The 72,089-nt window shown below is 32.8% G+C and overlaps 3 protein-coding genes across 6 annotated transcripts; 2 read left to right on the top strand and 1 right to left on the bottom strand.

Moving 5' to 3' along the window:
- The first annotated feature begins 4,008 nt into the window (after positions 1 to 4,008).
- LOC134259220 (fibroleukin-like) lies at positions 4,009 to 9,845 on the top strand. Its single transcript, XM_062741819.1, has 5 exons — positions 4,009 to 4,054; positions 6,411 to 6,553; positions 6,690 to 6,786; positions 7,461 to 7,628; positions 9,589 to 9,845. The coding sequence occupies exons 1-5, from the start codon at positions 4,009 to 4,011 to the stop codon at positions 9,843 to 9,845; spliced, it is 711 nt and encodes a 236-aa protein (XP_062597803.1).
- Positions 9,846 to 21,590: 11,745 nt separating this feature from the next.
- On the bottom strand, positions 21,591 to 41,320 carry LOC134259225 (uncharacterized). 4 transcript variants are annotated; one of them, XM_062741825.1, is made up of 10 exons: positions 41,182 to 41,320; positions 33,675 to 33,781; positions 26,928 to 27,219; positions 25,502 to 25,778; positions 24,767 to 24,888; positions 24,354 to 24,483; positions 23,963 to 24,118; positions 23,625 to 23,741; positions 22,537 to 23,174; positions 21,591 to 22,212 (listed from the first exon to the last, which is right to left on the bottom strand). In XM_062741825.1, the coding sequence occupies exons 2-10, from the start codon at positions 33,772 to 33,774 to the stop codon at positions 22,209 to 22,211; spliced, it is 1,836 nt and encodes a 611-aa protein (XP_062597809.1). In that variant the 5' UTR covers positions 33,775 to 33,781; positions 41,182 to 41,320; the 3' UTR covers positions 21,591 to 22,208. The 4 variants fall into 4 exon arrangements, with proteins under 4 accessions (XP_062597809.1, XP_062597806.1, XP_062597808.1 ...); XM_062741822.1 differs by having other exon boundaries at positions 21,591 to 22,235; positions 22,548 to 23,174; XM_062741824.1 differs by lacking the exon at positions 41,182 to 41,320 and adding an exon at positions 33,887 to 34,528 and having other exon boundaries at positions 21,591 to 22,235; positions 22,548 to 23,174.
- An 11,067-nt stretch (positions 41,321 to 52,387) lies between these two features.
- Positions 52,388 to 60,561, top strand: LOC134259223 (uncharacterized). Its single transcript, XM_062741821.1, has 19 exons — positions 52,388 to 53,460; positions 54,057 to 54,130; positions 54,932 to 55,042; positions 55,305 to 55,562; positions 55,832 to 55,885; positions 56,104 to 56,196; positions 56,398 to 56,430; positions 56,680 to 56,739; positions 56,944 to 56,976; positions 57,272 to 57,342; positions 57,551 to 57,596; positions 57,829 to 57,870; positions 58,098 to 58,145; positions 58,276 to 58,335; positions 58,572 to 58,624; positions 58,859 to 58,973; positions 59,386 to 59,464; positions 60,132 to 60,202; positions 60,417 to 60,561. The coding sequence occupies exons 1-18, from the start codon at positions 53,349 to 53,351 to the stop codon at positions 60,188 to 60,190; spliced, it is 1,401 nt and encodes a 466-aa protein (XP_062597805.1). The 5' UTR covers positions 52,388 to 53,348; the 3' UTR covers positions 60,191 to 60,202; positions 60,417 to 60,561.
- Positions 60,562 to 72,089: the final 11,528 nt, after the last annotated feature.

Genomic DNA, 72,089 nt, shown 5'->3' with positions numbered 1-72,089 from the left:
CGTGACCATTTAATCAATGTCTTTAAAATGGAACCCAAAATGGAAGAAGGAGTGCCATCAAAAGGTATTTCTTCATCACGACCACCTATTCCCCGTTGGCAACATAGGAAATAAGATGTTGTTTTCTGAAATAAATTATTTACATTAATATGGCAATTTTGTGATTAATATGGAGTGCAATAAATAATATTATTATCGTCTTCCTTGGAAGACGGTATTATATACTAGTTGAAATTTTTTACAGTCTTCGGACAATGCACTTCCTCTCTTTTGTGATTGGTAGAAATTGCATGATGTGAAAATTTTAAATTATTTCATTGGTTGAAATGCTTTTCAAGGCAAGGAAGATAACTTTCTGATGATCTAATTTTCGTACGACTTAACAATTTTGCAAGATTTTCAATCTTAAAAAAATGACAAAACAAAAAACAAAATCAGCAGTAATTAAATCCTTAATAACATGATATTTTTAATAGCAATAGATTAAGGATCTCTTTAATTTCATTGTAAATAAATTTTATTTTTATTGCTTGCAGGTTTCAATTTGTTATCATTCTTTTTCCCTTTATTGTTTGAAAAAGGTAATGGAATCAGCCGAGGTTTGCCAAAAGCTCTAGGCCAGTCAAAGTTCACGGAGATGACCGAGCGACAACCGTGGTAGAGCTAATGCCAGTAAAAGGCTAATGTAGAAATACAAATTCAAAATACGGCCTGATAGGTGTAGATCAGTTTACTGCTTAAGGTTGTTGCTAAAGACGGTAAGCTTTTCTAAAAAGCTCTACTTGTCATATACTTAGTAGTAGATACACCGATTATGCACGGTGTGATACAGGTGACGTCACAATACCTCATATCACGAACCGATCTGAAAATCCAAATCACGTATCGGACCTGCGGGCTGAAAATCCATATCAAACCGGAAGTAGCGTTTGTATAAAGTTTAAAGTTAATTTTCTGGATTTTATTTCAATATTCATATAAAATATTTTTTTTAATGACAATTGTGGTCTTTTTTTCAGTGACGTAAAATTGTCTCCATTAGATTTTAAAGAAAAATGTCATAAACAAGCACAAAACATTCTACATGACCATATGTGAACTTGCATAATAAGTATTTTCAATATATGATGTATAGAAAACTACATACTGAAATCCATATGATATGTCACATCAGCCCTCAGGCTGAATTAGGGCCAATCGGGCTGATATGACATATAATATTGATTTTAGTATGTAATATTTTCAATAATTTTTTTCAATTGCAGTCTACAAGAAAGCGTGATGCATTTCTGTATTGAAATTTGTTTAAATTTTTTTACGCACAATGAAAAGTCAATGATATTCAACATACGTTTTAATTCATTATCTTCTCCACTCGCAACAGAGTTGGAATGGATAACGTAACGTGCTTGTTTTCGTGTGAAAGAGTGTGAATGTGTGTTAGTTAATTCTTGTGCAAAACAGAAGTGACATAATTCGCATCGGGATCGATGTCAAAGACAGCCTTGATTACCGCTTACACCTCTGTTGTCGTCTAAAAGTAGTGCGGATTGTCAAATAATTAAATTTCAACATGAATTGTATAAACATTGATTGTTTTGTATGTTTTGCCAATGATGTTACGTGTTTTGAGCTCTCTGACTCTCTAAATACTCTCCAACTTTGACTCCTTGATCTCAAAATGAAAATGTGTGAAAAAATTCCAAAAAAAAAAAAAAACCATTGTAGTGCCGTATATATTGAAGCTATTTTAATATATATCCAAATTTTGAAAGAACAAAAGAAGTGCTACAGATTGATATTTCTATTTTCATTTATAAACATTACCAACTTGGTTGGAATCTATAATTTATTTCTTTTTTACAAGATTCTTGTAATTTAGACGATAACAAAGGTGATAGAGCTGCGTGTAAAAACGCCCTCTGGTGAGAGATTGCCTTGATTATAGATATGCTTTTTGCGAGAGATGCACTGCTTTGCAATGTCCTTGTTAAATAAATGCATGTGTCTGTTCTTCATTTTAAAAGGTGATAAGATAACTAATACTTTACTTCTTAAACATTTTTATTAGTAATTCATGGAATCCGTCCAGGTAAAGAGACATACACACACGCTTTATTACTTATTCTTTTTCAACTGAAATAATTTGTTCATCTTTTATTCATGTTTGATAATGTAAATATTGATTCACAGCAACACATAAAGAACAAGTATCTTAAAAGTGTTTATACGTCTCACATAACACTGTTTAAAGTGAAAGCCAGGAGTCATGCAGAAATTCAAATTTGTTAATTCTTCATTTATCTTGTTTTATCTAATTTTATGTTGCAGCGGAAATCTCAAAGAAAGCTTTTCTTCATTTCAACATGGATACAGATTACTTAATAGGGTGATCAAGTATTACACAAAATATAGTATTTTAGACTGTGTCGGAGAATGTCGAAGGACTACAAGGTGCAGATCGGTGAATTATTTTAAAGGAGCACAATTTTGTGAAATTAACTTTCAAATTCACACTACTGAGCCAGAAATGTACAGGCAAAGTCCGGGCTGGATATACACAGCGATAGAGAGATGGAATAAGGTAATCTATATTCCTTAACGTTAAAATTTGACGATTTCAAATTTATTTTAAGATTATAATTCTTTTTTTCCTTCGTTGATATAATTCAGCTCAATTGTTATGAATTTCCAGGATCTCATACGTTCTTGCTCGTCATCGTCCTGCGCACTCAACGAAAAATGCATCCTTCAACCTTTTGGTGAATTCCGGTGCGTTTCCTCAGGTAAAATCTCGATTATGAATCTTACGTCTTTTGTCTTGATCACACTGGAGTGGCATGGTCAAGGTCATAATACATGTACATACTCTGCTCATAAACAAATCCGACACTAATTGGAGATTATAATTATTATGTAATTTTAAAAGTTCTCCAACCATTTCAGCAGTAAATGTAAAAAAAAAAATATTGAATGCAGAATTAACAAATTTTAAACTTTCACCTATATACCTGTATACCTATAGATATACCTATTTAAGAATATTGGATTGACCAAAGATGTCTATTTAAAGCTGCAATCTCTGATTTTCATTGGAAAAATGTCAAGAAATTGGCCCATTTTTTTGTTTTGATTGCAAAAAACATTAACTCTCATGAAGTAACAGTCGGTGAGTAAAAATTAAGAAGACAAATACATTGAAAATGTCTTCTATATAAATTTTCATACAACAAGAGGCCCACGGGCTTTATAGGTCTTCTGAGCATCATACAACAATTTTCAAACAATTGAATTTGGTTCGTACTTTACACCAGAGGCCATTTTGAAGAAAAGCACTATTGCTTATCATAACAATATACTTAGAATGCTTTCTTTAGTTACTGGTTTCACAATTTTGGTAGAGGACTTAATGCTGATTACAATTATGCCAACAGTTTGACTGCTTGATGCTCAGGAGTAAAGAAGAAGATTTTTATAGATTGCATTAATTTTACTAGTTTTGGCCCCACCCCTCATGCCCAAGGGACCATGAAATTCACAACTGTTGTTCCCCTTCACCCAAATTTGGTTAAAATTGTTAAGTGGTTGCATAATTCTAAGAAGCTGAAAATGTTCAAATGTTAACACACGACGCACGACAAGGGACGAAAACAGCACTTACTCGGGTGACCTAAAATATAATACTCAAGATAAATCAAGATAAAAATAACCTTTTATCGAATACAAACTTACAAGTTTTATTTCTTCTTTTTGTTCAAAACCTGCCTCATTAGAGGGTTACCATAGTTATGTATACGTAAATGTAAAACTGCCGAGCTATTGTGATTAATAACTCATTTCCAAATTCGTTCACAGAGAAACAAATCGAAGAATCCATGCTTAAAAGTGAGCATAAATCATTAATAAAAGACATCAGTTTTTAACAATTTGAAGTATTCTCTTCAAAGTGCTATATTCCTTTTAATCGTCGATTAGATGAATAATAATGAACCTTTCGAAATAGACAACATGAAAGGGTATTATCTAGCCGTAATCACATTCTCTGTGGAAAATCGTAAATTTTTTTAATCGTTAAGAGCATGGAGGTAAATACCTTGCACAAGATGGACATGGGCAATGACGCTCATTTAACTTAAACTCTGCTGTTCTTTACCAGATCTCCCCTAGTAATACCATTAAGGAATAATATTTAGCGGAAATTAATTTTTAAACACGTTCGCGTAAATTGGATTAAGCTCTATCTGAATGTGCTAGCAATAACATTTTACATACAAGACATTTTGCGGTAAACTTGCTTTAGCGGACTTTTCTTTCCACCAAAATCGCTAAATAGAATACATCCCTTAATGTAATACGTTTACAGTACCTACCACACCCTGGGGGTCAAAATTAGAATAACTTAGAAAATACTCTTTCACAGAATGATTCCACATACTTTTCAGTCCCCAAAAAGAATTATACAATATGTTGTTATCACACCTTCAGGTCTAATTTGTTATTTTGTTCTCTTGACAGACTGTGGGATCCTAAACGTGCAAAATACGTCGTGGAATGTCCAGGACTGGGATGGAATAGGAATCCATCAACAATTTCACATTAAATGCTCTGATTTCCATCTTCAGCGAGGATCCGGAAGGTTTTTGTGTCTTGAGAATGGGACGTGGAAATCGGACCTAATTTGTCTAGGTTTTAAGACTACATGTACTATATAACTATTAATAATATTTATCATCGGGTTCTCGATCAGGCTTGTGCTGCACTTAAGTAAAGTCTCTTATTTTTATCAAAATTTCCTTAATGAATTTGATCTATGTATGACATATACAATTGAAACATACATAATTTCTTTCTTTAAAGTATATAAACTATACATTCGTCTAGTTGGTGACTTTTTGATAATGACTGATATCGGAAGAGAATGTCCACTGATGGAAAACATAAAATTTAAAAGCATGAACACTTCTAATATAAATGGTTGTATCATTGAACTCCAGTCATATTCCTTTTTTTAACCGTAGGTGAAAATACTTTGCAAATAACTGTCACAAAATTAGTTATGTAATGTAACGAAATAAAATCTATCGACCCAGAAATGTAAAGCTGAATACGACTCGTAAATAGGCATACGCAATGTTCGATATTATCTACGATACATTAACACCAGGGTCTCTTCGTTACAACTGACTGCTTTATTGTCACGGGCTTCGGCGTGGAATGGTGACCCGTGTTCGTTGTGGTTAGCTTGCATTACCTTTGTTTACATTTTATTGCAGTTACATGTATCTGCGTTTGCATGTGTCATGCACTGACCTGTACAACTATAATTGTAATGGTTTCTTTGGAATCTTGCTTTCCTGCAATAGACGAAGTATTACGTTATCATTGTCGCTATAAAGTGCTGTATAACATACGTCCGTCTACACCAGTGTCAACTGATTACAGTGAACCTTGATCAAGTCCTGTCCGTTATCAATGGGTCTGCAGATATAGCGAGAATCCGAATAAAAAAGGCGGACACATTCCTTTTACGAATCGTGTTCAGCTTTAACAAAATATACTGAAGCGCAGAATTTTTTATCTAATGATTTTCAAAAAAGAATACAGTAAGGCTAAACACACAATTCAGAACATCAGAGATTTGATAAACAATTTAAATGACTGTTAAAACACCCCCTCCTAGCCATTCAATTACAACGTGCAAGACTGTCCTAAACAAACAATTGCAGCTTAATTTTAATGATACAATAGGTTAATCAATATCGAGATCTGAGCAAAGAAATAATTCTTTGCCATTTTTAAATGCCTGTTTTTTCAGATGATTAAGTCGAATTTTCTCTAACTTAGCGCATTGTAGTAACCCTGGACTTCCGGTCCAAGGACTATCATTTATGCATTTGTAGAGTATTTTTGCATCATCAACTCTCCATCACCTTTACTTTGAGATTTTGCAGCTAGAGCAATGGAAATGCATACTTAAGCCATTTTCAAGAGGCCTAAGCATTGTTACGGGAAACGAAAGGATATGTTATTAATTGAAATATAGCTGCATTACTTAAGGTGAACAGTTCAAACCCTTAAAACTCCATAATATTGCCAAATGTTTTTTAAACATGCAATTTTTGATATCTGTTAAACAGACTCAAACTTGACTTCCGGTTATGGTATGAAAATCGTTCAACCGTTAAATTATCGATACATATTTACCAAATTGAAAATATCCATAATTTTTTTAATATACAAAATTCTTTACTTTACATAATCATTTCCCCCTAAAGTAGGATGTTGCGTTTCAGTATAAAAAAAATACTCAAGGCCGATTCAAATGGTGTTTAGGATATCAGATCAGCATCAAAGCATTCACACCGTTTAAAACCAATTATTATAATCCAAATTACTTTGTTCTGTTTTAGATCTACCTAGAGATTGTGAGAATCTCCGTGAAAATGGTGATAATAATTTGCGATCGGGCGTGTACGAGATTTACCCGTATGGATCCCGAGCCCGACCTGCTACAGTTTTCTGTGATATGTACACAATGGGAGGGGGATGGACGGTATTTTTATCTATTTTGACATGCATTTAATTTTTTACTTGTTTCGTTCAGGAGGTTTTTAAAGAAAAATATCCAATTTTCAAATCCTTGTCAAAAAGTACACCGTATTGTTGAAATAATATATTTTATTTGGAAGGCAATTCAAAAGCGTGTAAATGGATCTATGAGCTTTGATAGAACATGGGACGAATATAGAGAAGGATTTGGTGACGCGGGACAGGATTTCTGGATTGGTAAATATTAACATATTTTTTATCTAATGCCTTTATATAATCATTAAAAATCAGACATCTGCTTTTTGTAAATTATATATGACATTAAGCATTTATAGAGAGGGATTCGTTGACGCGGGACAGGACTTCTGGATAGGTAATTATTAACATATTATAAAAGATTATTGCTCTAGTACATTATTTCTATCATTGAAGGAACAAACATTTGCTATTTTTCAATTGTACATGTTTATGGTTAGAAGTTTTAATTCAAATGTGTATATGTAATTGAATTCAAGGGAATAAACGGACAAAATTAAGAAAAAAAGAACTCGTTTCGCATGATGGACTTTTTCTCTGACACTTCAAGATTCAAAATCTATGCAATATATACAATGCTCTAAAGACGAAACGTCCTTAACATTACTTAATACACGACTTTGTATATTTCAGCGCGTCCTTAGCGCATCATTTATGTTGATTTAAATTAGAATTGTCGTATACTAATTAAACTTCAATTTTCCTGTTTCACAGGAAATGACGTCATCCACAAGTTAACAAAGGGAAGGAACTCGAATCTCTACATTTCCATCACTCTAGTTTACGGCAGCAAACTATATTTCAGCGAATCATTTATGTTGATTTAAATTGGAATTGTCGTATACTAATTAAACTTCAATTTTCCTGTTTCACAGGAAATGACGTCATTCACCAGTTAACAAAGGGAAGGAACTCAAATCTCTACATTTCCATCACACTAGGGAACGGCAGCAAACTATACGAGTTGTACGATCAGTTTTCAGTTTCGAATGAAGCAGATAACTATCAACTTTTTCTGGCGGGAAATGCCTCTGGAACTCTAGGTACATGTACTTTTTTCACATTATAAACGAGAGAGAGAAAGAGAGAGAGACTTAGCTTAATTATTTTCACAATAAAAAGTGTAGAATTTAACTATGCTTTAACTTAAAGGAAACACAAAACGTTAATGTTTCAGTGAAGCCATTTTTAAAATGATTGCTTATCCATCCTCTCCAGCAGACTCATTAGTAAAATTTATAAGGACGGTAGGAAGTGGGGGAGAAGAAAATTCCATAAAGGACAAGTGCACTTAAGCAATGTTTAATGGGCCCTTTTTATGTGCCATTTTACTTTAGAATATATAACCAAGTCGTTCTTTTTTGGTAATAGTTAGATACTGGTACATATTTCTAATTTAAAAGCACGTTAAGCATCACCTAAATCAGCATGGATTTGAAACAATTGAATATTTTTAAATGCCTATGGATACCCTAAATCCGGAAAAGTCGTACCAAACCTTCTTTGACTTTCGTTTATGTAAATCAAGAGGAATAGATATTTAAATCGACACTTGAACAATCTGATGGTGGATCATAGTCGGGGGGGGGGGGGGGTTGCGGAATGTTACATTTTGTGCCAAATCTGTTAATTAAAAAATTGAATGAAGTTGTGTGATCCTGTAGCCATAATGAAAAACTAAGAAATTGCTACTCTTGCATTAAAAAATACAATAATAGTTTCACTGAATTTGAAATTAAAAAGGAGTGTTTAGGTGGCTTTCAATACCTATTTCATTGTCTTGCAAGAATGTTGAATATTTCTGACACTTTTATGAATGACAATAACACCTACCCGTGTTCATACGAATATTTCTAAGCGGCACGACTTTGACTCAATGATATAAAACCTGCCGATGTTTAACTGTGAGCACCTTTGATGAATGTTTACCTGGGTAGAACTCACAAGTATTTTAAATAATTTATTCCACACGTGGGTTCAACGTGGGTCATACAGGTAAACAGATCGCATTTGTTATAGTAAAAGCATTGTACTTTTTGTACATTTTCAATATGTTAAGTACCAGCCTAAACGTGTACAAAATTCCTACTTTCTCACAAGTTTTATAGATGTATTATGCGTCTTTAGTCATTCGCACAAGTTTGTACAAAGTTAGACTCATAGTAAACAAAAGCTTTGAATTGAATGACCGTTTTCGATTTACTATAGAAAATCACAAATGTCAGCTGACCCCTGCCACATTCTATGGTTTTGTTCTTCGTATATTCGTGGATTTCAGCGGTAGAATTTGTTGAATCGTACGGTTTAGATATCAATTAATGATTTGAGATGAAAAAAGTTTGCTTAATTTGATTGTTTATTTTTTCACATTTTACCGGGGCCCATAAGTGCACTCGTTCTTTTCAACATACGTATTGGCGGTACAAGAGGAATGAAATTTTTTAAGTGTACAGAAAGGTACAGAAAAATTGTGTCGTGTTATTTTAAGTAATAAGGAGGGGACAACGAAACACTTTTAAAAATAGCCTAAAGTAGCTTTTGAAATGATATATACACACATATTTCCAGTTATTTTTTTCTGTGATAACTCTTAGAATGTTGGCGGAGTTGATTTGCTTGATAACTCTACTGGAATGTAAATTAGGCAGGTCATATTGATAGGTCAGAAGCTATATGCTATATACATGCAAATCTCGTGCGCATCTGTCTCTGTATTTGACGCTAAGGAGACCAAATATACATGTAAATCTTGTGCGGCTTCCTTTGTGTCTGACGACAGTGGCCGAGTACATGTACTATTGGCAGGGGAAGTCCTCGTGTAATTTGAATCTATGTCTACATTTTTTACAAATACAATTTTCATTACAATGAAATGTAAAGCCACTTACAAATGTATGCATATATTATCCCATGTCTACCACTATCCTTGATGTCCCTGGCATACTATACTAACTAGAAAGAAATTCCTTAAATAATATAAAATATAAAATTTGTTTTTTCCAGGTGACGGTATGTTGCACATAGACTCATCTGACTTTGGTCTGTCTGGGATGAAATTTACGACGTCTGACAGAGATAACGATCGGTGGGCTGGAGGAAGCTGTGCTGCTTATTATAAAGGAGGTTGGTGGTTCAACGGATGTTATCGTGCCTTCCTTAATGGTGCCTGGTCCCCGGATAGAAGGGGATCTCCTTGGTATCCAACGTTTAATTCTGGGGAATCTATTAAGGAGACTCTTATGACGATAAGAAGTTTATAGGTTCACATTGATCTTACATGTATATTTACATTTGCCGTGTTTCTAATTCGATCACGAACATGTACTTGATCTGAATATCATTTTCTAGTAGATATGTTTACCCAAACGTAGTTTTATATGCTTCACTCTGATTTTAACGTTTCATTGAAGCTACAGACACAGTTAAAATATAAATCAGAGGTCAGTGCAAATTAACATTGAATAATTCATGTGAATCGTATGTGAGGGATTTTTAAACTTAAAGTGTAAATTTTTGGTGTGTAATTGTAACACAGAGTTGCAATTTGCAAACTAAAACCGCCATTAATTGTTAACATATACTCAACAATATTTCGTTTGATTCTAATGAGACTATGATATGACTATTTATGAAATATCAAAATAAAAAAAAATTGTTCTAAACTTCCGTGAATATTTGTATATTTTTGTGCAGTTTGTTTTTCATTGATTGAATTATTCATTGTTTTAACATTTTTAACTTTTTGATATTTAGTTTTTAATTTTAATTTTTTTCCTACTGAAATGTTTATGTTATAAGTTTAGAAATAAAGGATTGCAGCTATTGTTCTACTGTTTTATACCCAAAAAGAAAAGAGAATGTATGGTCTAAAGTCATTGAAGGATCCTCCCCAGGTCATTCGGAGTTATTGCGTAAAATGTCATTGAAAAGCTCATACTTATCGTGATATCGCGTATCGCGTGGAAAATAAAGCCTTACGCACAGACAGAGCCATAGGCGTCAGAAGCAAATTGAAAGTGGGGGGCTTAACCAACAAAATAGGTAAACCCCAATTTTCAATTGATTGAAAATGTCTATCTTTGCAAAAAAAAAAAGTTTGGTGTTAATTTTTAGCTCTACTGGTCAGAGACCAGAAGAGCTTATGCGATAGTAATGCGTCCGGCGTCCGTCCGTCTGTCTGTCTGTCTAGCTGTCCGTCTGTCTGTAAACAATTTTTCAAAATGCTACTCCTCCTACAATTTTAGTCTGATTTCAATATTACTTGGCACACAAGTAGACTACACTAAGATACATAAAATAGTGCATCGGTTTTTAATTTCGATGAACGGTGTTGCCATGGTTACTAAAAATAGAATTTTCTGTGAAATTCCTTTAAAACGCTACTCCTTCTACAGTTTTGGTCTGATTTCAATATAACTTGGCACACAAGTAGACTACACTAAGATACATAAAATAGTGCATCGGTTTTTGAATTTGATGAACGATGTTGCCATGGTTACTAAAAATAGAATTCTCTGTGAAATTCCTTTAAAACGCTACTCCTTCTACAGTTTTGGTCTGATTTCAATATAACTTGGCACACAATTAGACTACACTAAGATACATAAAATAGTGCATCGGTTTTTGATTTCGGTGAACGGTGTTGCCATGGTTACTAAAAATAGAATTTTCTGTGAAATTCATTAAAAACACTACTCCTTCTACAGTTTTGGTCTGATTTCAATATAACTTGGCACACAAGTAGACTACACTAAGGTACATAAAATAGTGCACCGGTTTTTGATTTCGGTGAACGGTGTTGCCATGGTTACTAAAAATAGAATTCTTTGTGAAATTCATTAAAAACACTACTCCTTCTACAGTTTTGGTCTGATTTCAATATAACTTGGCACACAAGTAGACTACACTAAGATACATAAAATAGTGCATCGGTTTTTGATTTCGATGAACGGTGTTGCCATGGTTACTAAAAATAGAATTTTCTGTGAAATTCCTTTAAAACGCTACTCCTTCTACAGTTTTGGTCTGATTTCAATATAACTTGGCACACAAGTAGACTACACTAAGATACATAAAATAGTGCATCGGTTTTTGAATTTGATGAACGATGTTGCCATGGTTACTAAAAATAGAATTCTCTGTGAAATTCCTTTAAAACGCTACTCCTTCTACAGTTATGGTCTGATTTCAATATAATTTGGCACACGAGTAGACTACACTAAGATACATAAAATAGTGCATCGGTTTTTGATTTCGATGAACGGTGTTGCCATGGTTACTAAAAATAGAATTTTCTGTGAAATTCCTTTAAAACGCTACTCCTTCTACAGTTTTGGTCTGATTTCAATATAACTTGGCACACAAGTAGACTACACTTAGATACATAGAATAGTGCATCAGTTTTTGATTTCGATGAACGGTGTTGCCATGGTTACTAAAAATAGAATTTTCTGTGAAATTCCTTTAAAACGCTACTCCTTCTACAGTTTTGGTCTGATTTCAATATAAGTTGGCACACAAATAGACTACACAAAGATACATAAAAAAGTGCAATGGTTTTTGATAAGTACAAACCAGTAGAGCTACAGTCTCGACAGAGACTTCTCGTTGGTATTTATTTTCAACATTTTATGGATATGTGAACTGTTGTAATCGAACAAAAACTATAAACAATATTATGTTTCAAAAACAGACTTTTGATGTTATCGTATAAAACTAATTTGATTTATTTTATGAACTAAAAAAAATTAATTTTACACGTTCTTGTTAAATTATTAATTTTTAAGAACTATAAGTATCATACTGTAGATCACTTAATTTCCACGACATCTTATTTTCGCGGGATAGTCAGTGACTCTTTATTAGCGAGACAAAATTTAAAATTTTCACGAATTGTGATTATTGCTCTATATAATCTTAAAGGAAACGTCGGGTCTAGAATAAATTTTTGATAATTCATTCCTTGAATTTATTATTATTATTTAGTGTCGTAGCATCGTTTATGAAAGTGTGGGGGGGAGCCAGAGGAAAAGATGCCCAAAGTTGAAAATCCTATATCGGGGGGGGGGGGGGGGGGAGCTCGAGGGGGGGGGAGGGGGGGTTGGTAAACTTTAAACTTTTTCTCAGTGTTAACTACTTTCAGTACCAATTCTAATGCTACATTTTCGGTACATCACTAAAAGTGGGGGGGGGGGGGAAACAAGGCTTAAAATTAAAATTTCCTATAGTATAATTAAGGTTGGGAAAAAAGGGGGGGGGCTGCCCCCCCCCCCCCCCCTGTTGCTACGCCCCTGTTATTAATGAACTTTACCTGATATTGCCATCTGTTTTTACTTAATTATAAAGTGATACGACACCAAATGTTGGGAGATAAAGTTATCTCGCTTGCTAAATATTTCCCACAATCCGCACTTTATGACGTATTCGGAACACATTGGCTCCAAGAGTAAACATTATCATGCCGGAATGAAAATGAAAATGTGCCAATTTAGTGTTTGGAATTTGCTTTTGAGTTTGAATGTAATAAAGGACATACATGTATATTTTCACATTCTAATGATTCTAGTGTTTTAGATTTCAGGGAAACAAACATAGGAATTAATGATAAAAAAAGCAGTAAACTGGGCATTAAACTTTTAATCAAAAACTTAGCTGCAAACGTTGGATAATTGAATTAATTTTAATTCCAACTTTTTTAAAAGTTCAAATGTGTAAATCTTTCCCCTATAAATAAACAATTGCTTAAATTAGCTTATTTCTTATGTAATGAATTTTATTTCTCTGCAGTCATAAACACAATGACACTTCACACCCGACTTTATTACAAAACCTCATGATAGGGACCAATTTAGTACTTGATTTTCCTTATTTCAGCTTGTCCTTCTCCTCCCTGATTTATGCCATCTGGCATTTAATCTGTCTCAACTACGTCAGCAGCAGCCATGATAAGGTTTTCCCAATGCTGCTTCAATGAAGCTATCAAATTTTACCGTTGTTATCAGCTGTGCAGTGTTATAAGATACAGCTTTTCTTTTAATATGAGATGTACAGTTTTAAATACAGAAATTAAAATTCTGACCATACCTTTCCTTTTAGGAGTACTATTACACGCGAGAAAATTTTCGCGAGCATGTTTTGCGTAATTACGCGAAAATAAAGTTCTCCCGGATAAATAGATTTAAAGTATTTATTGCATGAAATAAAAATTTACAGTTTCCTACATTTCCGCGCAACCAGCCCTATCATTACCATTATGATAATTATTCCCTTAAATGAAACTGAGACCCCACCAATTAAGTGGGTGTTTCTAGCTTTAACCTGAATCGATTTGTCGTTGGTATTTCCTTTGTCAATTGAAGTTGTAGTGCCAACACGCACGCTGGATGTCTATGCAGGATGGGAGGTTTCTGTACTTATAGTTGACTTGGTTTCAACTATTGTTGTAGTCTGGAGTGTATCTAGTTTTGCTGTTGTTCTAATCGTGCTAGTTTCCAATATTGTGGTCGATTCTGAAGTTTATGGTTGAGGAGTTGATGTTTCTATGTTGGTTGTTGATTTTGTAGTTTGCGATATAAATTGTGTATTTACTTCAGTTAAGCTTGATGGAAAAGACGGTTTATTGTTTTCAGGTTTGCTTTAGTTGTCATTACCGTTGTAGTTGTCGGTTTACTAGTTAGCGTTGATGCTTTATTAGTGATGTCCATGCTTTCGCTTTTTTGTGGATTTTAATGTTGTTGTATCTGTTAATGATATTCCTGTTGTTGTATCAACATATGTTTTGATACACTTTCCGTCATCTCTGTAAAATCAGTTGTGTCTATCTCTGGCATCTTTGTAGACATTAATGTTGTTGATTCCTCGGGTAACATGTCGGAAACCAACGATGCTTGCTTAGTTTCCGAAGTGGTCAATGATCCAGTAGTTTGCAAAACTGTTGTTTCTTCTTGCGCAACAGCCCCGTGGGGATTCGGGTTAGAATAGGTCATCAGTACCCCCTTGCTTGTCGTAAAAGGCGACTAAATGGGACGGTCTTTCGGACGAGACCGTATAAACCGAGGCCCCGTGTCACAACAGGTGTGGCATGATAAAGATAAAGCTCAATGGCCCTGAGTGCCGAGAATAGGCCTAAATTTGCAGCCCTTCACCGGCAATGGTGACGTCTCAATATCAGTGAAATACTCTGGAGAGAGACGTTAAACAGTATACAATCAATGCATCAATCTTGCGCAACAGGCATGTTAGGTGATGTGTTACTTTCTTCTCTGTAAAGCTCATTTCTGTAGATTCTGTGACGGTATTAAACATCGTTGAAAGCATTCCTTCGCTTGTTGTTTGTCCACAGACTTTTTGGAGTCAAAAGAACCACTAACACTGGGGCCATTTATTTCAAAATTTTGAAAATTTTATCATAAATGGTTGATTAATACCAAAAAGAAGATTTCAAAGCATCAATTTACTTTCAAACTAAGTACCCCCCCCCCCCTCTACCCCTGACCCAGGAGGCATAAAATTCACTGTATTGCTAGATGCACTTTTTTCATCATAAATATATATAAACTTAGATAATTGGCATAATTTAATACCCTGGAGCATAGGAAAAGATTTTTAAAGAATCAATTTATCTTCACTATATAATCAAAAGACCCCCCCCCCCCTAAAGCAAATGGCAGAACCTCTGATACAGGGGAGATAAAAAACCACAAATTTGGTTAAGGTGTCATTCTTGCTCATCATAACTATGTACTTTGTTTATTTAATACCCAGAAGCAGAGAAGAAGATTTTTAAATAATAAATGCATTTTCACGATATAACCAATAGAGCCGAGTCTTAACACCAGAACCCCTGATCTTGGGGCCAAAAAATACAAAATTTTAAAAGAGGCACTATTGGTCATCACAACAATGTACTTAGTTTATTTAATACCCAGAAGCAGAGAAGAAGATTTTCTAAGAATTAATGCATTTTCACTATGTTATCAATTGAGCCCCCCCCCCCCCCAACACCAGAACTGAACCCCTGACCCTGGGGCCTTAAAATTAACAATTTTGAAAGAGACACTTTTGCCCATCATATTAATGTACTTAGTTTGTTTATTTAATACACAGGAAAAAGAAAAGAAGATTTTCAAAGAATTAATGCATTTTTACTATATAATCAAAAGAGCCCGAATCTAGCACCAGAACCCCTGCCCCTGGGACCAGGGAATCAATAGAACCCCTCACTTACACAAGAACCCCTGATCTTGGGGCCATAACATTCACAAATCTGAAAGAGGCACTCTTGCTCATCATTACTATATACTTAGTTTGTTTATTTGATACCCAGGAGCAGAGAAGATTTTCAAAGAATTTATGCATTTTCACTATATAACCAATAGAGCCCCACGCTAGCACTAGAACGCCTGACCCTGGGGCCATAAATTTTACAATTTTGGTAGAGGACTCAATACTGATTACAATTATACCAGCAGTTTGACTGCTTGGTGTCAAGGAGTAAAGAAGAAGATTTTTAAAGTTTGCACTAATTTTAGTGGTTTTGGCCCCACCCCCAAGGCCCAAGGGGGGCAGGGACCATGAATTTCACAATTTTTGTTCCCCTTCACCCATAGATAGTGTATGCCAAAATTAATGGCTCAACTGGAGTATACGGAATAAATAAATCCGGCTGTAAATCCCTTGTAGAAAATCAATACGCATTATAAATAGCCATTAATAATTTAATAATTGTCAATGCATCGACAGGTTGACATTGACATATTAAAAAACTGTCAATGCATCGACACATTGACATTGACAAATTTAATAATTGTCAATGCATCGACAGGTTGACATTGACATATTAAAAAACTGTCAATGCATCGACACTTGATATTGACAGATTTAAAAAATTCTCAATGCATCGACACGTTGACATTGACATATTAATAAACTGTCAATGCATCGACATGTTGACATTGACAGATTTTAAAAATTCTCAATGCATCAACACGTTGACATTGACAAATTTGAAAGCTCTCGTTAAAGGTACCCGGTCGACGTAATTTTAAGAATGAAAGGTTTGATTTATCTTGAATTCATATTTTTACTGTTTTATACAGTTGAAAATTTGGAAACGTCTTCTATCAACTGAAAGAACACATCTCCTTTAGAATGGATATAGCGATACATGAATTCATCAAGATAGATGGGTAATCTACACGGTAGCACTCCTTTCATTTTTTTTTAATTCTCAATTTTGCCAGTCCCCACAATCCGTCTATGCCGTTCGTACAACATCCCTCTGCACTCTTGAATTCTTCGCTATGGTTTACAGTTAAATGGGTGTATCCCTCATCTTTGCGGATAAAATAGGCTGCCCATTCGTCCGATATATGGTAGATCCTTCATTCACGTTGGCCTTAATGATTGGTAGCAATGTTTCTCGATCACGCCTTTCCACTAATTGTAACACGCTGTTTCTGGTGCCCCGTTCCACCATACCAAATACCCAATACTTATGGTTCCCTGTACCCTTGTTATATTTCCTTTTTTTTCCAAAAAGACTCTCGTCAATTTCCACTATGTTGGTGTCAACGCCGGTGTTACACCCCAACTTCACAGGATTTCGTAGCAATGCATTTGAACATGCATCCCGAAAGAAGCTGAACCAGTCCATGATGGTCTTCTCATCCAGGTGGGGCCTTAATTTCATATTAATATTCTCAGTATAGGGATTCTTTATTTTAAAATTAAGACCGTCAATTAAGAATGTATAAAAAGCAAATCAAAAGTAGAATGCTAATCAATTTTTTGCATATCGAAGCGCCAGAGATACAGAATTTGTTTTTAGAATTTTAGCAAAATCGAAGACTCCGTCTTTCTCTCAGTTTCTCTAAATAGTCATGTATTGGGAAAACTTCTAAAGTCATTACATTGAATGGGAAAATGTACTAAGACTGCATTTGTTCTTCGTCGTTCTCGCAGAAAATTTATGACGACTGTTCAGCTTCTAGATGGGATATTTGTCAGTTTTTAAATCATACTATGAAAATATTTCATTGCTTCTAATAGGAGATAAGTACATTTATTCCGTCAATCGCCATTGCAAACCGAAGATTTAAACTGTGTATTCCTCTGGATGCCTGATGCAAGACTCCCTCGATCAATATTCAATACCTTGCAAAAGACATGTACGGGTCGGAATTCACACAACAATCCACTTGCCACAAAGGTCCCAAAATAGTGAAAAAAGAACGATCAATTTTCACTCTAATGATATAAGTTATGAAAACATCAGAAGACCACTGTAAGACAGTAAATATAAAATACATGGTTACTGTCTTGAAATATAAGCGATATTTGGGCGAGGGTAAGAAAACGTGATAGAGGGCGAGGCTTGCCGAGCCCTCTTACGTTTTCGACCTGAGCCCAAATATCGCTTATATTTCTAGATAGTTATCATGTATTTTGTTAATCCTGCAACATATTTCTTACATTTGAACGTCCAAAACAAGCTATTTCCGACAGATTTAGGCACATCTCTGCAGTTGAAAACTGATGCCATGGCGTAAACATTGCAATATACGTGACGTCACAATGCTTTTAGAACGTCGGAATACATGCACGAGGCTTTATTAGGCAAAAAAAAACCCCTAAATGTTATAAGGGAGATGTATACTGGAGTATTTTTTTTGTGGAGCGATAATTTTGGGGTTTTGAAATTTTATTCATATTATACACGTCCATGTACATGTCTAATAAGCTCCGGGGTTTAATATCGGGGGGGGGGGGGGTCCTGTCCACAAATTACTGTGCTTCTGCCTTCTACTGGTAAACGACAGCTATATTTATGATATTTTAAAAGTTATTTTATAAATGAGAGATAAGTAACTAAATGTAATTTTCAGATCCAATGTTTTGCTTAAAGAATCTATTTAAATCGCTGGACAAGATTTTATTTATGTTATAATTGCTTTATGATGGAGATTATTCTTTATTTAGAGTTCATATTGACACACTGTTTGTTCCAAACATTTGATATATCCTAGCATACAGTATAGGGGGAGGGAAACTGGTCCCTCAGTTTTTTTCAAAACATACATCTAACTTTTACTATAAAAATGATCCTTGAAAGGTTTCTTGTTCCACCTCTGTTACAGCAAAGTTCTAAGCAAGGCTATTACTGAGTATTTTGAAAAAAATCTGCCGTGAACCTACCTCTCACGTCCCAAAGGAATGGATTAAAAATGAATAATAGATTTTCAACAAAACATGGGGTGATGTTGAGAAGTAGAACCATGCCTATTTTTCACTGGCTTGATCTTCAATTACGACGTGCACTACTCAGATTATTACACTGACCGTATCGTTCAAGGACTTACCGCATGCTTTTCATAGGCGAATACAATATTTGTGATAAGGGGGGTGGGGTGGATAACTTCGTTCAGGCAGTGGGTCTTAGGAACGAAGTCCGCGGAAGCTCCTGGCTTTTTGTGTAAAACCAGGTACAAAAAAGGGGAATGGGTTACTTATGTACACTATGATATTTCACTTGAAAGAAAAAAAAGAACTAACCAGACCAGATTTGAAAAATAGCATTTGTACATCCACAAGATTTCACAAAAACAGTTATAAAATTGTACCATTTCCAATTGCGATATCAAAAAAACATTAATATTACTTGGTGGGATTTTCTAGCAGTAGCACATAATCTCATGTTGAACCCACAAGCTTATCTAGTTTAAGAAATATTAAGTCCCAAATATCAAAATCCCATGGGAGAATGGTGGGATTTTCAGTCCCACCAATTATCCCACCATTATCCCATGGGAGAAAAAATCTCAGATGGGAGAAAAAATCTCAGATGGGAGAAAAAATCTCAGATGGGATTTTTTCTCCCATCTGAGATTTTTTCTCCCATGAAATTGTAATCATGGGATAAATCCCACGAACACTCATCAGTGGGATATTTTCTCCCACATACTGTCATGCATAGGATTTATCCCATTAAGTCCACTGTATGGGATATTTTCTCCCATCAATACTTGAATGTGGGATAAATAAGCCTTGCCAATGAAAAATATTACATAAATCCCCCTATTTATTATATTAATAAATCATGTATGCTACAGATATTTCTGCCAGTATTTAAGAATGATACCCACAAATAACACACTTTAACTTATTAAGGGAGGGTCAGTGATTCTTTTTGATTTTGACAAACTTGCTGAGTTCAACATATAGGATGACCACTATTATAGTAATCACTTTAAGATAATCATTAGCCTAACAAACCACACAATATAATTTTATTCCAATAAGCCTTAACGTTGCAGTTTGTATTTGTATTTTGTTTTCATAAGTTCATACCATTCATAACTGTTTTGCATCTCTGTTTATGATCAAGAAAATAAAAGACTCTTAGTACTAGTAAATGATAAGGAAAATGGAGAGTACAGGAAGTTTCAACTATGCTCTACCAGATTTCATCCGCTGCATGAAAATCAGTTTACTATTTCTTTATCTTTAATTATTACTAATATACAATTACATGTTGCAGCAGTTTGAATTTCCTCTGGTCTAAATTTCATTTATCTTTGTGCCCAGTCCAGCAAGTTTGTTTTTCCCCCTAAGCGCTGTTTCAAATTAAGAAAAGTAAAATCATAAAACAGATGCTTTTTTTGGTTACTGTCACAATGATAACAGCAATAACATACGCCATACGGTTAATCATTCCCAGTTAATGCTGCAACTGTCCTGACCACAACCACAGGTCTTCATTTTTTAGAATTTCGAACCCGATCGAATTTTAAAAAATATTCAAGTATTCAAATGATGCTAAGTAAATTCAGGACAAGGTTTATATATATATATATATATATATATATATATATATATATATATATATATATATATATATATATATATTTAAGTGTCAATATAAGTATAGTACTGTTGAAGTAAACAATAATGAATAAAACATGTTTTAATTGTGTAAACAGTGTATTTTTGCTTGCTAAAGGGGAAATTACATTTCTTCTAGCATGTAAATATGTCATAAGAAATTGAAAATATTGTGCTGAAGAATACTTATAAAAATCCTAAATGCTCAACTCTGGCCTAAAAAGAATGGACTTTGTGTAAAACAATTTCTAGTCATTTTTAACTACAGAACCCGATAAAATTTAATGTATGCTTTATTATTTTTTTGTTGTTGTAATGTAACGTTGCAGTTTTGTGTATTGAGCATTCAATTTTTTAATCTTGTAAATCTGTTTCTTTTTTCAAATTTAAATAATGATTGATTGCCTTTTCCTTACTTATGATGAAAAATTTGAGTTTGACACTAGGTACAGTCTGTGCTAAAGAACTCTTTCCTATATAGTCATAGACGTCCAGCTTTAATTTGACTTTGTAATAAACAATATACCAAGGGTACTCCAAAAAATAACATTTTACTCCATAGAATTGGAACTGGGGGAATTAGCCCTGTTACTTTACTTGCAAAGATAGTCATTATATAGGCATGATAATTGGGGGGTTACCTTATTGTGTTGGTTTAACCTAGCTTCCCCCTTTCAAACTGCTTCTGACTCTAGAAAACTTTATGTAATAAGGCAAAAAAATTAATTTCTTGGTTCTCAGGCCCTCCCTCATCTCTTCCAAGGGTGCCTCATTGACCCTGTTTACTGCTAAATCAATAAAATATAGACACCAAATCACCTCCCTTATCAGTTTTTAAGGTTTTGTACAATGTATAGGGCTGCCTCATCATAATTTGGGGGCAATAAAAAAGAAAAAAAAAATGCCTCCCTCCCTCATCATATTTCTTGAAAAAGGGCCTGAGAACCAAGAAATTAACTTTGCATGGCCTAAGCAATTTAAACATCTATATTCCCTCGCTATTTGGAGGTTTTGATGGCAAACCTTTTTTACGGATTGTTCCTAAAAAAATCAAACACACAAGTATTTCTGACATTGAATTTTAATATTTTTGATATCATACAATATATAATTGATTTCACATCACCACAGAGAACATTGACAAAAACACATGCAAATTTTTTTTAACAAAAGTCTTAAATACCAAAACAAAAATCATTATGTGGCACATGTTTTCATGGTAGCAACAATAAAATTCAACTATACAAAATGATAAGTTTGAAAATAAAACATTCATGTCATCTACAATAAAAAATCTTAATATTTAATGAAATAAAAAGACAAAAAATAAGTTAAGATCTACAACAGTCTTGCCTTTTAATGATTAGGGCTCTATGAACCATATTGCTCATCTTGGTCTAGCTCAGAAAAAAAAAAAAAAAATCAAAGCAGTGTTGAGAAGTTAACATATATGTGATGTTGTCACTCTCACCACCAGGACTAAGGCACAGGGAAGGGAATACTGACTTGAACAAAAATAAATTTCCATATAAACATAACTAACCATGGCGTATTTTTAGTACAACCAATTTTACTATTCATTATGTGAAAGGGAAACAAATGGACTTTTTACATCAAATCTTTCTTTCCAGCTTTTGTTAATATTTTGTCAACAATGACAAATCTAAGAATTAAAATAAAGGAAGTTCATGCATAAAATGAAATAGTCATCTCATGGCCACACTTGCTCTTCACCTTCCTCTTCACCTTCTTCTCTTCACAACTCTGACCTACAAATAAAAAAAAAAACAAATAAATAAAATGAAGATGTTAACTTTCATTCAGCTCTACATGAACCTATTAAAATTGGTTTCTTTTCATTTTCTGCCATGAAGCCTGTAGCATTTGCCTACAGAAAATATGTGATGTAATCCAGATAATTGTGCAAGTTATTTTCTCTTTCCTAAATTTTAATAAGAATTTTTACAAAATTAATAATTACCTTGCAACGATATTTAAATGCTGGATGTAAGAACTGATTTATTCTTATACTCTAACTACATAACAAAACCTAAAAAAAAAAAAAAACACAAATAACAAACCTGAGACTGTTTCCTGAGATTTGAAATATGATTGTCCAGGACCTCCATAGCAGGCAGTGAGACAGGATTCTCGTGGACTCTCAAGTGAGGCTCGAAGGAGCTGACCTTTGGGATCCTTGGCATTGGAAATCTTCTCTCCCTCTCAAGATGTTCCCGCCACCAGCTCACATGGCCATCGCTCAGCTTTCCACCATCTCTCCATTTCCTCAGATCTTCCTCCATGGCAGCAAACACCCTCTCCCCTTTGTCTGTCACTTGCTGAATGGGATCTGGTTCCCCATCAAATGCCTTGGCTAGGTCAGTGACTGCTATGGAGTGGTAGCTGTTGGACTTCAGTGGCCACTCCTTATAGGACATCACGACATCATCTCCGACCTTCGTGAACCTAAAGCTGTGGGGAGTGCTGTGGCCATTCAGATGGACAGGTGCCTGAATACCCAGCTGCCTGTAATCCCAAAGATTTTCAAGGTGGTGAACTGTTGGGGTTGGACTGTATGCCTCCTGCACCAATTGCTGTAGTCTTGCAAGAGTTGGCACTGCCATCCCAGATAAATGGACCGACAATCTTGAAAACATCTGGTCGACATCTTCATGGGTATGGCCCACCATGAGAAAAGACAACTTGACCTGAAAGAGTGAATGAAAATTAAGACAGATATACATATTTAGATAGAACCCTAAACATTCATTTTTTTTCTTATTTAAATACACAATGACAACACTTTATTCTCATGCAAACATAAGGTGTACTTTGAGCAAAATATTTAACTCCCCTAAAAAACAATTTTACTTGACTGTAGATGCAATTAAATGTTTACATATTTAATCAGAATCAAAAGCTTATCGATTACTTATTAAGTCTTTGACTTAAAAATTTCAGACTCCTTAAACATACGTTACCCCGATCCCCCCCCCCCCTTTCACGATTTTACACCTCTGTTTACATTAAAAAAATGTTTACTAGAAATTTGCGTTCTATATATTAACTTTACAGTAAAATAATTTTTATCATATCCTGTAATAAAATGAAATTAAAAGATATAACTGTTTTATAAACATGATAAACTAGTTTCTTACCTTCTTAAATATTCCTCTTCTTACAAGGTTTGCCAGGAGTCCCATTAAGATGTAATTCTTGTTGTCCTTGGCAGAGTTGTCAGCCTGAAGGTACAACGTTGGTGGAAGTGACTTGTTCTGAAATCAGACATAATTTGTCAGTGCAATTTATTCTTTTGGTGACAGAGGAAAATATAATGTTAATATTTATTGTAGGAAAATGAATATTTTTATTTGACTTATCATTATAAACTAATCAAATCCAACTACTTTTAACTAATTATTTCCAGTTTCAGAACTGTAAAGCTCATCAGAGCCAGATCACATTTCTTTGGGTAATGTGTTTTCTTTTCACTTACCGTAGAAACATCTTCAAGAACCTTCAGCAAGCAGTTGATCGTAATGTTGCTGTCACAAGCAAACTTGTCTGTCCATGTGAAGACACTTGCTGCTTTCTGTCCGTGAGCAAGGACACCAGTCACGTGGTGATGTATCCTTGTCAGGGTGGCATCTCCCTGCACAAAAAGAATAATAATTAGTGTCATTTTTGCATGGGTTTTCACTAATTTGTTTTTTTTTTAAAATGTATTCAGTTGTAATTGTTTTGATAGCTTTATTTTATGGATACTCATCAAGGAAGATAAAATTAATTATTATTCCCAATCCTTTCCCCCACTGAGCTCGAATAAAAAAGTTAATAAAACAAATAACATCTTTATTTGGAGATGGAAAAAATAGGACTTAGCTTACCTTATGGTATGTGGGGAATCTTGGGAGAGTAGTCTTGGCTTGGTCCATGTTGTCAATGATCATTGACAAATATTTGTCTGGCTGGTCCAATGCCTTCTTACAGTGCTTATAATATTTCTCTCGTGCAATCCTACAAACATAATAATTTATTATTTCATACTGTTACTGGACAATCTCTATGTTATCATGGAATATTGGTTTTGTGGGATGCATTATTTCAATAAGACTTTCATATCATGATATGTGCAGTATCCAATACATTAAATTATTGAAACTTAAAATAGAAAAATTACACTTCACTTTCTAATAATTTAATTTTGTATATGGTCAAAACGAAAAAAATTTTTGTTTCAAACATCTGTTTCAAAAAGAAAATGGTTCAAGTCATTTTTAGAATTTCAAGTAAGTTGTACCTGGCCACTAGTAAATGTGCCCTTTTCTGGTCTTCGACCTTGAGGAGCTGCTCCTTTGTCAGTCGCTGAGACTTCAACTGACGGATCATCGCACATTCTCTGCACTCGGTGAAGGTGGTTTTCTGAAAAAAGATGATATTCATAAGTAAATCTGACCCTAAAACTATATATATAAATAACTAAAGTATTCTTTGTCTGGTGATTATCAAACATACATTTTTTCTATCATTTTTGTAAATTAAATTTCTGAAATCTTAATTTTTTAATAACCTTTACTATTTTTCCCTACATAAATATTAGGTTGTTGAATGTGAAATTTCCCCAGTATTCACTGTGAATGGACTAATCCCCATGCATTAGTCAAACAACTAAAACCTGCTTCAGAAGCTAATTTTGGGTTATCAGATCTAGGTTATACTTTACTATTGCAATAATATGTTGATGGACCAGTACCCATGTGTTATGGTCAAAATAGCTAATTCCTGCTCTGAAAGCAAATCCCGTGTTATCCATATCCTCTATTCTAAGTTTCCTTTTGCATTGATATAATATTAAATAAAACAGTTAGCAAGATCCCCCCCCCCCCGTTTTGAACATGGCTGCTTCTCAGGAAATAGTCCTGGCCTTAGTGAACTGAAATCTTTCTTACTCCCTCAATGTTAATTGTATAATATTATCTCAGGAGTATTTTTTAAAATCACTACATATGTACACCAAAATGTTGAAGGAAGTTACCTCTGAAGCTCTCATGTCTGGAAATCTCTCCTTCCAGACCCTCTGAAAATGCCGAAAACAGTATGGATCAGAGTGGCTGGCAACATACTCCTCGTATGTGTTCTTCTGGGTCAGGCAAGTGGGAAGGGTGACCTTTGGTTTGTCTGGGAGCTTCTCTCCTTGCTTCTCCCCTAAACTTCCCAAGTAGTTTGCCAACTCGGAGTACCGTCGGTGGCCATACTTCATCCCTTTTCTACCATCTGATGGGGGTGAGGGCAATTTCTTCTGTTCAAAATACCTAAAGAAAAAAATTAACGTTAAGTTTTCATGATCTCCAACTTAATTTATGCAAGCAGGTAAAACAATAAAATCAAAGTGATTTTGGTTTATTATCTCAAACCTTAATACAAGGTATTTCAAATTCCAGGGATACGAGTTTCGTTTCCCCATAAACAAACAGGTGGGAAAGTTATATATATATATATATTGGATAATTGCATCATCGATATACTATTTTATCATAACTACATGATTGTCAGGATAACACTTTAACTCAATATATGATAAGGCGCATTAAAAAAAAAAAACTGAACAAATTATTAAAAAAATCATTGAATTTAAGCAAGAGATGAGGATAGCAAATAAATACACAAGTACATGCACCCAATCACTACATATTGGAATTCCAAACTGACACTGATTTTTTCTATTATTATATCTTGAATCCACTAATATTCAATAAAAGGTTTGTACCACCAAGAAAACCTTTTACTTATTACAAAGACTTAAATGGTTCCTTATTCGTGTAGACCCTTTTCCTATGATATGTTTTGCCTAGGAGTTATTCCCCTTAGCCGAAGGGCGTCATTCACAGATCCCAAATCAATCATCAAGTTCATTTTGTCATACTGATTACTAACAGACGTAAAGATAAAACTATTTTTCTTATGAATATAAGTTTGTTTAAGCCTCTATTAATTCATAATTTTAAGATTGTAAATATTTTTCCCATATATACTTCTTGCATGCACCATGTTTAAAATTGATTGCTCAAAGAGGAAAATTCACTGCTTTGTCCTACAAGATGGCAGCTAAGGGAATTAACTCCTAGGAAAAATATCTCAAAGGAAAGGGGTCTATTCAAGTATGACATAATTCAAAAATGTTCAAAGTAGATCTGGTACATATATTGTATTGGTGAGCTTAATAAATCAATCAAAAGCATAAATGCTAAACATTTTTATTTTTCCATAACATGAAATGAATCTTAAAAGATTAGCAAGCATCACATCATTTTATTTATGCATGTTTGTTATGAACAACCTGTACCGCCTTTCTGCTGATATGGATACCTTTCACGCCACTATTGTAGGAGGGTTACAATCTCGAAACTTGCATATTAATGTGGAGTCTAACTGTATTGTTATAAAGACGATAAAATATTTACCTTGATCTGGATACTCCATGAACCAAGCGCCAGCATTCAGTACACACGAACCGTCCAGCCAGAACACACATTTCTGAAGATACAGCAATGCGATGATTCACGATCTCCCTGTTTTGTTCTGCAATCACCAAGTTCCAAAACTTTTCCCTCAATCCACAACACACATCTAATGGAATGTTCTCAATACACCTGGATGGACAACACGGCGTCTGTATATCCCTCTCTACTTTCTCTCTGCTGGTGTTTTCAATGCATCTTTTACCAAAAGAATTGCGTCGACTGGTGACATCCACTGGAAAACATAAATATACAACTGATAAATAATGAAATACAAGATCATATTTAAGCCTGTTGAAATATTAACTTTAAAAAAATTAAAAAAGCCCAATCTAATTTGAAATTAAAAAAAAACAGATTGCCATTTTTTTTTTTTTTTTTTGGTGAATTTTAGATGTACATGTATGTTTATATAAACCATGCTGAGAAAAATTAGATCAAAATTTTGTTTCACTTAAAATTTTAATAAAATAAGATAAAACTCTGCTCAGAAATTAACAATTTATCTCTTTCTGTTACAAGGTTCTTTAAAATTGTAATGGGGGAGGGGGGGGGGGCAATCATCCTCTACTACTACTCCTGGACCCCTGTCTCTCACTCTATCTAGGGGTTTCTTATCTCCTGTTGCAAGGCTTGCGTTACACAGCTCAACCTGAGCACAGGAGGGCTAGTATGGCACAGTGGTTCAAAACTCAATATTGTATAATCCCTATTAACCGCCCCGGGTGCTTAGAAAATTGCGAAAAGGGGGTGGTTATTTTGGTATTGTCTCTTTCTAAAATTTGTTATATTTTAATTTCAAAAAATCTTTTGAAAAAAAAAATAAATTCAAAGAAACACTAAAATATGTCTAACTTTACAGTGATTTAAGTGAAGATAATCCATAAATATTATGCTGAATGATACATTTTCCACCAAGAAATTGGATTATAGAAAGTTTCATTTTCACTTTATTCAAAACTTTTGATACGATTCTAGATGATTTTAATCAATGTATAGGGGGCCCTTATATTTCCTGACCATAAAAAAGACCTAGAGGGGCGCTTATAGGGGCAGGGGCATTTAATAGTGATTATAAGGTACTACTCTTTAATCTTATTTCACAACACACTAAATTATCTCCCCTTAATCAATAAACTCGGATAATACACCACTGACCAAAACCTATACCTCCAATTATTAACCCGCGCTCTCTAAGTTACACTAAATTTATTAATTAACGAAATCTCTGTTTTTCTTCTCTATTTGTCAAGCTCTTTACAACCTAGACCTAAGGAAGTCACTAAAATTCTTGAATACTCATTTATCTCATTACTCTGTTCTTAATCTCTTGTATATCCCACAATTTCCATCTTGTTGGAAAATCACTGTGATAAAATCTTGTAAATCTCTGTACTTTTTGAAATGAGACAAAATACAGTTTTACCAATTTATTACAAGAATTGTCTTTTAAATGAACAATCAATAAATTTGAAGCTCTGCTAATGCAGCCTGTCTATGTCACCTATTAGTCCTAACTTATCTGTCTAAAACCAACCTCAATGCAACTCACAGAACTCGATTCTTATTCTCAAAGCTTCCACCCAGACCTCCTGGATGAAAGTAAAAACCAATAACTGAAACTTAATCCCTTAACCTAATTAATTCCTAACAAATTTGAAATACCAGTAATTCCTTCAAATTTCCTAAGTCTGAAATTGAATTAGCAAAATTTAGAAGTACACAAATTTCCTTAGCTAAATGTGTAAATTACCTTAAAGTCATATATGGCGTATGTACAATGAAAATTATTAGACTAAAATTATAAGAACTTATTATTTGTATGATTACTTTATATAAAGATAGAACTTTTTCGTAAATTACAAAATCTAAGTCAGTTGCGTTAAAAAGATATCACAATTTAATTTGGATTCTCGGAATTTTCTCCGGCTCGGAAGAAAATACAAAAGATTTAAATAACACATTATAGAGAAGATAAAATTGTATTGTTAGGTGAAACGAGGTGTTCTCCGTGTTCAGAATTGTATGAAAAGCTTTAATTTAAATTTTATTAACTTTATTTCTTTACTTAATTTTGTATTTTTCAAAAATATATTTTTTTTATCAGTTACGCCATATGGGCTTTAACAATTTCAAGTATATCTAAAATTTAATAACAATTTACCAAAAATTCAATCAACCAGTAAATTTAAACCAAGTCCAATATTCTCAGTTAAAAATCACCAAAACCTGACCAAAACTTCCTATAAAATTCCACAAATATTCCAAAACTTCCTAAAAATCCTTAAAATAACTCTGGCTCTTCTTAAAATAAAACTAAAAAGTCATTATTAAACCTAAATTCAAAACGCCCAACCCATACTAACTCCTTACCCCTAACACACGTCCTCTCTAAAGAAACCAACCTAGCAGAAGAACAAAATTTCCTTGAATCTCTCTTTTTTTATACAATAATATGACGTAAGCAGCTAAGTCTATAGAAAGTCTAATAACAACATACAAGACAACTACTCTGAATAAAAAAAATATCCAAATACATTCTTAGATTACAAAAAGTAGATTAATCTCCATTTAAATCGACAAATAACACAATTAACTCCAAAAATCCTAAAACTATCGTAACTTTTACGATCGGGCTCGATCTACACAATTTACGACCGCCAAGATCGTAAACAAATCGACCACTACTGGCACTAGTAGCTGTACCAGTCTATAAACTGCCGATAATCAACTGAAAAGAAGTCCAGCTTCAAGAAAACATGATTTCATCCATAAATCTACGGTTCATCTGCTAAAGAAGACCAATCAAAGTCCCTCAAACATGAAGTAAACTAAAATGATACCACAACTTTACTACTGCTATGATCAGCTGATTTCTACGTAACTCAAAACATGTGCATAAACTATTTCAACTCATGTCAATCACTTAAACTTGTCGATAATCACCTATCAACTACATGCAAAGCATTAATCAGTACATATTTCTGAAATGTCAAATAATTATATCACAAATACAAGATCGATCATCTTAACTGTCCTACAATCTGACAATGTCAACAATGTCAACAATAATCAGGTTCAATGAATAACTCTGTATAAAACTAATCTGTCAAATCTCTGGACTGCTACAATATTTAAACATGTAATTACAATTTTATTTATATAAGCACACAAGAATAGTCCAATCCACACTTTGCAGAAGTTGTTTCCTTTTTCGGGGTCAACCAAAAGGTCAAAAGGGAAAGAAACCCGATTTTTCCTCTTTATGCTACCAAATATTTGGATGTGCTGTGAAAAATTCATAGTGTTTAATTTTTTCTTCAATGTGTGGGTATAGCCCCATCTAAGGGCAATCAGTACACAAAAGGACTGGGAGAGTTTTTTAAAGAAAAAAATGACGAAGTTACACACCTGAAAACTACAAAGGCTACTGTATGGATTGTATGGGTTTATCCCCTAGATGGCGGCCAAGGGACAAAACTTTTGAAAAGTGTGGATTTGTCTATTGATAAAAATGCCATAATTTGAAAGCTTTCAACATAAAAAAATTCCAGACCTAGCCGGTATGCAAGAAGATTAAAATATTTTAAGCACAATTTCACATCATTTTAACTGTGAACCATTACACATTGTATTCAATTATAATGGTTATCATGAGGGTACTCACTCCTGTTATGTACATCTGACACATTACGCTTAACAATGGAAAACATAATATATGCACCTACCAAGTAGATTGGACCTAATTAAGATGCAGTAAAAAGATGCATAGTGCTTTACCAAGTTGAAAAATGTTATGCTAGTAGTTTACACTTGATAATATTTATTTGAAGTTGGGTAAATCAACCAGAAATATTGGCTTTGAAGAGCTATTGATAGTATTATTTGTAGGGCTGTATCAATATATCGATATATCGATACGTATCAATATTCAAGAAAAATATCGTATGAGGCGAAATAGACACGGCTTGGGCTAGGCTAAGGCAAGGAATCTGCCTGGGTTTTAAAAAAGTTGTCAGGGTTCTGCATGTCCAAGACATGGACTTGGTGTATGAAAGTGAGGAATCCTCAGTCTATCAAACCTGTGTGAGGCACCAAATCTGTGTCCCTGGGAGACGATTTTTAACTCAAGCGTGTTTTGCTTCATACTATTTATTCCTGTCTCATGGCTTTTTACTGAGCATGCTCAATCATAACTTACTTTTTTTGAATATTGAATTGGAGAGTATGATATATCTGTATACCAAATTTTATTTCAGTATTTTAAATGGTTGCGAAGAAAATGAACAGAAACTGCAGATAATTGAAATTTTTCTAAGTCCAAGGGACATAACGCTGCCAAAAGCAGTGTGATCTTAAACAAAACAGAACTTAACCTAGATATTTATGTGATATATCTGTATACCAAATTTCATTTCAGTACATTAAACGGTTGCGAAGAAAATGAACGGAAACTAAGTTGACCGACAGACAGGCAGCAGCAAAGCAATATGCCCTCCCTTCTTCTTAGAGTACAAGATTAAATTGATACAGGGCGGGGTTAGGGTGAGAGTGATAGCACATCATTGAACAAAAGCACTTTAAAGCATGCAATTGCATATTTCTTAAAATATCAAACATATATCAATCTTACATGATTCATAAAGCGTAATTGGTTAATTTTAGCGAATTAAATTGATAATAAATGCTACGCCACAGCATTTACGCCCTTAAAAAATTACACAATTATCTTTAACAGTTTTGATACATGCAAGAATCACTTCAACCACTTGATTTAATATTTCTTATATTTTTCCATTTTTTAAAAAAATTTTTTTAATCTGGTAGCAATTTGAAGATATTATCATTATGAACAAAATTTTACAAAATGTTGATTATTTTTAATATCACTTTGAATTTTACATTGAAGTCTGGGCAGTGCATTTTTTATAAGTATTGTTAAATTTTAAAATCTCTTGGTGAAATCTCTTTCAATAATTTATCAAATTAGTTTAAAACTTGTCATCTTCATTAAATTTGAAAAGAAAGGCTAAGGGCATATTTAGAGTGATAAAATCATTTGTCAAATCCCCGACAAAGCACTTTATAGCCTTCCTACATTGAAATTATATATAATCTTTGATTGTATTTTATTAAAAAATATATAAAATTTTACATTATTTCATCCAAAACTTTTTATAAAATATCCATGATTTCTTTTAGATTTAATGCCATTGAAGGTTTTATATTTAATTAATATGGTCAAGTAGGCCATATTATCAACACACACCCCATAAAATTAGTTTTTAATTCAAAGGAATATAATATCAGATTATTACCTACGATTATTATGCAATATCAAATTAAGTTTTAATTACTTTTTATCAAATTCATTTTAAAAAAGATAGTCTAGCCAAAAAATATTTTTAATCTAAAGCTATTGGTGTTTTAGAAATTAAAAAACCCAAGGGATAAAATACACCAAACCTCCTCACCTAAACTCATTAATTTCTCTCTAATTTGAAATTTTTGCTATAAAAATTGTGATCTTCCTGAAAGTGATTTTTGGGAAAACTGAATTTCCTCTCATTAAACTGAAATTTGTTTAAATTGCTTAAATATATTTATGAAAAAAATTTTGTTAAATCAAAAATTTTCTACATTTTTCATCAAGAAATTTAAAATTTCAAAAAACTGTAAATTTTAAAAAAATTTCACCGTCTCCTTAATGTTATAAGTCTTGTGAATTTGGTTTATTTCACTTTTATTGTTTTCTAGCTGTGTGCTTTTAACTAGTTTAAAATCATTTAAAATCAGTCAAAATCCCTTCGTTATACATTGAATACCTTAAATAAGGTATTATTTATGGAGTATACCTGACAGTGTATACAATGTACTTTACAAACACATATCAAACATATATCAATCTTACATGATTCATAAAGCGTAATTGGTTAATTTTAGCGAATTAAATTGATAAAAATTCATGTCTATACAAATTTTACATTATTTCATCATGTTTTTATACTTTTCATTCATTTGTCACATATTAGCAGTATGTATTGCATGTATCATTTAAGGACATTGGCATGTGAGGGTTTTCTAGAGGAAAGAATTTTAATATTTTTTTCACTTATTAAGTTTTAGGCCATATGCAACACACATACCTACTGATAAAATTTCAAGATATTCTTTATTTAAAATTATAGTGACAACAGTTGATAGTAGACAAAAATCAGCATGCATTACCAGGGATATTTAAAATACAATATGAAAAAGATAAAGATAAAAAAAATAAAGAATGATGATGAAAACTCTTGGATATTTGAAGAAAAATATGTAAAAAAAAAAAAAAAAATACTTAACTTTATTTTAAATGTTTCTATTGTCCAACATGTGTTTTAGAAGAAGTGAACATTAAACCATACCTAGATATTAAAATACACCAATCAGTTCTACCAAAAATTTGGACTCTTCAACTCCATTGAAAAGGACCATGAAGTTCAAACTACATTCAATTTAACAGACATAATGTGATCAGAAAAGCTCAGTTTAGCTTTCAGCTCAGGGGAGCTAAAAAATGGAGGGGTCGATCGACACTGCAGGTCTGTTTCCATTTAAAACTTAATTTTCTACCCATCTTGACCTTGGATTTTGTTAAATATTGTACCTCATGTAAATTCAATAGAAAATAAAACAAATTTGTCTCACCATTGGACATGTTGGAATTCTGCAGTTGATTGGTCACATCTTGAAGAGGTCTCTGCCAGGAGTCAAACTCCTCTAGTGTCAGTTCCCTCTTTCTCTTCATTTGAAAACTGTGAAAAAAATAATAATTAGTATCAATCACTATTGATACACATTTGCAGCAAATAAAAATACTTATTAAAATAGAATAGAGCTGCACTGGGGTATCACTTTACCTAACCTCAGTGTCTGTTAGCTAGTCAGTCTGTCTGGCACACCTTATATCTCAAAAATTGTAAGAGGTATGGACTTGATATTTTGCACATATATTACTTGGCACCTGGATGCATGGCTTGTGTATTTTACCATGATTATTGATCTAGTGACCCTTGATCTTTAACCTACTTATCAAAATATATCAAAGTGTCATTTATATATACAGTATAATTTCTATAATTAAGAGGTATCAGACTACATGCTATTTAGCAAATGCACTAAAAATTTTACACAATACATTGCAAGAAATACTAGCATTACAATTCATTGACCCTTGAACTTTGACTTAATTTGCAAATATATTCCAGACAGTGTCATTCAATTATATTATATATATCCTGATTTTAATAATTACTAGGATTAACATGTTTATGAGCTCATAATTATGTATTAATTTGCCCTAACATAACAATCACAAACTATAGGGCCACAAAATTCACAATTTTGGATGAAACGCTCTTGCTCATCATAAGTACATTGTATATACCTACTTACTTTGTTTAATACCCTCGAGCAAAGAAGATTTTTAAAGAATTCATGCATTTTCACTAAATAATCAAAAGAGTTCCCTCCTTACACCAAAACCCCTGACCTGAGGGGCCATATGACATTCACAAGTTTGGATGAGGCATCCTCATCATAACAATGCAAATAGTTTATTGGTTTAATACCCAGGAGCAGAGAAGAAGATTTGTGAAGAATTAATGCATTTTCACTATATATAAATCAATAGAGCCCCACCCTATCACCAAAACCCCTGACCCTGGGGCCATAAAATTAGTTATGGACACACACCCCTTTCCCTTTCGATTTACATACGATTCTCACAAGACAGAATTTGTAAATAAATATTTCTCAAAAAATAATAATAATAATAATCATGAAGCATAAGTTTATGTCCTTTCTGACTAGTTTCATTGAAGAATTTGACAAGTTCATACGATGAAATTAAATTACCTTTAATTTTATGAATTATATCTTATATATAGAGCTCTAGATATCCGATTATGCCCTCCATGCAAATTTTATACAGTGTATCATAGTGATGTACGTATCAACACTTTCTGAGACTATTCTTTCGCTTTAAAAAAGTTATTTGTTAAACCATCTGTACACTATAAATCTTATGCAGTGGGATTTTCAGTTGATAAAATAAGCGTCTTTCTTTGCTAATACAGTAGTGTACAGATAGAATCATAAAAAGAATGGGCATATATGCCTTGTTCTGTACATGTGCAAGTAGCAGCGAGATCAATTTATTAAATAAACAACTTCTACCACATGTTATACATGCATGACCAGTCAGCATAAAAAAATAGAATAAGAATGGAAGTTTCTTTTTCCATAAATGCCGTCTTGCTTTGGTATACAATGTCATGTCAACCACGTGTAAAAGTTCTACTTTCGTTTTGAGATTCGGGTCAATTATTGGTACATACTATACAGGTTGGGCGCTTTGAATGTACATGTAGCACAGAAATGGGGGGTGGGGGGATGAAATCCTGTTAATGGCGAAAAGTTGATTCTTTAATTTTATGTTTTATAAATCATACATGTTTTAATTGTTTAGTTAATATTTTTATACACGTGTACATAAAATTTATTTAGAGAATCAATGAATGATACAAAATTCAAAAGTACAATAAACAACGTCATTCAAAATTCATTTTGATTTTTGTTTCTGATTCAGTGTTGTCGAGTTTCCTTGTTTCTTGCTATCACTTAACCAGTTCTAATTCTTTTGAATTTATATTTACATTTTGCAATTTTTTTTATTATAAATATAAGATGAAGTCAAATGTTCCCTATCAATTAATTCTCGTGTCCGTTTCACGGGCGCGAGACTATCATTAACAGAAAACACCGGTCCCCGGAGTATTCTTTTTAGATTTATCTGAAGAAATGTGCGTAAAATTAAATAAATGTCTGAGCTTAGATAGATAGGCTATACAAATTTAAAAAATAATTATGAAATCTGCACAATGTTCATAAATTGAAACTTCTTTTTTTTTTTTGTCTTTTAGTACTGCACTGTCCTATTTTGCTATTTTACTAAATATTTTTTCGTCAAAATTAAAATTACAGAATATATCTTTTTCAAAAACTAGTGAAGATTATTTCTTCTCAAAGTAGCAAGTACAGTGTAGGTAGGTAGGTAGTTTGTTTATTGTGTACACCGGTAGCCGCAGACGAAGAACAATAGGTGATTAGTGCCCATTGTTACGCTGACCACTACAATTCACATAGAATATACAAGTTGTACCCATCTTCAACCCCGGGGCAGGAGACATGTACACAACACAGCCAAATCACAGGTTGATCATCGATTTCTGATCAATGAAAATCAATTTGATCGTCTGATCATTAACTTTTATTATCAAAATAATAGATAACACTACGTCTTATGTTTTATTTCTAATTTCATGAAATTAAATTTAAAAAGAATAATGAATAAAAATGTTTTGTGTCATGAAATTTAATAAATCTTCTTTATCAAAATTTTATGTTAATCTGCACTTACATGTATACCGGCACTTATTTTGGGCCGGTCTACACACATCTACATTACGTGCAAAAATGAATAAATAGATCAATGAATAAAACTAAAAATAATTGAAGAGAAAGTTTTGCCTTCAGATTGAACATAATCATGATAATTATTTGCCCGTTTTTATCTCTAACTTACATAATTTTTAAAAAGTGTAAATTTTTCAATTTGAGTAAATTTAGAATAATTTACGATATAAAAAAAAAAAACAGAAAACTTAGCCCGTAAAATATAAAAAAATTCTTTTAGGAATTAAAATTCTATGAGAGGTTATCTTTAAAAAGCGAACGATGTCCTCTCTTGACCGAGTGAAAACAATACGTATTGATCAACCTTTTCTAACCTGCAAGAAACATATTTTATCCCGAATTTCTTCCCACCCACTAAGAATTATTTCTTATTATTGATTAATAAACATCACTGACTTCCACACCTATTTTAAAGTCTGAATAGATGAAGTTAACTTTTTATAAGATGGTCTTACGTTCTTTTTATTAATAACATTTAATTTTATAAATTATACCTTCCGTAAAATATACATTAATCCATTCATCTAGCTTACAGATAAATTAGAGCCCCTGACCCAGGGGCCACGAATTTCACAATTTTTTTGAGGACCCAATGCTGATTACAATCATTGGTAAATAATTCTAATTTATTTATTGCTCAGGATAAACACCCTATGGCATAAAACAAAATGTACAATAATATTTACATAAGAAATGAACGGTTGTACATATGATGGAAAAAAGACATAATTATCAGGCGCGGATCCAGAATTTTTATCCAGGGGGGGTCCACCGCAGTCAAAAAAAAAAATCCAATCCCAGAAATTACTTGACAAGCCAAAAAAAAAAACATCAAAATCCTATTTCGTGTCTTTCACTTATCTTACCCACTTCACACATGTTCACGGTTACCAGGGGGGTCTGAGTTTTCCAGGGGGGATCCATGGTAACTGTTTTCTTGTTATAGTATATACATTTTTTAACCTGGTAAATTCCAGGGGGGTCCGGACCCCCCCGACCCCCCCTCTAGATCTGCGCATGATTATGATACTGTATGACAGGGATCTTATAACTGTCCTTTACAGATTTACAAATGTAATAGATACAATATGCATGTGAAGCTTACATATAAAATACATATAAAATATAGGCAGTTCCTTAATTCAAAAGCTTTTAAAATATATTTTCCAAGATTACATAGTTATTTGACATTATTAACACTAATGAGCTGTATAAATTTAAACTCAGAGGGTTTACTCCAATAATATTTCTTTTGTGAATTTTTTTCTCATGTCTATGTATCAAGGACACATGAGTATAAAATGATATTCATCCTCTATATCTTAATGTGATTTACAAATTGGACAAAATCTTTGGTCTCTTGGGATTTTTTTGTGCCTACCAGTTTTCATTTAATAGGTTGTGCAAGGACAAACGAATTTTAGAAATATATCTCTTAAACATTTTTGGAATAGGCTTCACCAAGTAGTACTGTAGACAGAAGTTACTGAACAAGTGTTTATACATGTATATATACTACACTTTGATTCTTTATCCATATCACATAATAAATTCTGTACATAATTATCTTTCAATCTCTCTTGTATGATGTCATGTCAACAGTTTGACTGCTTGATGTCCAGGAGTAAAGAAGAAGATTTTTAAAGATTGCATTAATTTTAGTTTTGAACAAACTCAAATCCTTTCACTACATGAGGATGTTCCCTTATAATTTCATCTTTACTGGCACAGTGGTTCTTGAGAATATTTTTAAGAATCTATGTAAAACTTTGATTGGCCATCATGGCCCCGCCCTACCCCTTAGGTCATGATTTGAACAAACCTGAATCAATGCTACCTGAGGATGCTTCCATTATTCCATAAAAATATGTTCATTCATGTCTTTGCTATTTTTGAGAAGATGATATTTAAAGATTTATTTCCCTATATATATTTGTATGTAAAACTTTGATCGGCCATTGTGACCCAGCTCTACCACAGGGGTCATGATTTGAACAAACTAACTTCTACACTATATCTGAATCCCCTTCACCTGAGGATACTTTTTGGCAAGTTTGGTTTAAATTGGCCCTGTGGTTCTTGAGTAGAAGATGAATATGTAAAAAGTTTAAAATGACAACTCCAACGACAGCAACGATAGACAATTTTGATCAGAAAAGCTCATTTAAGCCTTTGAGTCAGGTTAGCTAAAGAGGGCTACCTCCCCTGCTTCTATAGAACACAATGGGTTGACCCATTACTGGTCAGAATGTTCACCTGTTGCTGTATATTGGAGGTAGACAACCCCTGTATATTCGGGGTAGCCCTTGAACAGGGATATCTCCCTTGGGTGTGGTGAATACAATAGACTGGGCCATTACTGCTATGCACTATTCACCTACATGACACCTACATAGCCCTGTTAAGTGGGGGTAAACAATACCTTTGTTATTTCTGGGTACCTCTTAACAGGAATTTAACTCTTCAAAATAAGTTTGGAAACTACCAATGAATAATTTGCAAAATTAAAAATTCAATACAAAACAAGCAAACACTTTTTCCTGTTATCTTGAATGTCTCAACTGTTTCTAGGTGTAGTCTAGTTAATTTATAATGGGTAAAACATTTTTCTCATTTGCTGTATTCATTTTTTCTTGTTTATTACTAATACAACTTTGGACAAAATATGAAAATGTCAATTTTACTCCTTATTGGCACATTTTAATCCTTTTTTCCCCATTTCAGTCGATTTTTTATATTCAAATAAAAATGTGGCCTACTTGATGCCTACTTTGAAACCATGGTACTTGTACTAACTTAGTCTGTAATTAAGGACAGGATGATGTAAACAAAAAATGGATGCCTGGATTGGTAAAAATTTTTTAATGTAATTTCATTGCATATTGATGCAAGCAATAAATGACTACAATATAAAGAAATTGTACACCGTCTGTGACATTCAAAATTCCACTTTCCTGAAATCATCCTTTAATTTATTCTATAGCATAAATATAATACGTCATTCAAGTTTTTTTTTAAATTCAAATTCTATTTTTTGCATTTTGAATATATTAAGATGATCTAAATAAGAACTATGAGGTGAATCTTATGCACTTTATTCACTTTATTATTTACATGACATAAGTTGTTATTTTCAATATTTTTTTTTACAAAATTTTGTAATAATCTGCCCTGAAGTTATTAGAATTTGTTTTACACATTTTATTATGTTGGTTTTATTGAATTCAATCAAATCTAATTATGTTTAAACCATTTGTATAGTATTTATACAACAATAGTGTTCAAATAATTAATCTAATAATCACCATCATCAGGATATAATTAAAAGAAGATATCAACATGATCAATATTTTATATTTCTAAACATAAGATTTAAGAACCGTGTTTATTTTAGTAATTGTTTCTTTAATACCAAAGATCTCACTGTAAAATTAAAATAGTTTGCAATATGTGTACAACAAAGGGAGGTGTAAATTGTGATGGGGGTAATGAGGAGATCTTGTTTAAAGAAGTGGGTAGGATGCCTCCTCTGAGCTTGATTCTTAAAAAAACATTAGGGCATGTTGTGTTGTTTTAACTGTAAATGAGGAGTCGCTAATAAAGCCCTGGTATTCTGTATTTAGTTGTAATCTAAATTATATGGATCTATAATTATTATTTTCTTTATAATTATAGTAAGAATTCATCTGTCTGTACTTATAACGTGTATCCTGATTTTTACCAAAAATATTTGTGAAACTTTATTAATACAATTTTTTAATTTATATTTGTAATAAAGGTTATCACATGCTGCACTAAATGAATTTACTGCAAAAATATATACTTTTTATAACATGAAAACTTAAAATTCTGTTTGACGATATTTTAATACAAATTTTGTGAGCATTCACTTACAGATTATGTTTCTGCCTAAGGCAAAAATAAAATATTGTAGTTTGTTTGGAATTGCCTCCCGCCTCATTGAAATGCCCTGAAAAAATTTAATTGACCAAAAGTAGGAAGAATTTTTTTTATTTAATCGATTTTTTTGCCAATTACATGTTTTTAGATTAATATCAATTACATGTTTTTAGATGCGCCATACAAAACACTTGAATATAGACGAATTTCCATACGGAAAATTTTGATCCAAGTATGGGGCAACATGAAAAACACAATGGGCATATTCATATAGATTTTATTTCATACAAAACACTTGAATATAGTGTCAGATCTATGTTAAATTAGGAAGTCAGAAAATGTATTTACTGTTTACTGAGATTTTTATCAAAAATTTTAATTTTAAAAAAAGAATAATTTCCCTCCCTCCTGTTTCTGAAACCCTTCAGGCGGCAATTCCAAACACCGAAACAGAAAATTTTTTAAGGATGGCCTATTGTGCCCAAATTTACTTTTTCTCTAAATATTTCACTGAATACAACATTATTCAAATCCATTGTCAAATGGTCAATTTATATCTATTTTATTTATTTATTGTAGCAATCAATACTTAAATTAGGAAAATGTTAAGTTATCTTTCTTTAAAAGATTAGGCCTATCCTACATATTTAGTTTTTACTAAGAACAATAACAGTTCGCTTCTTAAATCTTAAAAAAAGTGGGGAAATATTAAGTTAAAATAAATCCGTAATTAAAACGGAATTCTAATTAGGCTAACTATTTTGAAAAATATTCCTACCTTGTACTGGACTTCGAAAGTTGCTTCTTACTTCTTTGACTGCTGGGACAAGATTGATGACGGATGAGGATGCGAGTCTTTTATCACGCATGCGTATCCTTTGAAGTTCCTTCATCGTGATGTACACAACCGAGGCTGAACATGCCGTCAAAGCGCTGCTGAGTCGGGGTTTGTGTGTACACATAGTTCATCGCACGGCTGTGAATTTAAAAACTCGTAGCGGCACAATCAGAGGGTTACAAACTCAACGTACGGCTGTCGTGGATTTAAAAACTCGCAGCGACACACCACATTGCAGCTAAAGCGGTATACTATTGGATATCAAAGACCTTTCATCTCTGTGGTTGATGTTACTGGGTAAGTTGTTAAATATCTTATTTCTATTTCACAATTTTTAAACATGTAGTTTTGATAGACAATAGTTGAATGATTTTTCCCTTTCATGTTGTTTAACATTTTTCACAGTAGCATGATGTACTGTCATTTACCCAGTAGTTGATCGGGCATATTTCTTTAACATTCATTTAATATCATGATTAATATTCAATTTGACCCACTTCCACATAGGCCTATGAGCATGATCATGATGAGTTAATGACATGTGTACCCTATTTAGGCTATTGAATTTTATTAAGCAAATCAAGTCAAATATTTTATAGGTCTAGTGAAACTAAAAAACACTTTAAATATAACAATATTGTTCATGACAGATATGAGATGACACTTATTAAAATACAATGTAGAAAGTGAAGCAGTGTAATTCTAATATTGTGTAGTACTTGTCAGAAGGTTAAAATTATGCATGGCAATCAAGAAATTTAAGTCTCAAACATTTCCTTTCATCATTGTTCAAATATTTATTTTATTAATGATAACTTGGTTTAATTTGTTAAATGTTCTGGAATTAATAATACCGGTATTCCTACTATGTAAGAAAAATGTAATGACCCATTGAATGACAATTTCAAAGTGGTCAAGAAAGGTGCAGTGATAGGTCAGTCCCTTTAGTCCAATCAGTGTTCACCTGAACAGGTGTGAAATTTTAAAACAGTATATAAAGGTGTAAAAATCTCACCTATTACCAATCATTGGTACCTGCACTAGTAGTAGATCTCATCATGGCTGCTTGGACTCTTACTTCCAAAAGAGGGCTTGTTACCTTCAAGACTTCAGGTATCTAAATCTTTTATTAGTAATATTAGATATTGTAGGATTTTAAAATTTAAACGCTTCAAAGAAGCCCTAATATTCATTATGTTTATCATGTTATTATAATTAGTACCATTTACTGGCATTTAATCTTATGTTATTTTGACATAAAGCATCTATAGATGAGAAAAGAGGGATAAAATTTGTGAATTTCCTGATGCCCCTATCCCCCTGGGACATGAAGGGTGGGGTCAAAACCACTAACATGTTTGGAATTCCTTGTTTTTTACTTATGGCCTCAGGAAAAACAGACTTACACTTAAGTCTAATTTTCAATCCTTGTAAAATATTTTTGTTAATTACTGAATGAATCTCAAAATTTGCAGATAATAGCTAGCACTTTAACATGTTTAAAGAATCAACATGGAAACACTTTCATTTTGATCTGCTTGCTTTCCAAATTTTTTTTTACTGAAGGTATCTGATTCAAGGGCATAACTTTTTAACCTTAAATATCCATCCTGTATAAATTAAGATAGTCCGATCCTCAGGTTTATAATATTTTCAGTTAAGTAATCAAAAATATCTCTGAATTCACAGAGTTATGTACTAAATTCATCCACAGTATTTCTTTCAAGTTAAGGGACTCCGACCCTCAGCCAGGAAGGACAACTCTTTAATTTATAATTTAATTCAATAAGTCTTTAAATGAAGCTTGAAAATTAAATATTTTTTCCAACAATTTTCATTACATGCCTCTCAATGTGCTTCAAGGTTCTTTGCAAAGCTCCATAAATCACTTCTAATTTCATATCATATTAATAAACATTGGTATCTAAAAATGCTTTTTCGGGATAAAAATTTCTACTTTTAATTAGATCTTTCTGAGAAGTTCAAAGAATTGAGAGGCGTATAACGAAAATTGTTGCATGAAAAGATTTAATCTTCAGACTTTTTGAATTAATTAAAATTATAATTAAATTTTTGCAAGAAAAAGTGAATATGAATATCAGCGATTTTTGCATTTTCTTATTGCAAATTGATCAGCAAATATAATTTAGGTTAAAAAATGATAGGTATCAAGGCATTCAGAGAAATTGTCATAATTGTTATACTTCTTTGGTGTTTTTTGTTTTCTATTTCCGTCATGAATTCTACAATCACATGGTGTATAAGGATTTTGCTATCATTGCATATCATGCTAATAATTATTGGTAACTAAGTAAGGCTGGATTCAAGAAAATCTTATTTCTCTAAAACTGTATTATTTTATTTCTTTTTGAGGGTAAAATTATATGTCAATTTTTTTTATAAGACCTTTTCTTAGCCTTCCAAAAACCTTCAATCTTATAAAGATGAATAAAATGAAAATTGTTGCATGAAAAAAAAATCATTTTCAAGCTTCATCATGATCATTTTGAAGCATTTCAAATTCAATATGAATTTTTAGGTCACCTGAGTAAACTCAGGTGACCTATTGCTATCCGTTGTTGTCCGGCGTCGTGCGCCGTGTGTTAAATTTAAGCATTTTCAGCTTCTTCTCTATAACTGCTCAACCAATTTCAACCAATTTTTACACAAAGCATCTATGGGTGAAGGGGAACAAAAATTGTGAATTTCATGGTCCCTGCCCCCCTGGGGCCTGAGGGGTGGGGCCAAAACCACTTAAATTAGTGCAATCTTTAAAAATCTTCTTCTTTACTCCTGGACATCAAGCAGTCAAACTGTTTGCATGATTGTAATCAGCATTGAGTCCTCTACCAAAATTGTGAAATTCATGGCCCTAGGGTTAGGGGTGCTAGTGCTAGGGCAGGGCTAAATATACGGTATAGTGAAAATACATTACAACTTTGGAGATCTTCTTCTCTGCTCCTGGGCATTAAATAAGATAACCAAGTGCATAATTATGTTGAATAAGATTGCCTTTTCAAATATTGTGAATTTCATGGGCCCAGGGTCAGGGGTTCTGGTGTTAGGGCAGGGCTCTAAAGATTATATAGTGAAAATGAATAAATTCTTTAAAAATCTTCTCCTCTGTGCTTTGATATATAACCAAAGAACAATGTACATAGTTATAATAAGGAAGTGAATTTCATTTCTTCAAATATAGTGTATTTAATAATCATTTCAGGTGACCTATAAGGCCCGTGGGCCTCTTGTTTGTTGAGAATTCCCTTCTGGCTGAGGATTGGATATCCTTAAATACTCCGAAAATCAGTTTAGAGTAGGTTGGGAGGTAAATTGTCTGAAAATAAATTATTGCTTTTAAATCAACTCTTTTGTATTAATAATCTTTTATCATCTTAATCATGTTAATGATGAAAAAAAAATTTTGTATTAAAAATTTCAAAAATTTTGAAATATGTTGGTCCAGGGTCAGTGGTTCCTGTGAAGTAGGGTGCACAACTGCATGGTTATGAATTGGAAATGCGTGCATTCACAGGCACCATGCTGGTCATGTAAAATCTTTCCATAAATAAAATTTAGATGAAAAATACCAGATCAACTTCAAACTTCTGGCTTCAAACAGTTACAAGTAAACGGATAGAATTCTTCAGCCTATAGGTGTAGGATACAAGATTTAGTGAACTGGCCCCATTCACATTACTGCTAAAATTTACTTTTAAAAGGCAAATTTTTTTCAGGCAAGTACATTTTTGGCAGGGCTGATAATTTTCACTAGCATAATCAGCCCTGCATGTCTTGCTAGGAGCAAGAGGCACTTTGTGCCTTATTTGGCCCTGAGAATTTCTGAAAAATCAAGTCCTCTGAAGTTGCAAGTGCAATATTTATCACTTAGTTTAGAAAGTTGGTGACCATGTTTCTCTTAATCATGATGTACTTTTCCCTATAGTCAGACTCAGTGCATTATAAAGCCATAAAATGTGTCATTTTCATCAAATCCTGTTAATTCCTTTGAAATTGCCTATGGTTAAACTTAAAGTATTTGATCAATACTTCATATAGCTCACAACACCTCTGAACCAAAATATGCAAATACATAACAAAATATCTTTCTCTGAAGATTAAAAAAAAAAAGGTTTTTGGTAAGACCTCAAAACACAGATGTTTTTAAGTGGTATTTTTTCTATAGACATTGAATGAAGTGGCTATTAATGGTAAGAAACTTGAATAAGTTCTTCAAAGCATCTTGAATGTATGTATAATAAATAATACAATAAAATATAAAAAATATGTACATGATGCCCGTACGAAACAGTCCGGGCGGCTTAGACACAGCTCAGGCACGGATTCCGTCTCCTGAAACCCGTGCTTTAGCATTCCGTGCTCCCATGTAAAGCATGTATGGATATTGGCCGAATTATTTAAATGAGATCACACGGTTTTACAAAACCCGTGTCAAAAAGCCGTGCTTGTTTCCATATATGGACTCACGGATTCTGTAAACCCGTGTCTGAAACCCGTGTCCTTTTCCATATATGGAGACACGTTTTTTTTTTAAACCCGTGTCAAAAAAGCCGTGCCTTATACCATATAAGGAGTCACGGGATCTGTGCATTCGTCTAGATCTAGGTCATGGCCTTTAGAGAATGTCCTGATGTAACTGTGAATGCCAAAATAGTGACTGAAACCAAACTAACTTCACATTGCTTTACATTTATGCTTAGTTTTAGAATTTCAAAAATTTAAAATCTTATATGAATGTGTACATTTACTTTCTGTTAAAGATTAACTTTATCAGTGACTATTCATGCTAGTTTTTAATTAAGATTTTAATGATAATGTACAATATTCAATTATAATCTAATCTAGTAGCTGTAAGGCACAATCTGAGAAAGAATTTAGTATAAATAAAACTTTCACTCTATAGAACATTGTTGTCACATTAGTGAAAGTCCAACTAAAGTCATTCAAATATGCCTAAACTATTTCATCATGTTCATTGTCAACATTGCAATACAGGCAGATCATGAAAATTGAAAAATTGACCAATTTATTCTAGATTACACTTACTGCATTTAGTTTAAAAAAGAAGAAATTATCCCAGACTGACATAAATACAATTCCAACTGACATCTATTGGTAAAATATCCTTTAAATAGAGCAAAAAGACACACTGACTAAGCTCATGACCAAGAATCCCTCCAATTTAATATTCAAATAAAGGAAGTTATGATTGAGCATGCTCAGTAAAAAGCCGTGAGATATAAATAAATATAGTTTGAAGCAAAACCCGCCTCAGTTAAAAACCGTCTCCCTGGGACACAGAGTCCGTGTCTCGATCCACATGGGTTTCAGTGAGTGAGGATTCCATGATCACTTTCAGACACGGAAGCCGTGTCCGTGTCTTGGACATGCAGAACCCGTGCGGCTTTTTAAAAATTCCGTGTCTTAGCCGTGCCCAAGCCGTGCCTATTCCGCCTCGAACTTTGTACGGGTGTACTGTACATACCAATAGAGCAACGGTCACATCAGAAAGTTTTGGTTGCAAATGTATGATTAAAGGTGCATGGATACAGATTTGAAGATATTTTTTGAATAATATTACAACATATATTTTCACACAAAAATAATTTTAGAGAAGAAGTATTAGAAAGCAAAACTCCTTCACAAGTATATAATAATCATTCAGAGCTAAGTAAGTCGTGAACTGTGGAATGTAGCAAACTGATCACACCTGTTAAACGTACAAGGTTATTGTAAACAGGACAAGAGCTCTGTTATTGATGATTTCGATTTATGGCGGGTGCGTTCAATCATCAAAGTCTGCTAACCACAACTGCGTCGACTGACATTACATTGTGTTTATGTTTTGCTTACAACCATTTCTACTATAAATTTTTGGATTATAGTTTTAACATTTTTCATATATACACAAGCAGATTACCACTAAGGTACTTTTCCCAAAAAATAAGAATAAAATTAAATTTTGCAACTGCAAGGATGTGTCAGTCAAACTCGCCAAAGATTTGAAGTTTCAATTACATTTAGATGAAATAAGATCATGAAGATCTATTTATTTTTGTGTGAAATGAAATGATAAAATTTGAAAAAATTTTGTAAACTGACCTAACGGACCAAACCTAATGCAAACTGTAAGATAAAGAAAATACATGTAGTGTTTCCTATTCCAACCTGAAAATTTAGGGTAACTAAAAGTAGAAAAAAACATAATATAAAAATTTTATGTAGTTTTGTGTAAAAAAAACATTGTCAACAGAGGCACAGCCATAGCTAAAATCACATCTATAGATTAAACCAGTGACATCTAGACCTTTTATGCAATAATCATTTAAATGAAACTTAATGATAAAATTTACTTTCAACACAGGTGGTAACTCTTCAACTGAAAAGGCTAAAGACATGAAAGTTTACTTTCAACAAGATATTCAATGGTATCACAGAATATTTTGACCTTAATCTTCAAATGGTCCAGCACGAAATTTAGGCTTTTTGAATAAATACACTTTACGTATATGTGTAATAATACACACTGTTACAATAAAGATTTCAGCAGTAAACATGGTAAGAAAAATAATTTGTTACAGTTATTAGCTCAGTTTCTATGGTTACAGTTTTAGCTATAAATTCATCTGGGGCCAACAAACTTTGTTATTTAGAAATTTATTTTTTCATGACCCCCGTTATTAAATCAAAATTCTATATAGAGGAAAAATCTTTGAAAATCTTCTTCTCATGAACCACTGGGCCAGAAAAGCTGAAACTTATGTGGAAGCATCCTGGTGTAGATGATAAAATTGTTTTTTGTTTTTTCCTTATGATTTGATTTTGTTCTCAAGAACCACTGTGCCAAAAAGTTTTAATATTTGCTCCTGGTATTCAATGTATCACAAATTGAAATAATACTTAAATGGGGAATGTATAAGATATAAAATAAATAAAGTGAAACTTATGTGGAAGCATTCCTGGGTACCAGATTCTATTGTTCAAATCATAAGGGCGGGGCCATCATGGGGAATCAAAGTTTTATATAAAATATATAGGAAAAATTTTGAAAATCTTCTTCTCAAGAACCACTGGGCCAAAAAAGCTTTATATGGTGCAGTAGATTTTAAATTTTCAAATAATAACCCCCAGGGGAAGGGCGGGGCCACAATGTAGATCAAAGTTTTATATAGAAATAATCACTTTCAATAAATACATAAATGTTAACAAGGAATTTATTCATTTATCACTTTCAATAAATATATACATAAATGTTACGAAATATGTGTATGTATGAATATTAATACACACTGTTACAATATCAGAGATTTCAGCAGTAAACATGGTAAAGGGCATCATGGAAACATGTTATTTAAAAATAATTTGTTACAGTTATTTTATGTCTACATTCTGGGTTGTCTTTCCCTGAATAATGCCTTGTTATGACTCACAAAAAAATTTCAAAGTGCGCTGAATGTGTCCAAAATTTCAAATATCAAAGTGCTCACAATGCCTTTCTTCAGTAACATATTCCTGTTATAGATACATCATTAATAATTGTAAATATAGAAATATTCATATTGTGCTTGGGTTAATTATTAAGTAGATGTAAAAGGCTCATGACAGTAAAAGTGATATATCTTTAAGATTTAACACATTGAAATAAACAATATCATAGCTTTGCACAAAAAGATGACATAGGCCAAATTTTTTAAATTTCTCGGTTCACAGATTTCTTTTCTAAAAAATTAGGGTTGATTGAGAGAAAAAAAAATAAAATTAAAATTAGGCTCTTCTGTTTTCATGAATGAAATGCGGTTTCAAGCAAAAAAAAAAAAATAAATAAATAATTAAGAATAAAGAAACATGCTTTCACAGCATTTACTACCTCTTTACAAAATTATTTTTTTCCCACAATTTCTTAAAAAATAGAGTCTGTAGATCCGTAAACCAAAATAATTGAAAAAAAATTGTTCAGAAATTAAGCCTGTGTAGTCTATTAAAAGAAGTACATAAATTTTGATTTTTCTTACATCATCTTGAAAAAAAAAGCAAAATATGAATGTGTTTTGGCAAAACTGATTGACATTTTACTTTTTAAGAATTATTACCTCATATTAATATATAAATAAGTGAAGTAGCCTATTAAAACAAGTTATTTTAAAAAATAACTGGATTCCATCATGCCCCAACTGTACAGGAGGACAGACAGTGTAAAAAAAATTAGGTGATAAATATTCATAATTTTCTAGACCAGTCAAAATACACAATTTAAAATATTTGAATGTAGCAATATATATCAATTGATTGGTATGTATGATAACATTGTTAAAAAGGTGTAGAATTGTTATTTTCCGGTATAATATTTTGTACCTTTGCATCCCAGGGTTCCTCAAGGTTCAGTATTAGGGCATTTGCTATATCTAACTCATCTTCAGCTCAAGTGAGCTTTTCTGATCACATTTTGTCTGAAGTCTGTCTGTCCTTCCGTCTGCTTATAAACTTTTCACATTTTCGACTTCTCAAGAACGGCAATCCAACTTGCCACAAAGCATCCTTGGGTGAAGGGGATTCAAGTTTGTTCAAATGAAGAGCCACACCCTCATTCAAGGGGAAATAATTGGGCGGGGCTACAATGGCCAATCAATGTTTTTATATAGAAATATAAAAATGGACGACCAAAGTCTTACATAGAAATATATGGGAAAATTCTTAAAAAAAAAAAAAATCAACTCAAGAATAGAAAAGCTTTAATTGATCATATTTGTATATGGATAGTGTAGATTAAAGTTTGTTGAAATCATGACCCTCCGGGGGTAGGGGGGATGGCCAATCAAAATTTGACATACAAATATAAAGGAAAATTCTTTAAAAATTTTATTCTCAAGAATAGCAAAGTCATAAATGATTATAATTTTATGGAAGCATCCTCAGGTAGTGTAGAATTAAAATGGCCGATCAAAGTTTTACATAGACATATAATTCTTTAAAAATCAAGAATAGCAAAGTCATATGGTTAGTCATGGGACTACTTTTGGGAATTTAAAAAATGCTTATTTCCTTTATTTAATCAATTGTTCAATCTTTAAAAATGTGTTGACAAGGGCAATAACACCTGTTTGGGTAACTTCATTCAGGCATTTTCTTTATTGTTCTTCTATTAATTTCCCTGATGTTCACAATCCAAAGTATCATCTGATAAGTAGCAAGTATTTTGGAACGTTCAGCATCATAATTATGCATTTTAACTCAGTTTTTACATAATATATGTATGATAGAGTTTTTAAAAAATGTAAAAATTTTATATGTTGACATATGCTTCTGTTAAATTATGTCTCCAATATGGCAACCTATACATTTTTAAAATTGTAAATTCAAACTTTATTATAAAATGAAAATAAATTCAACTTTTTAACTTTTAACCATTAAAATTGTAAGGGTGGAAACAACTTAAACAAAAGATCTTCACAAATAAGAACGGTCTATTCAAAGTTATGAAAAGGGGGTAATTAAACCTTGTATTTTAAACTTTCCTTTAAATACAGATAAAAAATCCATCCAAATTAGTGTACTCCATCAGATATTACATATTAATCTTCAAATGCAATGCAATGCATACAACCGATATTAGCAGGAGATACAGAACTCCGATAAATCAATGTCCAATTGACTTGTTGAATTATTATTTAATTATTTTTATAACATTTCATGTGTAAAATAAATAAACAGTGTTACAGCTAGGATCTGAAAATGGAGGGGTGCAATAGAAGGGCACTTTTTCGCGATATACGGTGATACCGTTGTCGCAAGTTTTTCTTACATCATGTAAATAGGCGTACCTCATTTCTTCACCCTACTAATGAATATATAATTCCTTTAAATATGATTTAATTGTTTAACCTTATTGATATTTAACTTTATAGCTAGTTTATGTAACAATATATAAATTCTAATTGAAAGGTAATTTTAATTAGAATAAATGTGACTTTTCTTCCATCGATTACTGTACTTCAGTCATTTTCTAGTTTTGATCAGAAATAGAATGTAGTACAAATAATAATTTGTGTAAACTATCTAATGTCTCACATTTAATATTACAGTACATGAAGATCTAAATGTACAGTGTTTTATTACTGAATTCAAAATTGCTTAAGTTTGTATTTTGCAAACTACTTGAAATTAAATATATAGTAACAATATTTTTTTAATCATGAATACCATTTTCTTACATATTTTTCACAAACAACAGCAATTTAAAAGCAGGTCATCGTGACCTACTTTTTGAATTTTATGGCTAATCTTTTCTAAAACATTTAATCCCATTATTTCAGACACCGAGAGGTTTAGAATCACAAAATCTTGTAAGTTAATGCATCTTGGGGCCTTAAAACATATTTATCAAAAAGTAGGTCACTTTGCAGGCATTTGTTTCCAAATCATTTAAAACGCATATTTTGAATACTATCATCAAATTTTGTCAGACCCATGATCATCAAACTTTGTTAGTTGATGTATCTTGGGTTTTCATCAAACTTTGTTAGTTGAGATTAATGACCAAAAAGTAGGTCATGGTGACCCACTTTTGACATTTTATGTCTATATTTAAGTATCTCAGGTACTTTTTGGCTTAGAATCATCTAAGCTTTGTCAGTAGATGCATCTTGTGTTTTCAGAGAATGTCGATCAAAAAGTAGGTCACGGTGACCTACTTTTGACATTTTATGGCTATATTTAGATATTTTAGGTACTTATTTGGTTTAGAATCATCAAACTTTCTTATTTGATGCATCTTGGGTTCTCGGAGAAGGATGAAAAAAAATTAGGTCATTGTGACCTATGTGTGACATTTATGGCTATATTTAAGTATTCTAGGGTACTTATTGGCTTATAATGGCTAAACTTTGTCAGTTGTTGCACCTTGGGTTTTTCGATAATGTTGACCAATAAGTAGGTCACTGTGACCCACTTTTGAATATCTCAAGTACTTATTGGCTAAGAATCACCAATCTTTTTCAATTAATGCATCTTGTGTCCTCAGAACATTTCAATCAAAAAGTAGGTCACGATGACCTACTTATAGTATTTTATAGTTTACATTTAAATATCTTCAGCTCTAACTGGCTAAGAATCATCAAACTTTGTCAGTTGTTGCTTCTTAGGTCTTGGATGGATTGTATAGTTTATCAGAAGAGCAATTCAAGGCCCTTGGGCCTCTTGTTGATAGTATTTTATTAGACAGTATTTATAAGCTTTATGATAAAGTGACAGATACTAATTATTTGTGCCTGGATCGATAGATCCTAGGCGTATATTGTTTTTGTTCTGACTGTTTGTTTGTCCGCAAAATTTAACATTCGCCATAACTTTTGAACAATGAAAGGTAGAGACTTATTTGGAATGCATACTTCACTAATTCAGACCTCAAATGACACCAACGTCAATGACCTTGTGACCTTGACTGTGAATTATCTACATGCTAAAAATAGCTTTTTTATCTGCAAACTTACTTTCTTCTCCATGAATTTTGAACCCTGAAAAATAGAGACTTTATGCATACTTCACTAATCAAGTTCTTTCAAATGACACCAAGGTCAATAACCTGGTAACCTTGACTGTGACCTATAGACTAAAAATAACTTTTCAGTACCTTCCCCTTAACCTTTTAACCAAAAAAGATAGAGACTTCATATTTGGTTTGCAAACTTAACTTATCAAGCTCTTTCAAATGACAGCAAGATCAATGACCTTATGACCTTGACTGTGACCTATAGGCTAAACATATCTTTTTTCATACCTTCACCATAACTTTTGAACCATAAGCTGATAAGAGATAGAGACTTCATAGTTGGTGTGCAAACTCCACTTATCAAGTTCTTTCAAAAGACACCAAGATCAATGACCTTGTGACATTCACTGTTACCTTAGGCTAAAAATAGCTTTTTCGAAATTTTGTTGCCACCCGGCTCATAGTGTTTCACAAACACATCTTGTTTTTTTTCTCCATTTCTTTTTGAGAAATCTGTTTAAATAGAATCTACGGGTATTTTGTACTACCTTAATTTTTTTAGGCTGATGCTGGGGAAGAAGATGTCACTGTTCAGATTTCACCCATGAGGTTTTATGTAACTGACGATGCTTTCAAGTACCTCCATGGATTAGATGTGAAGGAATTTGTCGATGAATTCCACCTCCTTCTGAAAAGAAGTCAGCTGAGGACATTAGGTAAGTTTGCTCTAGTATTTAGGAGTAAAAGCTTTAACTGACAGGAAAGGTGTACATGTATAATCAAGTCTCACACATGTATCAGATACATAACAAAAATATAATCTTCTTTACAAAAAAGCATAATATTGAGCATGACTCAATTGATAAAGTGTTAATATCTGTTGATATATAGAATAAATTAAGGGATATGTTTTGTCATAAATGTGCATGAATTCAAATACATTGCACTTTAAAAATTATTAGGATAGTTCATTCAGAGGAGCTATTCTTGATCAACAAGATCATGCACTTCTAATGATTCTTGATATTGGCTCTAGAAATAAGTGTAAATCATTTAGAGGTCCAATGAATAGAAATTTCAGATATTTACTACAGAACCTAGAAAATAATTACAATTGTAATAAATGTATGGCATATTTCAATAACATTTTAAATAAAAAAAAAGTTTATTAAATTTTTTATATTTTACTCTGTGCAATAGTGAACAAAAATTTATACAACCATGCATGAAAGAAATATTGGCCAATCATTAAGATGATAAGGTAGAAAAAAAAATTGGATGATGCGGATTTAATTTTTTCCTCCAATTTTAGGCCCATCAGAGGTTCCAAAAGCAAGGCAAAGAAGCCAGTACAAGCATACCCGTACTTTCTGGGAAGAAGTGGAGGTAAGAACATTGAAATATTCTGAGATTACTTTACCATGTGATACAAAGTTGGTTGTGGGAGAGGGTCATAGTTATCAGAATGCCAATCTGTCTGTCTGTTTTCTGTTTGTACAATATTATAATATATGAAACAAGCAATGTATAAGAATACAAAAGAATTTTAAGAAAGGGTACTGTCAACTTTAGATAAAGGATAGAAATTTTAATTTATGAAGTATGAACATCAAACATTTGTAAAAATGTCTGAAAATTTCAGAATAGAGTGAAAGCCTGTAATTGGTACTCATTTCCTCCTTTACCACTTTATTCAAATGAATGTTACCTTGATATAATCTTTATTGCATAGAACCATCATGAATCTCTTTTATTATGATCAGATAGATATTTGAGGACTGACCCCCCCCCCCCAACAACAACAACAACAAAAAAGATTGGCTTTGCCAATCAATTTAAAGGTGTACTCTGACATTTTGTTAATGTAACTATTTGAAAACCCTGAACAAAATTAAATTTTAGATGCATAATTACAAATTTAAATGCAAAATTTGCAATTTACAGTAACTAAGGTTTTTATTGTGCATTTATGAACTATCATGCTAGATTTTTTATGCATGAAATAATGTACATTGTACATGTATATGCTAGTTGATTGTAGTGTATAAATACTATAGCCTACCACTCGTAAAAGCTAAAAGCAGGTGACACATGTATTCCTTTGAAGTCTCTAGTTTATAATTACACAAACATGATATTTTTTGTATGAATGCAGAATTGGTCAATAATTCTTATATCTTTATTCAGCTTCTTAGAAATCTCCATCCAGAGAAGGGGTTGCTGGGAGAAGATGAAATGCTCAACACAGCAGCTAAAGAATGGAGACGGCAGGCAGAGTCTGCTTTGAATGTTCAGGAAGTATGTGACATGTTAGATTTTTTATGTTTTTTCTTGGTGATAAAAAGTGTAATATTAGGTATCAGTCATCTTTAATGAAATGGAATCAATAAACTGAATAGGTAAATTCATAAGTGTTTTTTTCTTAGTGATAAAAGGTGTAATATAAGCTATCAGTCTAGCAATAACTCTTCTTTAATAATATGGAATCAATAAACTGAATTTGTAAAGAATTCTTCTGTGGTGATATTATCTGTTAATATCATTTTAAATCTATCCTAAGGGTCATCTTGGAGGTCTGCTGAAGGAGGCAATTGCAGTTGCGTGTCTCAGCCAGCGCTGTTTTCTTTGGGCCGAGTCTGTGACCAAGGCTTATGCTTCCTGGAAGCTGAAGAACCAGAGCAACAATAAAGTTAACCGTATGCTGTTCGTGCAACTCCCAGGTCTACGAGACGAAGAGATGGTGTTCCACCTGCTACAGTCGTTCAGGAGTGGGGAGCTGAACAAACTGGAGTTTAATGAGAAGTTGAAGGAAGCAAAGGTGAGTGAATATTTTTTTTCAGTAAAAAATTGTTGCTTCGTAAGAGCTTTCACTTTATAAAATACCTTGAAAGAGTGAAGCCATTTCTAATTTTGTGAATTGAGCAAATACAACGAAAGTGTATTTCAATGTATATTTGTTTAATGGACTTTTGGGCTTTAATACTGTCCATGCATATATTTAATCATATAATTACCAGAATAATACAAAAATGTATCATGATTACAAAGACTCGGTATGAATGTGACTTTTCTTAAATCTATTAACAGGTAGCAGCAAGCAGAGGGAAAAAAAGACAGTTGCCAGCATTAAATGACTCAGAGGTATTTTTAATGAAGAATTTTTTTTTTTTCAAATTATATATATATCATGGTTAATAAATAAAATATAAATATGTTTTCCAATTTTTAAAGAAATTGCAAAAAGTAGTTTAATTGATAAAGGGAGTTCTTGTTATGAATTATTGTGATTAATTGATTGATTTTAAAAGTATATTATGATTAATAAATAAAATATAAATATATTTTATCTAATTTTAAAGACGGACTCTGGAAGTTTGAAAAGAAGAAATGCCCTTCTTGAAGCCCGGATCGTGACCCTCCAAAGAGAGATGGCAGATCTTAGAGACAAACTGGTAGGTGGTTTTTGAAGCCACTTATTAAGATTGTAACAATAGTTTCTACATTTTCATTTTGTAAATAAACATCAGTGGTATTCTACCTAAATATTTGAATATGAAATAAATTGCTTTGAAAAGTAAGATATACTACTATGTAGATATATTATTAATAAATTTGTGTGAAATTTAATATTTTTTTTAAAAAAAATGTTTCAGAGAACACCCGAGACACCTGCAACGGATGTTTATGTAAGTACAGCTAGTAATAATCTCAGAATTCTTGTATAAATGAGTGAGAGTTTCAGTTAAGTCTATGCAATCTGATAGAGGTCATTCAAATATGACATCACATCGAGGAATGAGTTAACTATGTGCACTATTCTTTGATTTATATGTAATAACAAGAGGTCAACATATAAAGTTGTAAAAAAAACTACGTGTGTGCTTTTTGTGAACATGATTTGTATTTTTTTAATTTTTTCTTTTTTATTTTAACAGACCTTTCACGGAAGTGATGATGAAGATGCTTCGCTTCCATCAGTGACCCCACCAAGAAGTGTAAGTTGATTTTCCATTATAATCAACATATTGCTTGATTGATTCTTTACGCCAAAATATTATAAAAGATTGGGTTTAAATAACTAAAACTTTAGATAGACTAAGTATTTTTGGGGATATGCTGATAGCCATGATTTCTTTATTATGTTAACATGCCAAACTCTGTAATGATGTTTTTCCTTTTTTTATTTATCATATCTATAGGAAGATGAAGAAGAGGCCCTCCAGACAAATGAGGTATGGATTTTGAAAATAATTTCTTAAATCATAATTGATTTCATTTTTCCTCAAAATACAATACTGGAACTATTGCCGTTTACAATTACATGTATTAGCAACTTCAAAAGAATCTATAGATTGTGTAATCATTTCTTTTATCAAATAGTAGAATAAATATCTACAATGTATAAAAAAAATAGTAGGATAGATATGTATAAAAGAAGGAAATTGATTATTTCTTTTTTTTAATTTTATTAATCATACATGAACTTTAGTAGGAAAATAAAATCTGAATATTCACATTTTGTTGCAGACTGATTCTGAGGAAGAACCTTTGTCAGATGACAGTATATCTCTTCTGTTACCGACCATCACTTACTCACGGTAAGAAATCAAGTAAATGTTTAAACAAATATACGATTTCTTTATGCAATTTAATTAAGTCTTAAAGAAAGATAAAATATCATTTGAATTATTTGTTTATGTAATGTAATTAAGTCTTAAAGAAAGATAAAATATCATTTCTTTCATTTGTTTTTACTACACAAAGTAATAATTCTCCTTTAATGCTTGAGTCGTTTACTCTTTACAGGAATATTGGGAAGAGGGTGTGCCAAGAAGAAACAGAACACAGAAACGTATGTGATTTTTTTGTTACGTACAATATACAAATATTTGTGGTGCATTGCTTTTATAAGTTGAATAGAAAACGTTATCATATTACCTAAACTGATAAAAGGTTTTATGATGAAAATTTGTTCCATTAAATGAGGTTATAAAATGAAAATAAATGATTGAAGAACTTGGAAGTATTTGAAATGTAATCTTTTTTGTTTAAAAATTCATTAAAAATGCATTATTCTTTTTAAGGGTCCCGAAGAAAACGGCTCAAAGACGGATGAGTCAAATGAGGTATATATTTCACTGATCATTGAAAATTTCATTGCATCTTATACCTAGTTGACTAAAGAAATGCAGATAATCAACTGGGATATTATTAAAAAAAATTATGGAGAACAATTTGTTGAAACTTTTATGAAAATCACTATGCATTCAAGATATCAAAGATAAATAAGCAAAACTAGTACTCTTCCTTTTTATTTGCAGTTTAGTACATGATTTTCTTGGTCTTTTTTCAGAGAGTTCTCCTGGATACCCTCTCCAGATTGGACGAACGGCAGGGAGAAGTAAGTAAAGTTTACTGAAAACTTTTATCTGCGTTGAAGGAACAAAGGAGATAAACAAAGCAATAACTGATATCTTGAAGGGCATTAAAGTTATAAGTATTTACCAAACAGTTTCAACTTTGAATTACAGGAATGTCAGCATGTTGAGGAAGAAGAAGGCGCTGGAGGAAGGTTTTTCACCGACGATGAGGTAAACACACTCAGAATAAAAAGCAAGGCTTGCACTTTTTCTAAATTTGGTTTAAAGGGGTAAAACACAATGCAATAATAATGTGACATCACAGTATGTGTATGTATTTTTTATTTCTCCAATGATATCAAACAATAATTTCTGTGAAACGATTAATTTTTCATAAACAGTTCTCAGACGTTTTGAAATTCCATTTGTATTTTGCTATACTAAAACTGGTATAATTGTCATTGTAGTTCTCTAATCTGCAGCCAGCATTACCAGTTTGGGCCCAAGATGATGGGGAATGGTAAAGACTTTCACCTCTTTAGCTTACCTGATTGATTATTTATGTTACGTAGTACAAATGTGCAAACAATTTCTAATATAACTATTTCATGAAATTATCAAAATTTGATTCATATTGCAATGTTGTATGAATGTGCAAATAATTTCTTGTAAAAGTACCTATCAAACTGATTTTTTTTTTTTTTTACATATTATGAACATATCAATTTTTTAACTTATTGTTTCCATTCCAAAGGTTCAAGGCCAAAGTTGTGAAGAGTGGTAGCAAGGGGGTGAAAGTCCACTACATTGGATATGGCAAACAACATGAAAAGACCCTCGGGAAGACAGAAGTCAAGACATACCGCTTTGTAAGTAATTTATTCATCATTGAAATTCAAGCGCATTTCCATTTTACTCATGCGAGAAGAATCAAATCATTACTATTTAATATTTAAAATGAACTTTCCTGTTCAATATTTTGTTTGGTGTCTCACATTCTGTTCAATTGTAAACATACTTTTAGTACTGGGCCACAAAAGCTGGTAAAAATTTAATCAGAATTTTTAAATAATTTCAAAGAAAAAAGACATAATGAGTCTCTCAGGAGAAGCAGGACTAATTAGTTACAAAAGAGAGGGAAAAGTCTTAAGGGTCTCTATGAAATACATCTAAATAAGAATAATTGATATGAAAGAGGAAATACTGTAATTTAATATCAATTATTTAATTATTCAACGTACTAAAGAAATGTATCATGATGATATTCATTTTTGATTTCAGTCGGTTGGAGAACGAGTCAGGGCCAGGTGGGAAGATGGCCACCTGTACCGGGGGACCGTGAAGAGATCGAAAGAAAAAGGTATCCCTTTTATTACACTTTTTGTAGTTGAAGGTATTTCCATATATTTGCTATATTTTTATGCCCCCGGATCGGGGGTATATTGTTTTTGTCCTGTCTGTCTGTCTATCTGTTTGTTTGTTTGTTTGTCCCCCAACATTAACCTAGCCCATAACTATTGAGTGGTTGGGGCTATGGCTTTCATAATTCATAGGTGTGTTACATGTGACATGACCTTTCTTTGGGTACCACCAAATTTGACCTCCTGACCTTGACCTTGGAGATTGACCTACTTTTACAAAAAAATACCAGTTTAACTTTGGTTTAACTTTGGCCATAACTTTTAAACAGTTGAAGCTAGGGCTTTCATCCTTCACATGTATATTTATTTTGACAAGATCTTTCACGGTAGAAATATATTTGACCTTGACATAAGAGTTTGACCCACTTCTTAAAAACATTAACCTTGGTCATAACTTTTGGAACATTTAAAAGTAGGGCTTTTATATTTCACAGGTGTAATTCTTGTAAGACCTTTCTTTGGTTACCACCATATTTGACCTCTTGACCTACTTTTACAAAAAAAAATACCAGACTAACCCAATCAATAATTGTGTTACCACAGGGGGCATAGTGTTTCACAAACACATCTTGTTTCATCTTTAATTTTCTATTACATATTTTACAGTGTACACCATCCTCTTTGATGATGGAGTGACCTGGGACACAGAGGATGTGACCTTTTAAGGATCTCTGAAGGTAAAAAAAAATTCAAATGTAATTTAAATTAACATATATTAAAATAAAACATCCATCCTGGATTTTAAGGCCATATAATTTCTATCAATCAGACCATTACAAGAGTATATATCTACCAGAATTTAAAACCATTATTCTTAATGATAGCATAATTTTTTTAAAACAAATTAAAAAGAAGAAACCTGTAACTGTATATGGAATTTAATATTTTCAGATTTAACATACCCAGGAGCTTCTCAACTCCTTACAAAGCCACACCTGTGCCTGAATGTTTGCTGCTTTGATAAAAACTTTTCTGTTATTTATTTTTAATGGATGTATTTATTTATATGATATGGAAAAACTGTGATTAAAACTTTATATGATATTCTTTTGGGGTTTTATTTAAAAATCTGATGACTTCAAATTGTAAAGGTATCATTAAAAGAGCTGAATCTGGACTAAAAGATGCAATATTTGCACTTTAGATTTATTGACACTTTGATTCAATGCAAAAAAAAAAAAAAAAAAAAAAGTAAAATTACCATCGGGTTCGAAATGTCAAAAAAATAAAACCCACCAAACCACAACATTGGGGGCCAAGGCAAAGTAAAAGAATTATGAACTTAAAAAAGTCAGCTACTGATCTAAAGTCGTTGTTTGATTCAAATACATTATAATTAATGATGAAGGGCTGTTGCCTCTTGGAGCATAGAGCAGAAAATTTGAGTAAAGGTGAATTCTGACTTGATAACGTTTTTTTTTTTTTACTTGAACAGTATCTGGCCATCATTTATTTTAGACATAATTTTATTTTTCCACCATAATGTTTCATTGAAAATGCATTTTTCTAAAACATTTTTTTATCATTTGATGTTCATTTATTGACTTATATTTTGACTTATCTTAAATGGTTTTTTTTTTCTGATATGACATGTAGCTCAAGTGTGAAATAGGAAAATTGAGACTCTATAAACTCATGAAAGTACTAGAAACATGAGTCAGAAATCAAAATAATTTTAGGTAAGGATTTTTTGTATTCACAATTTCATAATTTTTTCGCAACACCTTATGGATCATTAGACAACAATTTAAAAATTTTCTGCATGATTCACTAAAAAACATGGAAATTGAAATTAAATTTTTAACAGAAAAATGGATTTCACTGAAATTTATAGTGTAAAAATGCAATTATGACTCACTTATGGCCAGATACTGTAGGTAAAGCATAATTATGTTAAATGAAACCTTGAAGAACAATGTTGTTTGGAACAAATTTGGGAAAGTTTCGTTTAAAAACTTTGTGTGTTTTCATTTACTCTAAAAGGAAAAAAAAATTGACTTTATCCCACATTCAAGTACTGGTGGGAGAAAATATCCTATACAGTAGAATGTATGGGATAAATCCTATGCTTGGCAGTATGTGGGAGAAAATATCCCACTGATGAGTGTTCGTGGGATTTATCCCATGATTACAATTCCATGGGAGAAAAAATCTCAGATGGGAGAAAAAATCTCAGATGGGAGAAAAAATCTCCCCATCTGAGATTTTTTCTCCCATCTGAGATTTTTTCTCCCATGGGATAATGGTGGGATAATTGGTGGGACTGAAAATCCCACCATTCTCCCATGGGATTTTGATATTTGGGACTTAATATTTCTCAAACTAGATAAGCTTGTTAGTTCAACATGAGATTATGTGCTACTGCTAGAAAATCCCACCAAGTAATATTAATGTTTTTTTGATATCGGTAGTAAAAAGTCCGGAGTTAGTTAAATGTCGCACTGTTTAGTATATGCAATTGGAAATGGTAGTAAAATTCTTTTGAAATATATTTATGGGAAGGCAAGAAATATCGACTGGTATCTTATATTTTACAAATGAAGATGCTGCTGGAAAATTAAGAATGCTGGAGGATACTGACTTATTTCCCCTAAACTTGTTGCAGTTAAAAGAAAAAATAAATAGCAAAAGAAAACGAAGTTTATTTGTTTTAGATACAGGTGACGGTATACACTGTAACAGCACAATATAGGGTAATATTTGGAAACTATATATCTTCTTCCAATTTTCCATTAAATGAAGTGTAAATTAGTCACAAAGTGAATAATATACATTTATTGACTGGGTTCGGGGGCAACATGCGTTTTGTCGGACCCAAGAACCAAACTGTCTGTCCAAGGCCATTAGGCCGAAGACAGACAGTTTGGTTCGAGGGTCCGACGAAACGCATTTTGCCTGAGAACTCTGTCAATAAATATTTTGTTAATCATTTCATTTTATTTTTTGACATACATGTATTTTGTACTGTATTCCGTGATGTAACATCAGGTCCTTAACTGTTTAACACCAACGAATGAAAATAAGATTAACTCTTTACAACTTATTGAATTGTTTAGCAACATACACCGAATCCTCGCGTCATAGATATATTACGTTACCATTTCCCCGCAAGCACTTTACAGCGGGGTACAAGTTTCTCTAAAGTTTAGCGTAAATCATATTATGACGTAATATTTTAATTAGAAAATAACTTTTCTTATTTTATGAGATTTAAGCAAGTATAAAATAGTTGGAATTTGGCAATAAATTGAAGATTAAATGAACTTTTTATAGTGCGTGAAAATGCGTGATTGCGGGGAAACGGTAAATGCGTGATTTTGCGTTAGAAATAGGAAACGGTATATGCGTTAAAATGCGTTACTGCGGGGGAGGGGGTTAAGCCCTGCGCATTCTGTGACGTAAGCATTCCAACATCTCCCCGAGCGGTCCAACATCTCACTCAGCGGTCCATCATCGATGTTTTTACGCCTGCTCAGTAAAACATTAAAAATGTTTGACTTTTTTCGTATAGATTTATATAGGAATAAATTTTTAAAGGTATAACAAGTCAAGTTGTCTGTGTTTTAAATAGGGAATCCTCATTGCTTAAAAAAATCGCCTCCTTGTAACATACATTTTCTTCAAAACTAACCTTTTCGATTTTTGTTTCAAAGAGGCATATTTTTGAAAATCACAAGAATTAAATAAAAATCATTATCCGTGCAAAATGCAACATGTGTGCATTAAAATACGATTGTGACAATAGTGTCAGAAATGGTCAAGTGGTAAGGCGGTTGTACTCATTCATTCTGTTACCTGAATGACTGGTATACATTTTTCGCCATAAAATAGAAGTATGTGTTTAATGTAATATCTCTTGAAAGAGAAAGAGAGAGAGGAAGAGATGCCAAAAGGATAATGGGTAATATCTAAAAATGCATGTATTGCAGAATTAAATTGTTAAGACAAATAAGACATATTTTTATTTATTCAGTGGCGATGTCTTACAAAATAAGGAATCAATTTAAACATTTTTTTATATTAATTTTGTTTTATTTCAGTTCGGTTAATTATTCTGATCTGAATTGAAATGACTAAGGGGACGATCATTTGATTCTAAGAGGGTGCCTGGCACATTTTTCGAGTCGGATTATTTATTTTTATGTCGGTGCAGGACAGTTTATTTATTTCCAACAAGATCGAGGACAGATTACTTATTTTCTTCTTCACTGGAAAAAAATCTAAGTATTTAATCAAATAAAAAAGAAAGATAAAAAAGGAAAACAACAGTCTAAAACCTCTAATTCGTGGAGTGGGGAAGGGGGTTAGGGGGTGTAAAAGCACTGGTCTGGGACGAATTTTTTTTCCTAAGTCCAGAACAGATTTTTTTTTTTTCGACATTTTCGAGGATAGATTTCTTTCGAAAATCACCCCCACCTCCATCACAATCAAATGGCCGTCCCTTAAATTGAAATGTCTAAATGAACTTTCTTGAATTTTGCATCAACAGTCAGTTAGCATTTGAGTTAATTAATGATAAATTGTATTTTGTGACACGGTCATTGTATCACCACAGAACTTATGAAATATGACGACTTTTAACGAGAATGCTGAAATTCTTGTTTCACCAACTTTTTCGTCGATTGATAAATTACCTTGTTTTAGAAATTATTCATATGTAGATAATGTTAGAGATACAAAATCTGGTGCAGGTGACATTTAAGGTACATGTATATTGCTGCATAAGTAAGGGAAGTTGACGATTGAAAAGTTGGTCATTTCGTTTATCATAAAGCTTACAAGTTCTATACACAGAGATTCTATGTATAGAAAATACATTGTAAGTCCCCAAACTTGTACCCTGTGTATTAGGTCCTCAGTTTACATATATACCTTATCTTGTGTGTAAGAAGTCCCCAAACTTAGTTCCATGTGTATTAGGTCCTCAGTTTATATATATACCTTATCTTATGTGTAAGTCCCCAAACTTGTACCCTGTGTATTAGGTCCTCAGTTTACATATATACCTTATCTTGTGTGTAAGAAGTCCCCAAACTTGTACCCTGTGTATTAGGTCCTCAGTTTACATATATACCTTATCTTGTGTGTAAGTCCCCAAACTTGTACCCTGTGTATTAAGTCCTCAGTTTATATATATACCTTATCTTGTGTGTAAGTCCCCAAACTTAGTTCCCTGTGTATTAGGTCCTCAGTTTACATATATACCTTATCTTGTGTGTAAGAAGTCCCCAAACTTAGTTCCCTGTGTATTAGGTCCTCAGTTTATATATATACCTTATCTTGTGTGTAAGAAGTCCCCAAACTTGTACCCTGTGTATTAGGTCCTCAGTTTACATATAGACCTTATCTTGTGTGTAAGTCCCCAAACTTGTACCCTGTGTATTAGGTCCTCAGTTTATATATATACATTATCTTGTGTGTAAGAAGTCCCCAAACTTGTACCCTGTGTATTAGGTCCTCAGTTTATATATATATACCTTATCTTGTGTGTAAGTCCCCAAACTTAGTTCCATGTGTAATAGGTCCTCAGTTTATATATATACCTTATCTTGTGTGTAAGTCCCCAAACTTAGTTCCATGTGTATTAGGTCCTCAGTTTACATATATACCTTATCTTGTGTGTAAGAAGTCCCCAAACTTGTACCCTGTGTATTAGGTCCTCAGTTTACATATATACCTTATCTTGTGTGTAAGTCCCCAAACTTGTACCCTGTGTATTAGGTCCTCAGTTTATATATATATACATTATCTTGTGTGTAAGAAGTCCCCAAACTTGTACCCTGTGTATTAGGTCCTCAGTTTACATATATACCTTATCTTGTGTGTAAGTCCCCAAACTTGTACCCTGTGTATTAGGTCCTCAGTTTATATATATACCTTATCTTGTGTGTAAGTCCCTTAACTTGTACCCTGTGTATTCATGTCGAATCATGTCGAACAAAATTGCTGCGTTTGCTCTCAAGAACATCTTTTGGTAATAGTACTATTGTGGCAAGGCCGTTACTAGGCTTAAATTTTTAGTGAGGCAAGGGATCTGGAGGCAACCAGGATAATTCTCAGGGGGGGGGGTGAAACCTGTATTTTCAGGCAATGAAAGACAATCTTGATCGATTTACAGAAAAGGAAACAAAAGTTTAAAATCTTAATTTTGTGTAAAGATCAAAACACATAATTAATTTAAGTGCACTTTCAGAAAACTCTTAAAATTTTAGTGAGGGATTTGCCTCAGTCAGTGGTACTTACGACATATGTGGCAGAGATACTGCAGAAAAGATCGATGCAGTTCATTCCTCGGGAAAATGTGCATTGTTGACTAGTACTAAAGCGATACATGAGAAGAAAAAAAAACAAAACAAAACAAAAAAAATCTTCACGCAAGTAGCAATCGATCGGAACGGATATTCCTAAGCCTTTTCTAATGTCTGAAATATTGGCCTATAGATCAAAGCAGATATCTTCTTCTTCCCATTCAATACAAACCATTTAAGTATTATCGCATTCTGCATTAGGGGTGAGTGTCTATATACAGTGCTCGTTAAAATTAAAAAAATAAAAGATATTAAAAGCGCAGTTGTGATTTCTACTAGAGATTGGCACTGGACAGCTGGGTCTTAAAGCTGTTCAGGGTCTTGGCATCAACTGTTCTTCCTGGTAATGAGTTCCACAGCCGGATGGCTAAGGAGGAGAAGGAGGTCTTGTACACTTCTGTTCTGGTGTGTGGTAGCAGGAATCGCAGGGTGTGGCCTCTGGTTCTCAGTGATGGATGTAGGTAGCTCTCCGCCGGGATGTCCAAAAGATGGTAGACTATCCTGTATAGCATGTTGTCTGGGACTCTTTCCCGACGGATCTGTAGTGACTGCCATTGGAGCTGCTGAAGTATGAATGTTACGCTGCTTCTTTTTTGGTAATATCCAATTGCGAATCTGTCTGTCCTACGCTGTACGTACCGCCTCGATCTTCTTGATGCCCTCCTTCTTGGCCGGGGACATATTCGATGGTAGATCGTACAAGTGTAAATATCAATGTAAATTTACATTTAATTTGCGAAGTGCAACCCCTTCCCCCTCCTTTTAAAAATCACATGTTTTCAAAGTTGTAATTAAGTAGGATGTCTTGGATTTGGTATTTAATTAGGATAAAAAAATTATGCTACATGTACCTCTCCCTGCGTAGCGAGTAGGCTAGCTTTGCAAGTGGCAGATCCAGGAATCTTGAAAGGGGGGCAACAAGTTTGGGGTCGGTGCCCAAAGCCACACACAAAAAATGATTTATTAAATCTTATGTATATCTAGACTCAAAAGCCCCCCCTCTAAATCCGCCAGTATTTGCATACAAGATAGTAGCTTTACGTAGAGGCTAAGTAGCGGCTACGATCTTGAACGCACTCTGTCAACTGTCTTATTGCATAAAATTACGACTGTTTATAACGAGCATTTGATGGACAGTGCTTCCCATTTCAGATTTTGTGTACAAGTTTTGTTGCAGGAAAGACAGTGACTTGATCAAAGTCTAAAATACATTTGAAGCAGTGGCATAGCGCCCTTTACGCAACAACACAAATGAATACACAGATTTTTTAAAAAAGAAAATTAAAATAATAATAGTAATAATAAAAAAACATGTCGAAAGTTCAATAACGGATTAACATAATTAGGTTATTTTATAAAATCTAGATTGTTTTTATCCATACGTACGAAATATAATATTTTCAGCTTCAACCTAAGATCTTTGAAACAGTGTATAATTATATCGTTTTAGAAACTTTTTTTAAAAGGAATCACTGTCTAGTTTGGAGAGTATGCCAGGGCATCAACAATAGTGGGAAACATGGGATAATTTTAGCATAACGGGCTTCGCCCCCTATGCTAAAATAAACCCATGTTTCCCACTTATTGTTGATGTCTCTGGCATACTCTCCAAACTAGACAGTGATTCCTTATATTTCCATTTCATTGTGAAATAAAATTGAAGACTTAGACATTTAAAATGTAGACTAATAGATTTAAATTACACAAGGACTTCCATGCCAATTTCCATAGTCTTCGCACACTGACGTCAAACACAAAGGCAGCCGCACGAGATTTACATGCATATTTTGCCTAATCCTTAGCGTCAGACACAGAGACAGATGCGCATGAGATTTGCATGCGTATTAGGCCTCCTTAGCTGCTGACCTATCGACCTGCCTAATTTACATTCCGGCAGAATTATCAAGAAATAATCTCCCCCAACTTTCAAACAGATATTACAGAGAAAAATGGAAATATTAGAATATCAATGACGATCGAATTTCAGATATAACTGTATCCATTCAAAGCAAAAGCAAATAATAAACGATGCTTTTTACTAATTCCCCTAATAATCACCTAAATTAACTGCGTTGTACTAGCACTATAATTTTAAACAATGAATTTTAAAATGTAGCAGCATTTTCAATGAAAAATATTCATAAGTTTAGTGAATATACCAGTGTATAGATTTTTTTTTTTTTTGCATTTATGAAAAACCTACGAAAGCCCATTGAGGCCAGTTCAGAGAAAGAAATATTTTTAATGCGTTTAAATGCAATGATTTTAGCGATTAAACGCAATAATTATTGAGTTATTAACTGTGAAATTTTCGCCTTTTTAAAGATAATTTTAAATTATTTTTACAGGCTTGTATATTTTCCTTCAATCATCTATCCCTTCATCGTCTCAAGCCACGGTCCGGAGTCCGCATATAGCTCTTTCCAGAATGGGAGAGGATCGTACATTTTGGCCGTGGTTTGAGACGATGCTATCCCTTATGCATGCCCATTATCTTGATATAAGAAACACTCAAAAAAGATCGATTCGTAACAATCCAATGTACAGTTGTCAGTCAGATGGAACAAACCTAAGAAAAAAGCTCACTTTCTCCGAGGACAAGAACAACTCACTCTGTGTTACTCGATACAAGTATTCTCTGCAGCATTAAGCGGCGATGAATTTCAATTGTATGTATATTCCTTAGAATTTAATCACATTGCTTTTATTCCATTTGTGCTACTGGTGCTTGTCTGGGTTACATGTAGTGTGTTACGTATTGCTTGAATTATTTGAGCTTAATATATTTAGAATAAGCTATATGTACTTTTGCTCTAAGTCAATGTTCTAATTTTGAAAAAAGTAGGGCTACATCTATCACTATCAGTATTGTACTCCCTTGGATTTCATTTAGGCCTATGTAATTTGCTCACATTAATGGTATGTTTTTATTATATCTACGGAAATGTGTTGTAAAATAAATAGACTAGACAAAAGAATAGCATTTCATAAACAGTAGATATTACCACAAAGTACAATGAGTAGTAAAGAAAAATATAAGTTTCTAGTACATGTATTACGTTTGGAGATAAAAAGTTCAGAATAATAATGAAAGTGAAATAAAGATTTATGAAAAACAAATTGTAACATATATGTATTCAGCCTAATGTGACAAATCGGAACGGAAATCGACAAGCTTTCTGTAAAGAAAAAAACAAGCCCGGCCGGATAGGTCAGGTCCCTATTTATATTGAACTTTTCAACGCAATTTTGCGATAATATGATAGAGTTTTCCCGCGTTTCGTAGAATAGCGGGAAAGCATTGTATGATAGAAACGTTATTGGAAATGCCTGTTTATGGTAGGCGTGGCCAAAGGAAGACCAATGAGAAGGCGTTATTTTGTGAGGTGTTGGATCATTCCAAGCCAGTGCTCCGCAGAACACACACGTGTTTTTTATATTTATATTCAAATGAATACGTTCCTATAAATAATATTACAACAATATTGTCATATTATTTGATTTTGCTTTATTATACATGTACATATATGGTGTTTCTGCATACCATGTACTGCTCCGAATGCATGTTCGGCATTCTCCCTTGAGGCATTATTTATACATAGCGACGTGCACATGTTTTCCATAGTTACTCGTCTATGTTTTTTTTCTGGGCGGTTTTTAATGTCTTTAATAGGGGTACAATGCATAGCATGTAACTTATAGTTACATAATGTAACCATTGCAGTTCTTCATTGATCACATACACATTAGTGTATGACTGTTTGTTATGGATTATTAGTTAAAGAGATATATGCCGTATTAGTGTTTTATTTTAAAAGAAATATATGTATAGGTGGTGTCTCATCAAGTCGTAACGGTAAAAGTTATATACTTTCTGCAAATAAGACTATTCCACTCCATCACTTTTAAAAGTTATGAAATATTATTAGGTAAAAATTATTTTCTCTCCGAGACGGATAATAAACCGCCTCTTATTGAAATATTCATGATCACGTGGTTTCGCATGCTCACAGCAAACAATGGTCCAATCTCGTGAATGAACCGAAAAGCATAATGGTCTACTACGTTTTTACTACAAACACGTGAGTTAGGGATTGTCAATACGTGAGCACACCTCAGAGTTGGTTGCTTTTTGTACCGAGGAATAATCACGTGCAATTGTCTTTTCACTAGCAGTACAGCACGGTGAAACTCGAAACAAACGGACCTGTACAATGGAGTGGGGAAAACTTTAATCTTTATCATTGTTAATCATTTGTAGGCAAATATGAGCATGGGATTAGTAGATAATAAATGTACATAATGTATTAAGCATGTAAATGCTTGGGAAAATGCATCAAGTCTTTCCGAGAGCGATTTTAAAAAACTAGCCTTTTCGAAAAACACATGTAGAATTTTATGTAGTAACCCATAAATGCATTAAATGCAATTCATTGAGCTGATTGGTATATTTGTCAGTCATATTGGTTCCTCACTGATCAGACGTCACAAAAATATTTTCCTCGACCTGATTATTCTCGCGATGCTTTTCCCGCGCACACGCGCAGATCCAGGATAAACGGTCAGTCCTTTATAAATATGCATGAGAATATCGTGTTCTTTTCCGGACCAGTACTTTGTTAATACCGAATAATATTTCGTCGAATTTTCAAGAATGCTTCAATTTTTGATAGCTTATCATAATTCAGAAATTTTTGTTCGGTTTCAGCTGTGCAAAAATACTGCTTAACATGGCACACATATCTTTAAGCTTACAGCTTAAGTGTTGTATTATTTGTCTATTTTGAGGCAAAGTCTGTCAAATAATGTGTGAAGAATATACTTATATAAAGCTGCTACAATAAGGAAAACATATTTGAAAAATAAACCAACTTTACACATATTATGTAATTTTGAATGTTTGATATGAGGAATATCATTTAAAATTGATCACATTAAAGCAAACACGTTCTTTCATGTAATACTAGCCTAAGTACTTTGCATTTCTGATTATTATTTTCACACTGCATGTGAAAAAAATATCACTTATATTCAATGGACGAAATATATTGCAAGAATTTCACTGTTGACAATGATGTATGTATTGTCTTAATTCATGAAAACAAGAAATGCTTTGTTAAAAGAGGATTTAGTGGAGTTGTAAGTTTTGTCAAAACTCAGCATTTTTTTGTTAATATTTAGTAGAACTACGATTGTATAAAGATAAAAAAAAATATTTCGAGTTAATTTTCTGATGTAAAAACCTGGAAATCCATGTGCTTACAGGGCTTCGCTATAAATGGTTTATCGAGTCACTGAGATTTTTTTTATATACATATAACAAAATAATTCCATGGTCATACATGTATAGTCAGGGAGATTTTGCTATAATTTATAAAACTGATTCCTGGACTAAATCCGTTATTTTGCGTAAACGGGGGAGAAGGGATGTTGGCAGGTATAACAAAATAGTGGTGCTGTGGAGCCGTAATAAAATGTAAAGGGTAAATTTAAGAAGCCGTTTTCCTTATGTATATATAGTGAAGCAAAAAAATGTCTTTTGAACACATCCACCTCATTCCTTAAAAAAAACGTAAACCCCACCAACAGCGCATAGAAATAGATTATTTATACACGTTTGGGAAATGATATAACATGTTTTTTTTTTTCTTTTTTATTTTCATTTGTTATTGCTTATTAAGGAATTTCTGGATTGGAAATTTTTGGACTAAGGATAACCCTTTCCCACATTGAGAAATCCCTGAATCCGCGCCGGAATAAATAAATAAATAAACATGTCCAACCATCTTCCAAACATAAATTTATAAATATGTCCCCATTTCTGTTCCTTGTGTATGAGGGACTGAGTAAAGGTCCCCAATTCTGTAAGCTTATGAGAAGTTGGGTCCCCTACCTTTACACAGAGGTCCCCATATTGGCACTTCCGGGTCCCCATTTTCTAAATTTATGAATATATCATTCTAGCTCAAAGACTCAGTTTATTTACTTATTCCAGGATACTTACGGGGTAAAATAAGTTAAACAATACCAATTCTGCCACGAAATCGCTTAGTCCCCATTTTAAGATTTTTTGGCAGGGTCCCCAGATCGAAGTCCAAACACGTATGTGTGTGTGTGTGTGTGTGTGTGTGTGTGTTAGTTTATCCTTGTATAAAACAAGAGTAACATAATTTATATACGGATCGATGTTGAGGACTGTCTTGTTCTATACATGTAGCTATGCTTTTTGCACTGCTTTGCAGTGCCTTTGTATTTT

This window comes from Saccostrea cucullata, unplaced genomic scaffold (genome assembly GCF_032062105.1).
Source record: "Saccostrea cucullata isolate Sc308-1 unplaced genomic scaffold, CSIRO_AGI_Scuc_v1 ctg3534, whole genome shotgun sequence".
In the NCBI taxonomy this organism is placed as follows: domain Eukaryota; kingdom Metazoa; phylum Mollusca; class Bivalvia; order Ostreida; family Ostreidae; genus Saccostrea; species Saccostrea cuccullata.
This window is presented reverse-complemented; position numbering and strand designations above follow the sequence as displayed.

Excerpts from the sequence above, each read along its gene's own strand:
- LOC134259220 (XM_062741819.1), top strand. The coding sequence starts at position 4,009 with ATGAAAGGGTATTATCTAGCCGTAATCACATTCTCTGTGGAAAATC. Across the intron at positions 4,055-6,410 it reads CACATTCTCTGTGGAAAATC|ATCTACCTAGAGATTGTGAG; the intron begins GTAAATTTTTTT and ends GTTCTGTTTTAG. Across the intron at positions 6,554-6,689 it reads CAATGGGAGGGGGATGGACG|GCAATTCAAAAGCGTGTAAA; the intron begins GTATTTTTATCT and ends TTTATTTGGAAG.
- LOC134259225 (XM_062741822.1), bottom strand. The coding sequence starts at position 33,774 with ATGAAGAGAAAGAGGGAACTGACACTAGAGGAGTTTGACTCCTGGCAG. Across the intron at positions 25,779-26,927 it reads CATGGAGTATCCAGATCAAG|GTATTTTGAACAGAAGAAAT; the intron begins GTAAATATTTTA and ends TTTTTTCTTTAG. Across the intron at positions 24,889-25,501 it reads CAGACATGAGAGCTTCAGAG|AAAACCACCTTCACCGAGTG; the intron begins GTAACTTCCTTC and ends ATCTTTTTTCAG.
- LOC134259223 (XM_062741821.1), top strand. The coding sequence starts at position 53,349 with ATGAGGTTTTATGTAACTGACGATGCTTTCAAGTACCTCCATGGATTA. Across the intron at positions 58,146-58,275 it reads TGGACGAACGGCAGGGAGAA|GAATGTCAGCATGTTGAGGA; the intron begins GTAAGTAAAGTT and ends TTTGAATTACAG. Across the intron at positions 58,625-58,858 it reads GCCCAAGATGATGGGGAATG|GTTCAAGGCCAAAGTTGTGA; the intron begins GTAAAGACTTTC and ends TCCATTCCAAAG.